Source organism: Camellia sinensis, chromosome 6 (assembly GCF_055761805.1).
Source record: "Camellia sinensis isolate YWXY chromosome 6, ASM5576180v1, whole genome shotgun sequence".
In the NCBI taxonomy this organism is placed as follows: Eukaryota; Viridiplantae; Streptophyta; class Magnoliopsida; order Ericales; family Theaceae; genus Camellia; species Camellia sinensis.
In genome coordinates this window covers 149,287,659-149,354,589 of record NC_138966.1, presented here as the reverse complement: position 1 = coordinate 149,354,589, position 66,931 = coordinate 149,287,659, and the positions used below count along the sequence as shown (strand labels likewise).

The 66,931-nt window shown below is 38.8% G+C and overlaps 4 protein-coding genes across 15 annotated transcripts; 1 reads left to right on the top strand and 3 right to left on the bottom strand.

The window, feature by feature from the left end:
- Nucleotides 1-9,570: 9,570 nt before the first annotated feature.
- LOC114305342 (ENTH/VHS family protein) lies at nucleotides 9,571-18,516 on the top strand. Of its 7 annotated transcripts, XM_082872683.1 has the most exons (15): nucleotides 9,594-9,872; nucleotides 10,839-10,938; nucleotides 11,092-11,143; nucleotides 11,357-11,436; nucleotides 11,521-11,599; nucleotides 11,961-12,044; nucleotides 12,171-12,316; nucleotides 13,138-13,515; nucleotides 13,905-13,949; nucleotides 14,200-14,307; nucleotides 14,387-14,524; nucleotides 14,567-14,643; nucleotides 15,716-15,891; nucleotides 16,524-17,511; nucleotides 17,634-18,516. In XM_082872683.1, the coding sequence occupies exons 2-15, from the start codon at nucleotides 10,904-10,906 to the stop codon at nucleotides 18,098-18,100; spliced, it is 2,853 nt and encodes a 950-aa protein (XP_082728809.1). In that variant the 5' UTR covers nucleotides 9,594-9,872; nucleotides 10,839-10,903; the 3' UTR covers nucleotides 18,101-18,516. The 7 variants fall into 7 exon arrangements, with proteins under 7 accessions (XP_082728810.1, XP_028106219.2, XP_028106215.2 ...); XM_028250414.2 differs by having other exon boundaries at nucleotides 9,583-9,872; nucleotides 13,908-13,949; nucleotides 14,387-14,643; XM_082872682.1 differs by having other exon boundaries at nucleotides 9,590-9,872; nucleotides 10,836-10,938; nucleotides 13,908-13,949; nucleotides 14,387-14,643.
- A 1,028-nt stretch (nucleotides 18,517-19,544) lies between these two features.
- LOC114305339 (Phosphoenolpyruvate carboxylase family protein) lies at nucleotides 19,545-29,381 on the bottom strand. 5 transcript variants are annotated; one of them, XR_014331296.1, is made up of 9 exons: nucleotides 28,868-29,312; nucleotides 27,851-28,062; nucleotides 26,598-26,879; nucleotides 25,693-25,815; nucleotides 24,459-24,609; nucleotides 21,903-22,135; nucleotides 20,741-21,079; nucleotides 20,521-20,650; nucleotides 19,545-19,878 (listed from the first exon to the last, which is right to left on the bottom strand). XR_014331296.1 is itself a non-coding variant. In XM_028250407.2 (9 exons), the coding sequence occupies exons 1-8, from the start codon at nucleotides 29,211-29,213 to the stop codon at nucleotides 20,532-20,534; spliced, it is 1,503 nt and encodes a 500-aa protein (XP_028106208.2). In that variant the 5' UTR covers nucleotides 29,214-29,381; the 3' UTR covers nucleotides 19,545-19,868; nucleotides 20,521-20,531. The 5 variants fall into 5 exon arrangements, 3 of the variants coding, with proteins under 3 accessions (XP_028106208.2, XP_028106209.2, XP_028106207.2); XR_014331297.1 differs by having other exon boundaries at nucleotides 19,545-19,868; XM_028250407.2 differs by having other exon boundaries at nucleotides 19,545-19,868; nucleotides 20,741-20,777; nucleotides 28,868-29,381.
- A 561-nt stretch (nucleotides 29,382-29,942) lies between these two features.
- LOC114305340 (uncharacterized) lies at nucleotides 29,943-47,515 on the bottom strand. 2 transcript variants are annotated; one of them, XM_028250410.2, is made up of 12 exons: nucleotides 46,851-47,218; nucleotides 45,867-45,961; nucleotides 45,114-45,171; nucleotides 44,974-45,021; nucleotides 43,994-44,188; nucleotides 33,328-33,404; nucleotides 32,374-32,456; nucleotides 32,108-32,159; nucleotides 31,951-32,019; nucleotides 31,155-31,241; nucleotides 30,968-31,029; nucleotides 29,943-30,441 (listed from the first exon to the last, which is right to left on the bottom strand). In XM_028250410.2, the coding sequence occupies exons 1-12, from the start codon at nucleotides 46,966-46,968 to the stop codon at nucleotides 30,297-30,299; spliced, it is 1,089 nt and encodes a 362-aa protein (XP_028106211.1). In that variant the 5' UTR covers nucleotides 46,969-47,218; the 3' UTR covers nucleotides 29,943-30,296. The 2 variants fall into 2 exon arrangements, with proteins under 2 accessions (XP_028106211.1, XP_028106212.1); XM_028250411.2 differs by lacking the exon at nucleotides 44,974-45,021 and having other exon boundaries at nucleotides 46,851-47,515.
- On the bottom strand, nucleotides 39,276-40,374 carry LOC145792139 (ethylene-responsive transcription factor 11-like). The gene has a single exon (XM_082872685.1). The coding sequence runs from the start codon at nucleotides 40,137-40,139 to the stop codon at nucleotides 39,420-39,422; it is 720 nt and encodes a 239-aa protein (XP_082728811.1). The 5' UTR covers nucleotides 40,140-40,374; the 3' UTR covers nucleotides 39,276-39,419.
- Nucleotides 47,516-66,931: the final 19,416 nt, after the last annotated feature.

The following is a 66,931-nucleotide window of genomic DNA, read 5'->3' as shown; positions in this document are numbered from 1 at the left end:
GTCACAAGTGTAGGCTGCGTAACAACAGAAAACAAGGCCGCAGCCTCAACCGATTCGCTCAGGTGCAAATCGAACTCGCCAAGTACACCCAACATCCCCCATTCCCGGATAGCTATGCAAGCTACATCACTAATAGATTTCCTACTAAGGGCATCGGCCACAACATTGGCCTTTCCCGGGTGATAGTGCAACTCAAAATCGTAGTCCTCAATGAACTCCATCCATCTCCTCTGCCACAAATTCAAGTCTCTCTGTGTGAACAGATACTTCAAACTCTTGTGGTCCGAGAACACCTCGAATCTCTCACCATAAAGGTAGTGCCTCCAAATTTTCAAGGCAAAGATTATTGCGGCTAACTCTAAGTCGTGTGTAGGGTAATTCTTCTCGTGAATTTTTAACTGACGTGAGCCATAAGCTACCACTTTCCCCTCTTGCATCAACACACAACCCAAACCCTCTCGTGAGGCATCACAATAAACCGCATAACCCAACCCTCTCTCCGGAATAATCAAAACCGGAGCGGTAGTCAATCTAACCTTCAACTCTTGGAACGACTTTTCGCAAGTCTCACTCCACACAAATTTGACTCCCTTCCGAGTCAATCTAGTCAACGGCGAAGCTAGCCTGGAGAAATCTTTCACAAACCGACGGTAATACCCAGCTAATCCTAGAAAACTGCGGATCTCAAACACACTCTTAGGCTGTGCCCAATCTTGCATTGCCTCAACCTTGGATGCGTCAACAGACACCCCTTCCCCGGATACCACGTGGCCTAAGAATTTGACTTCCCTCAGCCAGAACTCACATTTCCCAAACTTGGCATACAGCCTATGGGCTCTAAGTAACTCAAGCACTACTCTCAAGTGTGCCTCGTGCTCCTCATCGGAAGGCGAATAAATCAGGATGTCGTCCACGAAAACGACTACAAATCGATCCAAGAATTCCCGGAAGATCCGGTTCATCAAGTCCATAAAGACTGCCGGTGCATTGGTAAGCCCGAATGGCATCACCAGAAACTCATAATGGCCATACCGCGTACGGAATGCCGTCTTAGAAATATCCTCCTCCCTGACCCTCAACTGGTAGTAACCTGATCTTAAGTCTATCTTAGAGAAACAACGGGAACCCTTCAACTGGTCAAACAGATCATCTATATGGGGCATAGGGTACTTATTCTTGACCGTAGCCCAATTCAACTTCCGGTAGTCTATACACAATCTCAAGGCACCATCTTTCTTTTTAGCAAAGAGGGCCGGTGCTCCCCACGGCGAAACACTAGGGCGAACGAAACCCTTATCTAGCAATTCCTGGAGCTGAACCTTCAACTCACTCAACTCAGCTGGGGCAAAACGATAAGGTGCCATAGAAATCGGCGCTGTGCCGGGCACTAAATCAATAGAGAACTCTATCTCTCGATGAGGTGGCAAACTAACAAGGTCCTCGGGAAAGACATCCGAATACTCACAAACCACCCTCGGCAACACAGGCTGGGTCTCACCACACTCACCACTCTCAAAACTAGTAAGTAGACCACCAAGCTCACTTCGCCCTCGCGAATCATACCCCGGTGGCAAAACACTACCGACCCGGTCTCCTAAGAAATGGAACCACTCCCCGCTCAAGGTACATAATGTGACCCTCTGGCGGTAGCAATCGATAACAGCCCGGTATAACGATAGCCAGTCCACACCCAAAATAACATCAAAGCCCTTTATGGGCATGATAACAAACGGAAAAGGAAGCCTATGGTCGGCGACCTCTATATCACAACCCCTAACACCTTGTTTCAATATCAACTCACCACCCAAAGGCGATACCACACAAATAGGAGATGCTAATTGTGCCAACTCCAATTCCAAAACAGATGCAAATGCAGCAGATACAAAAGAATGAGATGCGCCCGTGTCAATCAACACACTAGCAACCGAGTTGCAAAACAGAAAAGTACCTCTCACTACTGATGGAGCCGGTACTAAATCCTGCGCGGTAACAGCATACACGCGCCCTGTAGGCCCCTGATCCACCTGCTCACCTCTCGGAGCATACGACTGCTGCACTGACCGGGATGATGAGGCTCCCGGATTGGCCCTCGAGGCCTGCACAGACTGAGCTGGCTGAAAACCCTGCGTCTGCCTAGAACCAGACGCTCTCGATGTGGCACCCAACTGTGGGCAATACCTCTTCAGGTGCCCAGGCTGACCACACTGATAGCAAGACAAAGATTGGCCTCTGCCCTGACTTTGGCCCTGAGGTCTAGCTGAAGAAGAAGCATCTCGCTGACCCCCTCCCTTCTACGGGCAAACCGAAACTTTGTGACCCAGCTGGCCACACTTGTAACAGGTAAAATCCCCCTGACTACCTCTCCCAGAGCCCGCACTCGGCACTGGAAAGGTCGACCTAGCCAAACCACCTTGAGACTGCTGAGGGTTAGGACCCCTCTGTCTCCTGCCATCGCCCTGGCCATCTTGGCTCCTCTTGGAGCCTCTCTGCCCCTCATCCTCCTCCTGCATCATGAGCTTTATATGAGCTGCAGCATCCACTAAATGTCTATACTCTCGGATGTAAGACCCACTGACTCTCAGCTTGAGGCCGCTCAAACTCATAGCAACGACGTTCTTCGGACGCCACCAACTCAAGTGCAAACCTGGACAAACTAGTGAAAGTGGCCTCAAACTCTGCCACAGACATACCCTGCTGACTAAGCTGGCTAAACTGATCCCTCAGCTTCTCTCTAGCAACTGCAGACAAGAACCTCTCTTGGAAAGCATTCACAAACGCCTCCCATGTTCCACCAACACGAGCTTTCTCGTACTTCCACCATTGACCCGCATCTCCCTTCAGCTGGAAGGATGCCAAGGTCACTTTCAAAGCTCCGTCCTCGATGCCGAGCATCTCGAACGTCTTACTCATCTGTTCTAACCACTCGTCAGCCTTCAGTGGTTCCTTTGGGTCCCCAACAAACTCATCCGGGTTAGACCGGAAGAACTCCCTCTTCAAGAAAGAAGGCCCTGCCTCAGCTGCCTGATTCTCGGCCCTGAGAATTCCCAAAGCCCCTGCTATCTCTTGTGCCAAGGCACTCATAGCCTGCTGGCCCGCTGGCTCGGCCACGTTGGCCTGACCAACGCCCTCCTGCACTGCCGGAATATCATCCGGTAAAGGTGCTTCCTGCCTCGCAAGCCTACCACACCTAGCACCTCTTCCTCGCCCTGACATCCTAATAAAGGTAATACAGAACGTTAGCACATTCACAAATGTGCCAAAACTAAACACTCACGTCCTAATGCATGGACAACTGTAATTCACTCCACGTAAGCACATAAACACATAAGCATGTACGAATTTCATCTCCGGATAATGATAGTCCCGAGGCGTTACTAGAGTTCCGGTTAGAAACAGCATTGATCAAGTGCCTTTCCAACAAGACTCATAGAAACCCAAGGATCCAATCAACATCCTAGAAACTAAATCCCATACCCACATAGTCACATAAGCATGTTATCAATTAAGCATGTAGCATCTAACACTACATCTAAGTCTCTATCAAGCGAGACAAACCCATTGTGATCCTAATCACTTCCCACGTACCCAAAGTATTCGAACCCGGTAAGCTCTGATACCAAGTTGTAACGCCCTCAAAATAACACATTAAACCCATCAATAGAGACATGCATTGGTAATAACGATAAACATTATTCTATTCATCAGAGTAGTTCTTTTACAAAAGTATTACATGTTAATCAACAAAAGCAAATGCCCTAAGGGCTTACAGCTTTCCAAGTTAACACTTAGTTACAAGAAAAAAGTGCTAACTCATTTACACATTAAGCCCTTGGCTTGAATATACATGTAATACATCAAGAAATAAAACAACAAAAGTCCGCCTGCCTCTAGCCTCCCAAGCTACGTCCTTGGAGGTGGCATGCTACCTGTACCTGAAAATGATATTCCCATATAGGGTGAGCCACAGCCCAGTAGAAATATACTAAACCAAATATGAACAATGCCTAAAAGATTAGCAGTTGATAGATGGCCAACAGTGATACTTTCTCTTATCACACTTTACAGTTTCATGACATACAAGTCCATATTACAGTCCATTTTCCAATTCCTTTCAATTCTCAATTTACAATCATGGCTCAGAACCTGGCCAACAACTCATATGAGACAGTAGCTCATATCAAACACTTCCCATTTCATAATAGATAATCATACTAGCTATATCACACAACAACAGATAAGCATACAAGCTATATCATCACTTCCACAGATATGCATATGAACACTATCACACTTCCAATGACAAGCATATGAGCTATGTCAATACATCACTAGATAAACATATGAGCTCTATCTACGGAGTCCATCCCCTATCTCCTCCCAACAACATCCGGTTTAGAGGTCCATCCCCTATCTTCCCCTAAACCGCGGAGTACATCCCCTATCTCCTCCAACACAACACAATGCATATAAACAATAATTATACACATCATCAACCAATACATAACATTTAATGTATTCATTCAACCATCATACTCAATGACACATTCTGGTGATTAGTTTTAGTTTGCCTAATCATCATGCGTTGTCTACAACAACCAAAACTATCCTCCACTGATAGCCCAAAGTAGTTATTTCTATACAGAAAATAAATGCAACAAATGGATATAAAATCGACATTTCCAACTAGGTGAGTGACATAAAATCCAACTACACCCTTTTATTCCCATGTATTCCCAATCTCAACATTTCCAATTCAATTCCTCATTTCTCACAATTAATTTTACAAATTAATTAACCAATGTAATTAGGACATTTTTCATAATTAACATTTCAACCCTTAGGTTCCATTTTCATTAATGTTTTAAAATTAATTCCACTTTTTCCATGCCAAACATGCATCTAGGCTTTTATATAGTTAAAACCCCAACTTTGTAAATTTGCACAAAAGTCTCAAACTTTCACAAAATTACCAAACTAACCCCAACATCTCAAACTACTAAAATTTAAAGACAAAACCCATAGTAAGGAGTAGGTTATCCCTACCTCAAAGTTTGAGCTCCAATTGAGATGAAGACCAAAACCAAAATGCTTCAAATTCTGAAATTTTCAGATTAAAATATAGCCCTTGACAATCAACACAACTTTTGTAAAGACCAAAAGTGAGCAAACAACTCATACTAGATCAAATCTAAGAGAGAAGGGCCGGTTTTAGAGTGAGAAGCTCTGAAAATGACTTTTTGGAAAAGTAAGAGAGAGAAAAGATCTTGAAAAAGTGATCCAAAAGTCGGATCTCGGATTTATATAAAAGTCGCCCCGCTCAAGCGTCAAACTCCCCGCTCGAGCGTCACCCACAGACTCCCGCTCGAGCGTCAACAATCTCGCTCGAGCGTCGGATACACATTCCCAGAACTTTAGCAGACAGGTCTCTTGCTCGAGCTTTCAACTCCCCGCTCGAGCGGAACTCACACAATCCCGCTTGAGCGGCCAATCCCACACTCGAGCGTCGAACACTGTACAGGAAATACTGGATGGGTGAAACTCCCGCTCGAGCGCCAAAACCCCCGCTCGAGCGGACAGGTCAAAATCTGGGCAACTAGTTTTGGTTTCTAATCTCAACCAACCTGTAACAAACCTGCCAAACACATCCTATAACTCAAATACAAAGTAAGAAAGGATGTACACCAGGTAATAATCAACTACTATCATCCACGGACACATGTCCGGATCACTGTACAACAAGGGTAAACCCGGGATCGCTATAGTGCTAGTTCTATTTGCGCCAACCCAAGCATAAGAAGCTTTACGATGGTTACATTTAGCACAAGCACTAGTATTACTCCCTTCTTTAAAAGTTTGGTAAAATGCTTCTAAACTTCATAATATTGTCGAGCTTTTGGCTTAAGAGGAAGAGGGGGCTTACCTTTGAACTAGAAAGAGTTTCAGGCTGAGGATCATACTCTGGCTTAGATTGAGACTGAGAGAGGTCGATGACATCATTTGTCTCTCCAGTACTTGACATCTATCAAACAAGAAAAAGAAATACATAACAAAAAAATAGGATTAATATTATTAGAGAAGATAAAATAATAGAAAAAATAAAAACAGAAATCAAAACCTAAAGAAAAAGATTAACAGGAACTTTTTACTTACATTTACACATTGTAGAAAAGATTAACAAAGATGAGACGAACAATTGATTTAAGAGTATAGAGTTCACTGAATATCTTCGATTTGAGATTGAATCCACCGATCTAGCATGAAATCCATAAAAAAGTAACAATGTGTTAGAGAGAGAGAGAGAAAGAGAGAGCTCACCGAAAGAGAGATAGAGAAAGAGACCAAACAGCTACCCGATATGATCTGAGATGAAATCACAATAATAAAGAAAGAGAACTCAGTTTGAGAAAGAGAAGAGAGAAAGCTTACTGAGTTTGAGAAGAAAGAAACCAACAAAAACAATGTCACCGAGAGAGAGAGAGAGCTCACCGAGAGAGAGAGAGAGAGAGAGAGAGAGAGAGATAGAGAAAGAGACTAAGTCGCTACTAATCTGATCTAAGATGAAAATCCATCGATTTGATCTGAGATGAAATCACAAGGTTACCCAAAAGACAACCTAAGAGGGGGGTGAATTAGGTTTTTACAAATAAAAATAATAATACCCTAATAAAAATTATGACTAACATAATAGATAAATATAGTTAATGAAATAAAAATAATTAAAACAAGTGTTCTAACAACCATGATAATTAATGATTTTAGCACAATAAAAATATGAAATATAACTATGGCAATTTAAATAACATAAAGAGATAAAGGAGAGAGGGGCAAACAAATTTATAGTGGTTCGGCTTCAACTCGGCCTACGTCGACTCCTCAAGCTTCACTTGAGATTTTCCACTATTCTCTAGCTTCACAGGGTGCTAGCAACCTTTTAACAGATGGAGCAATCCTCTACGGATTTTATACAGATTTTCTAAGTCCAAAAAAAACACTAAGAGTACTACACTCTTACAAGATTGAAAAGAATGTGTTTTTGCTTTCACAGAAAGTTATAAGAATTATCTCTCAAAGATAGATATAAAAATGAGACTCTGATTTTTCTGTAATCCTCACACAGGAATGATAGGCTTAAAGCTATACGACTTAATGTATAATTTCTAAGAGAGGATGTAAACAAAAATTGAAGAACACTAATCAGAAAATTTTACAAAGAATAGATGAGAGTGATTTTAGATCAAAGAATATTTTATGGGTTCTGTAACTTGTTTGTAGTTTCTATCTCTTGTTAACATGAGAGGTTTTAGTATATATAATGAAACTTATAGCCGTTTATAGCCGTTGTAGTCATTTGAATATCTTTAACTCCATCATTATTAATTTGAATATCTTCCATTCCATCATTACTAATTTGATTATCGTTCACTTGAACCTTTTGAACTTTTTGAACTGCTGCTGTGCTGGGTTGTTTGAACTTCTGTTTTTTGGCTGTTTGAACTCCTGATTTGATCAAATATTAAATACATCCTAATAATATTTAGGATAAAGGTTTAGGTGAGGAATAATGGGACAAAATAAATTTTGATTCTATTTTTCTCTTTCAAATAAATTAAAACATAATTAAATAAATCATCAAAATAAATGTTGATTCTATTTTTCTCTTTTAAATAAATTATCAAAATAAATTTTGATTCTATTTTTCTTTTTTAAATAAATTAAAACATAATTAAACAAATCATTAAAATAAATGTTGATTTTATTTTTCTCTTTCAAATAAATCATCAAAATAAATTTTGATTTTATTTTTCTCTTCTAACTAAATTAAAATATAATTAAACAAACTATCAAAATAAATAAGTATAACACACAAAAATAGAGAGAGAACTCAGTTTAAGAAAGAGAAGAGAGAGAGATGAGAGTGTGAGAGATAGTGGTGTGTGATATGTTGAATTAGGGTTAGGGTTTAGCTTTTATATGGAATAAGAAATGATATTATGTGGGAGAGTCTATAGTATATATATAGACTATTTGTATATAGTCCGGATCGATTCCAATTCGAAACTGTGGGGTTCAATCTGAAACCGATCCGTGGCCTATGAAATTTTAATTTTAATCTAGAACTGAACTATGGATTCAAAAAATAATTCAAATTTACTGGATTGAACTGGACTGGACTGGACTGAATCGGATTATAGATTATATGGATTTCTTGCTCAGCCCTATGGCCAGCTATCAACGGTGGTTAGATTTGATGACCATAAGAGATTGCAGATGACGATAGGCGATAGTGGTGATAAGTGGTAGGTGATACTTGGAGAGGGTAAGTGAGGAAGAAAGAAATGCAAATTTATTTTTTAGACTAGCGAAACTATTTTTTTATTACATTTTTTTTATTTTTTATTTTTTTGTAAATTTTGTAAACTGTTTTAAGTTTTTTGAAAATAAAAATAAATATCAAGTATATTTTTGTTTATAATTTTTAAAATTATAATAAACATCAACAAACTAAAGAGGGTAAATGTTTTTGAAATTTTTTAAAAATATATATTTTTAATTCTATTTTTGACAAATCATATTTTATATTTATTTTTTTTTTCTTCAAAAGATGAGTTTAACACAAAAATAAAAAAATAAAAAAGAATTACAATGACATATTTTGAAAAAAAAAAAGGCAACAAGTCTTGTAATTTTTGCATAATTACATTATATTTCTTAAAATTTTAATTTACATAATATTTAACCATATTTTTCATCAATAATTAGGTGGTCATATAGATAGAAATTTTTTACTATGACATGTATATATATATTTTTGTTTTTCCTTATTTCTTCGCACTATTTGTATTAATTTCATGTTTGGTTTGGGAATAACTAAGGTCTCATTTGGGAACATACTATTTTAGTATTTTTTGACTTTTTAACTAAAATATAAAGTAAAAAAATTAATATGTTTGAGATGATTTTTTAGTTTTTTTACAAAAAAATGTGTAAAAAATAGAGAGAAAAGGAAATTTTTGACTTTTTGATATATATTGTTGACTTTTTAATTTTTTTAATGATTTTTTAATTTTTAGGCTAGAAAGTAATATTACCAAACGAGACCTAAGAAGCTAAAAAAGCAAACTATACAAAATAGTAAGGGCAAATTACATATACCTCCCTTAAGGTTTGACTAAATTACAGATACTCCTGAAGTTTCGGAAATTACATCCCGCCCCCTAAGGTTTGTATTTTCATAACAATTTGCCCAATGAAGTTTAAATTTCATAACAAATTACCTTCTGAGTTGTTATGCAAATATAGCATTAAAATTTGTGATTTCTCAAATCTCAAGGGTATTTGTAATTTAATTAAACCTCGAAAGGTATATATAATTTGCCCAAATATTAAAGATTTCATTTTATTTTTTGGTTGTAAAAAGTAAAAAAATTGTTCAAAATATTTTCTTTTTAATCTCATATTTTAATAAAAAAAATTAAAAAATTATTAAAATAATTTTTTCATACTTTAAAGAGATGAGTGAAAAAATAAAAAAATATTTTTTTTAGTTAATTAATTAATTATTAAAAAGCATTTAAAAGAATTTGGTCCCAGCAATTCCTGCGTGCAAGGTGCGCTGTCTTGCTCTCTTACCTTTCAACTTTCTCTCTCCGCAATTCTAGAGACAGATTCGCCAACCCGAAGCCTCTCTCTCTGTCTCTCTTTCATAATCTCATTGCCATTCCCATTATTTTATCGACAAAAATACAGCTGAATTCGATTTTAGGAGCTATTCTCAATTTTTGCTTCTCTCTCTCTCTCGACCCAACAACACCCAACTACTAATCTTTCAGATCTGGCCTTTGACACCTTCGTCTTGGGTCCAGTTCGATCAGGTTCGTTCTCTTTTTCTCTCTTACGATCTGGTTTGGACTCATTTTTTCGATTTCTAGATTGTTTCAGATCTGGGTTTGATTCGTTCTAGGTTTTTTATCTCAATTTTGCTGGTTTAACGCCGATTCAGCTCTGAATTTTTTGTGATTTAGGGTTTTATGATGTTGTAAATTTGATTTGAATTCTCAATTTTTGCTGGGTAATCGTTCAAAATGCATTTTTTGTCATGATATTTATGTTTATAGTCAACGTTTGATTTAGTCAAATATGGTATAGGAATTAGATTTGGTGAATTTCATCTTTTGTAGTTATATTTGTTTTAATAACTGTACTTGCTTTGTAGATTTTATGATGTAATTATATTCTTTTTTGCTCATTTTGATTTTTTGAATAGCTGTTTTTGTAAGTTTTTGCTAGTTGCTACAAAAACACAAAAAAGTTGTCTTCTTTCTTTATATATTAGTACCTTTTGTTTGTTAAGGCAGCTGCTAATTGGGAATTGTTCTAGTGATTCTCATTTCACTGGGAAAAACCCAAAAAAAATTTGTATGATTATGCTTGATAATTTGTATGGGGGTATGATCCAAGAACATGATTTCAACTGTAACTACAGAACTAGAATTGGATGCCCCAAATCCCAGTTAATACCCTCAATTTGGATGCCCCAAAAAGGAAACAACAGAACTAAACTGATGTCCATAGATTTTGTGTGTAGATCCTTTTGATATTTCCCTAAGTGAGATTTTGATTTTCGGCCCAGTTTTGTTTGAATAGCATACTCACATCCCCCAGATTATGTTATCAGACTTCATTCCGTGTTGGAAAAAACTTGTACAGTTGAAGGCTCTTAAAGTGATCACTGCTGTTGTCATTTTTTGTTTTGTTTTGTTTTTTTTTTTTCCGGTGGTTGACGGGAAGTGCCTCATAATTGTTGCATAACTGTTGTGAACCATATTTTCTTCCAGCAGGACGCTAAGAAAATTTGGAGTTTCCTTGTATTGAAGAGAATTTTGCATCCTGAACTAAAGTTGCAATGAAGAAGGCATTTGATCAAACAGTTCGGGATATGTAAGTTTGATTGGCTTTTTAAAGTTCTTTCTGGAAGTAAATGCTTGTTTTTTTTGGTTTTTTGAGTTTATTGCTGAAAAATCTCATGTATCAATCGGTCCCTAACGATCTCATCAAGCCATGATGGTTCTTTTGTTTCCTGTTTTCTTGCAGTAAGAGGGAGGTGAATAAGAAAGTTCTCAAGGTTCCTGGAATAGAACAGAAGGTAAATATAGATATATGTTCTTTTATTTTATTTTATTAAATTTCTGTGGCAGTTTGAATATAAACAAGCAAGGCTTTTGATTGGGATGCTTGGCAGTATAGATGAATGCAAGCAAATATTTGTGAAATACTTGATGGATAGTCTTAAAATGCAATGCCAGTTTATTAATTAATCATCTTCTATTTAAGTAAATTTTCTTGTATCCTCTTTCAGGTTCTTGATGCTACTAGCAATGAGCCCTGGGGTCCTCATGGATCTCTTCTCGCTGATATTGCACAGGCTACCAGAAACTAGTAAGCTAAAGTGTCTCTTTTATAAAACACATTGTGATTCTTCTACTTTATTCAGAAGTTAATCATTCTTGATCATCCAAGCAGTCATGAGTACCAGATGATTATGTCTGTAATCTGGAAGCGCATCAATGATACGGGCAAGAATTGGCGGCATGTTTATAAGGTCTGCAATTTTTCTCACGTACCGGATACTACCTTTTTTTTTTTTGGTGAAAATTTTACTTGTTTTGAATTTTCCTGCAAGTTTCTGGTTTTTTGAAGCTGTTATTATTCTCTCTCTCTCTCTCTGTGAAAATTTTGCTTGTTTGAATTTACCTGCTGGTTTTTGGTTTTCTTCTTTTTTTTTTTTAACTCTCTCTCTCTCTCTCTCTCACATGCACACACACACTACCACACCCACTGCTAAATTGTAATTCTTCATCGTGTTCTTCATGCTGACTGTTTGTTTTTATATCTAGATCGTGTTTTTCTTTTTCTAATTGTGTTGTAGTGGTGTAACTGAAAAATCCATTCTCATGTTTCAGGCTTTGACTGTTTTGGAATATTTGGTAGCCCATGGGTCAGAGCGTGTCATAGATGAGATCAGGGAACATGTGTATCAAATATCGGTAACTTTCTGTTCCTTAAATCTGTTTGGCAGCTCCAGTTTAGTATTTGCCCTTCTGCAACTTTAAAACTAGTGATTTGGCTAAAGTTACTTTGGTACTCATGAGAATGCTTTTATCTTGTCATAGACCTTGTCCGATTTTCAATATATTGATTCTGGTGGGAGGGACCAGGGAAGCAACGTCAGAAAGAAATCTCAGAGTCTTGTGGTTCTAGTGAATGATAAAGAAAGAATACAAGAAGTGAGACAGAAGGCTGCTGCTAACAGGGACAAGTGAGTCTGCTTCCCATAAGTGGTTGGTAAAATATATCATGTTTATAATCTTAATGATTTTGGAAGTATGCTCAAATTTGCTGGATCGTTTTATTGTTATCATAAGTATCAATAATTCATCCCAGATTCCCAAGTATTTGGACTACATTGTGATTCTTGTTTAGTCTTGAGTTTATTAAAATCCTAGTCTGCCATCATATATTGTCATCTCACAGCCTGAAGTGATGCTTATTGTCATTGGTTGTTGAAAGTGAAACCATCCCATGAAGGACAGGAATAATTTATTTTCTAATTTATTATTGATGTTTTTAGCGCCTGCCATCTGTTAACTTCCTTTCCCAAAAAAGTTCCTAATATTTAGCAACATTCTCATTTTGTTACATTTTCTAATATAAATATTGTTCTTTGTTTTTTAACAATTTTTGCAAAATATAAATTTGGTAGTGCTATCTAATGAAGCTTTCTTTTTTGTTGTTTGGTATCTTTCACTTGAAGAGAACCTCCTGAAGTTCTTATCCTTATTTATGCCAAAGAATTGGCAGCTTCCCCCCTTCTATTATTTTTTTTAAAAACAAAATCTTCTCTCTTTTTTTTTTCTTCTCCAGATAGTTACCTGTCATTTTCTGTGTTTTATTTGTAGTAGTAGTTGTTTTGCATGGCATGTGTTTTGCTTGTGCTTCCTAGATGCAAGAGAACTATTAATTGGACAAATTTTCTTTTAATTCCTGTTTTTTCTTTTGATTAGAAAAAGTTTCTGTAAATGCCGTGGTATGAAATTTTTCTTTGGCAAGGTTTTTGACTAGGCTATTTGACTCAAATAGGTTTCGCAGCACATCAATGGGTGGTATGTACAAGCCAAGTTCATATTCAGGTTCAGGAGGATATGGTGACCGATATGATGATGATCGTAATGAAGGCCGTTATGGAAGTAGAGATGATGATCGGAATGGTTATGGGAGAGAAAGAGAAGGGAGCTATAGGGATGATGACCGCTATGGTAGGTATGGGGACTCGTATGGTCGTGATGGAGATCGCTATGGTAGAGATTCCGATGAACGTTATAGCAGAGATGGTTACAGGGATGATGATCACCAGGGAAGAAGTCGAAGCATTGATGACTACCAGTATAGCTCGAGAGGTAGGAGCTCCGACAGAGAAAGGGACCGTGCTTATGATGATGATGGTCAATATTCATCCAAGTAAGTTAATTCTATATCTTGTTAGGGTTTTGCTGATTTTACTGGTTAACCTTTAGTTATGCATTTGTCATCAGATTCTTCAACATGTTCTCTGATTTGTTTATTTGTTTGTATGAGAGAATGAATTCATTCAATGGTTGGTTATGTGATCACTGTTACATTGAATCATTCCCAAAGGAGCTGGTTGCTTAGAAAAGATAATGCAGTAAAAACAAGGAACTCAATTGAATGCAATTTTGGCACTATAATGAACTTAGCATACCTTACGGACTGTTTAAACCAGTGCAATGCTTGTCTAGAAAGTTTATATTCCCATACATGTGAACCATGTTGATTAATCAATATGAACTTGATCTAGAAGCCATTTTAACTTGAGCCCTTTCTTATAGCAGAGGAAGTGGTGCTAGAGCTGATGACCATTCCCAAGATGGAAGGTAACTTTAGTGTGCCTGTTTCAAATTTTGGTGTTTTTAATAATTTGGGTCAATATTGGGATTTGTACATCCCGGAAGATATATAGCTTTCTTTTCAGTTTTGGTTAGCCTTTTGCATAAATTGTGAGGTTGCACACCATCTGGCATCATTTTAATGCAATACATTTATAAATAAATAATTCAAGACAATGTTTCTGACTAGGATGAGCACTATTTATGTATTCACAACTGCATCTCCTCCTTGTACCAGTTATTCAGGCAAGCGGCTTGACCGGAAATTTTCTGAACAAAATCTTGGTGCTCCTCCTAGTTATGAAGAGGCTTTGGGCGACGCTCGTAGCCCTGCTCACAGTGAAAGGTAATAATTTGTAGCATGGTCCTGCATTTGAACTATGTTCAGTATACTTGAAATAGAATTGACTTTGCTATTGTTAAAGGGGTGGAGAAACTTCAGCAGCATCTGCTCCCAAAACATCTGCTTCTGTGGGCACTAGTCCAAGCCAAGCAACCCCTGCTCCTGCCACGTCTGCAGCTCCTGCTTTTGCTTCCCCTGTCCCTGTCCCTGCTCCTGCTCGCGTCCCTGCCCCTGCCCCTGTCCCTGCCCCTGCTCCTGCTCGTGCCCCTGCCCCTGCTCCTCCTGCAAACAAGGAAGTTGATGGCTTTGATGAATTTGATCCACGCGGTTCATTTTCAGGTACTGAACTTTTCTGATACTAATTGTGTCATCTTACTGCCCTAGTGTTATGTTAATAACTTTACCACATTACTTTTGCATAGTGCAGAATTTGTTGATGTCATAGATTTTTTTATTTTTATTTTTTTTGTACGGGATAAAAAGTACGTTTGTAAGTTTTGTATAGTTGGGAATTGGGTGTTATTGAACTCTCTTGACCAATTTTTAGACTATGTAGCATGTGGAGGTGTATAGGTCTCTCTCTCTCTCTCTCTCTTCTCTCTCTCTCAAATCGTAGTTGCACTAAGTGGGGTGCAGAGGGTGTGAGGGCACATAGAAGAGTGCAAGGTTGGAAATGCCGGGGGGGCATTTTTGTATTTTAATTATAAGTATATGAATAAATTGGATTTTTTTTTTTGTGCTTAATTGTTTTGGAAAGAACAAAAAGCAAGAGGTTTGGGTAATCTATACCATATTGAATTGTGCATTTTTTGCTCTTATTTTATTCTAATATAGATTGATATGTTTGATAATTTTTTTTACCACACATACTATGTATCTGTTACCCATAGATTTTATTTTATTTTTTTGGTATTCATGTGATTGAGTTATTGCATCTCAGTTGGAACCACGACTGTATCTTGCTGAGAATGCCTTATAACTCAAATTTTTGACCGGAACCACGGAATTGTGGTTCTAGAACAGAAAGGTCACCCCTAGAAGGAGGTTCTTGCAACTACAACCATTCACTGTGAAAGAATATGATCATCATCATATTTTGTTCACAATTACTTTATGCAAAGCACAGCGACTTCACAACTTTTTCAATCACCAGAGTTTGCTTGTTATTTTATGTCACAGTACAGAGGGAATTCTCATTAAACTGGAAAACAAAGTCCATTAAAGTATTTTACCTTCATGGCCTTTCTGTTTTCAAAGCAAATAATTGGAGCCCCTCTGCACATAAATGCAACTAATGTGATTGGCAACATTTGGTCTAGGCAGTTATTGTTGGAAGAGGTGCCAAAACTGACAATTCTATTTGCACAGCTGCTATATTTTGAAACTCATATTTTGTTTTCTATTTGATCAGCTGCCCGAACTACCTCAAATGGTGCTGAAATGGACTTACTCGGTTCTTTGTCAGACTCATTGGCTATAGTACCAGTTACAACATATGCAGCTGCAACCCCTGAAGTTAATGCCCCAGCGAACTTCAGCTCTGGACCCACATTTGCAGCCACGGCAGCATCCACTGTCACAAACCAGGTAGGCTTGATGTTATTAACGTAGGAACCATATAAACTTCGTTTTCATTAAATTGATTCATGAAATAACTCATACTAAATTGGCCAAGGAGCCTTTCATTTTCTCTGAAAATTTTGCTATAGTTTGATTGAAGTTGTCAATATATCTTGTGCAGCCTTATATCATTTAATTATTATTATTATTTGCTGTTGCATCCATAAAATTGAAATTATTCCATATTTCTTCCCCATATTCTTATTTTGGAAGACTTGCATTCCATTTTTTAAAGAAAAATTAATCATTTCGCTTTTTTCCAATTTATTGATAATCGTCGTAGTCAGTGGAATAATATAAGAACGTAATCTGATGCTTTCATTGTGAAGTCTCCATGTATACGAGTGTCGCTCTTCCCTTTCCACTCCCTCTCCCCTTCAAACCCTTATTAGCTTTTCTTGGAACACACAAGATTTTCACAAAATGGGACACAGATGCAAGATGAAGGTGCGGGATCCACATTTGGGGCCTACCTTTTGTCTCACATTTGTGTCCCAATATGTGAAAACCTTCTATCCACGTAGGCTTCCTCAGCTTTTATTCATCTCTAATTATAAAATATTTATATTTGTTGAACTGATTTTGTCATTTCTATGCAGCCTTTTGAAGACCCATTTGGCGATGGTCCTTTTAAAGCTCTCCCTTCTACAGGTGCTTCCCCAGCTCAACCCCAGAATATTGCTCCTACATCCGTCAATCCCAATGCCCAGTTCTCAACCCAAGGCTTTCCGGCCTCCAGTCAGAACGCTGATATTTTAGAGGGTATTCTCCCAACATCCGGACCTTCACAGACGGGATTTCCAGCTCAAGTCGGCCAGCCTGCATCAATGATGGGTTTTTCAGCTCAAGCGGGCCCACCTACACCACAGACAAGTTTTCCACCCAGCCAACCTGCAACACATTCTGGTTTTCAAGGTCAACCCAGCCAACCTCAACCACAGACTGGTTTTTTGGGGCAAGCCAGCCTGCCAACATCACAGGCTGGTTTTATGACCGAAAGTGGCCAGCCTGCACCAATGACAGGTTTTCCGGGTCAAACTGTCCATCCCGCAACACATTATGGTTTTCCCGGTCAAACTGGCCAACCTCAACTACAGACTAGTTTTTCGGCTCAAGCTAACCAACCTGCATCACAGCCTGGTTTTATGACCCAAAGCGGCCAGCCTGCACCAATGACAAGTTTTCAGGCTCAAACTGGTCAACTTGGACAGCCAACGACTTTTCCAGCTCCAAGTTCTCAATCTGCACAGCCAAGTGCTAATTTTTATGGGAACTTCAACCAGCAGCCAAGATCTGCTGCTCCGGCAGCTCCACACATGGCTTCTCAAGCTACTGCTGGACAGACCACACAGTACAACACCGGAAACTTCCTTCCACAAACCAGTCCTGCAGTGGGACCAGCAGCACAGCATAACAATGATGTCATGGGTAATTTCAATCCACAAGTACAACCAACTACTACCATAACCTCTCAACCAGGACCACTTGCTATAGTTGCCCAACCAGCCAAGGAAAAGTTCGAGCCCAAGTCTACGGTTTGGACTGACACCCTGAACCGAGGGCTAGTCAATTTGAATATATCTGGATGTGAGTTCTTATACAATAACTTTTACTTCCCAAGTACCAAAAAAAAAAAAAAAAAAAAAATGGTGTTTCGGAGCTTCGTTGTGATCTAAAAGATCTAACTTGAGTATCTTGTCCATATGCAGCTAAAATAAATCCACTGGCGGATATCGGAATTGATTTTGATGCACTAAACCGCAAGGAAAAGAGAATGGAGAAGCCTACAACGGCTACTGTGACGTCAACTGTTACTATGGGTAAAGCCATGGGATCAGGTTCTGGGATAGGCCGTGCCGGTGCAGGTGCCATCAGGCCTCCACCAAACTCCATGATGGGTTCGGGCATGGGTATGGGTATGGGTATGGGTATGGGTATGGGTGGTGCTCCTGGTGCAGCCATGGGTATGGGAGGCTATGGAGGAATGAATCAAATGGGGATGAATAGGCCTATGAATGTGGGCATGGGTATGGGTATGGGGATGGGTATGGCTCAAGGACCCCAAATGCAACCAACTGGATTCCCTCCCGGATCTACCATGCCCGGTGGATATAACCCAATGATGGGCAGGGGTGGTTATGCTCCCCAACAACCATATGGTGGTGGATACCGATGAGATCAAGCCACCAGGTTGCATTGAGATTGACAAAAAGACTGGACAGCGGGCCAGGTGGCAATCTCCGAATCTCTCTGATGCATGATGCCTGGTCCATCCTGCTTTTGGTGTTAAGAGGTTTATTTTTCTTTAACAGTTGTAATTTTTTGGGGAAGCTGCTTGTAGAAATGTATTATCTATCATGTCTTTGATGATCTTTTTTGTTGTAGTTGCTTTGTTTCTTTTTGGTCATAAGAGATGTGTAGATGAGCTATTATTGGTGGTGGGTCAGTTGTGAAGTTGTATACCATTGAGGACAACCTTTCTGAGGTGCCTCTTTAATACATTCACTTTTTGTGATTTGTCAGATTTTATAGTATGGCATGCCTACCTGCTGAAAAATAAAAATTGGTAATTCATATTTTTGGCACTTTCAACCCCCTTTTGTTTAGTTAATGTGCAGTTAATTTCTTGATGTTTAGAATATGAGCACGACTTATAGTTTTTGAAATAGAGTGCGTTAACAAGTGTGTTAATGGTAGTAGTAAAATGACTTGAATACCTCTCTCTTCTCTTTCTCTACATCCCTTAGAGATTATCTATTCCAAGTAGGTTTGCAACTTGAGCAAGTTAAGTTGGGCTGAAGATTTGTACAAATTTAGCTTTTAATTGTAGAGGAATTTTTTTAAGCTCGTTTTTAATTATCGTAAATTAATTTATTATACTTTTTAAAAATAAAAACAACACAATTACGAACACAAAACATAATAATGAAAAATTGGTTAAAGTTGTGTATCAAGTTATCTGAATTGGATCTAAGTTGCACCCCATGGGTGGCCATCTCTGTGGACAACTCAGCATTATTTTAGCAAAGAGTAATCCTAGAGATTTTAAAAGTTTTACTAAAATTTTTGTAAAATGTTTTATATAGGGATGGGTCTCACACCTCTGTGAGACATATTTCCATCCCATGAGAGACGTTGGTAAAATTTTTTGAGATCTCTAATATTTTTGCTTAGCAAATGCTTGATGATATTTGAACCTATGTTCAAACTTCACTAAATGATAGAACTCACAAAAGGCGGTGTTTGGGAAAAAAAATTTTAAGTTTTTTTTCACTAAAAGACAAATTGGTTACAAAATAAAAAAAAATACATCCAAACAAAATATCACATCAAACCCCATAATCATTTCATTTTTTCTCACACAAACATCATATCAAACCACAAAAAAATCTAACTATCTTCCCAAATACAAAAAAAAATTTCTTCAATAATATCCTACAACTAAAAAACCTACAAAAAAACTCACTTCCCAAACACCCACAAAAACATTGCCGGTTGTTTCCCGCCATAAACATAAGAACACTTGATCCCAAAATTAATTTCCCCCATTGATCCTAAAATTACACCAATCGAATCATCAAAATGCATCTGGGTAAAATGTTTAACTAAAGACAGATGCATGATCTGAACTATAACTTTCAGTCTTGATGACAATTTGGGCAAAAGTGTGTTTGTTACAGAAGACCAAAATAAATAAATAAAAGAAGAAATACATGCAATGCGACAAAAAGACAAGTTTCCTCATGCATACCAGACGACAAAAACCTGGATTGTATCAATCATACAGTAATGGCATTGATTTATTCATGTGTGATTGCACATATATCAGACTTTTGTATCCTTCTAGTCAATCACTGCAATTGTTTCCGTATCTCCAAGGAATGCTGCAATCAGATACCCACAGGCTCCTTTCCCATTGGTAGAAGTCGCTGCAGTGGTCCCACCTGTCATTCCCTTCAAGTAAAACACGCTATCACTGGTTTACCAGAGAAAAAAAGAAGGCCACCATGAACTCACACAATTGGGGATGTGGATTTGGATACATTTGTCCAGTAGCCTGGAAATGGGTGTTTGAAAAAAGATGCAAATGTGGCCAAAGATGTAGAAACATCAACTTGCGTAAAACTTGAAAGAGAGCAAAGTCCAAATAAATAGGGAACACATTCAGGTTTGGCTATTGCCCTTATTGAGGAACCATGAAAAGTATTTTCACATGTTAAGTCACTCCTGCAAAAGAACAGCATCACCACTCAAGGACTAGAACCATATTGATGTGACTGTTTGTTCTGCCACTCAATGTAACAGTGATCACATAACCAGCAATGGTGATGTGACTGTTTATTCAACCACTGACAATACTCACCTCACCAGATAACAATACAACAAAAAAATTGATACTAGAGATGGTACACAATTTGACACAATATATATATAGTTGGGGAAAGCCGTTCAAGATGGTGATTTTGCAAGGGTGTGCAAAGCATTTTTTGAGGATTCAGCTATCGATTAAAATATATATAAATCTACATACTTTAAACACAAGATCAAACTGAATTTATGTTTCATTTATCAGTTGCAATTTTTGAAATTCCATACCTTCATATATTTTACTCCAAAAAGACTTGAATCCTGTCGCCCATTGTGTCCTTGAAATCTAACAACTGCTTCCCTCCCACTTCCAAAGCTGCATCATCCAGCAGTGCCTTGATGTTTACACCCACTAATGCTGTGTACAAAGAACATAAAAAATTTAGTAATGTCCATTCATCAGGAACACAATCAATTCCAACAAGTTCATAAAGAACACGAATAATACCTGGAACTATATTTGTGAGTCCATCCAAGAATCCAGCCTGATAAAAACAGTTGCTCACTTGTCTTAAATAAAATTTCAGTATCATACAAGTAATCATGCTTATGTTGAGATGGGTATTGTCATCTTGAAGACATCTATCATGCGGATTGAGGTTAAGGAGTGTTGAATAGCCTTTATACACATTGTTAGGCCAATTTCCTAACAAGCTTTTGGGACAATTGATGACTTAACATGGTATCAAAGCTCAGGTTAGGGTAAATCTTGGATTCAAGTCTCTCCATTTGCATTTGTTCATCGTTCCAAAGAATGATTTTTAGGGAGAAAAACCCTCAGCCGAACCTGGAAAAGGCCAGAAAAGCATCCAAGAGTGCAAAACAAGGATGGGTACCCCTCCAAGAACCCTAGTCAGCACTTACAATACAGGTAGGTTCAAGTAAACTCAAAACCGAATAAAGATCTCAGAAAAAAATACCATTTTTTTTCAAAATATAAAGATTAATAGAAAAGATAAATCAAATGAACTAGAAAAACTCCGAAAAAATTACATCCAAATAATATTAAAAAAATAAGGGTTAGCTCCCATAAGCACATATATTTATATTAAAGTAATCCAAAGTACATAATTGCCCCTTAGACCACTAAAACACAAAACACCTAACAGTTTTTATCATAATTGCTTTAACTAAACCCACATACCACGCAAGCAAACGCCATTGTGTCTCATGACTTTCAAAAGTCAAATATTCTTCTCCCAATTAACATATAAAAACAATGTATGATGTATAAGAAATTACCAAAATGTTTTTCCTTTTAAGATATCAGAATGTGCGATGAACAAGAAACGAAATGACAAAAGAGTTTTTTTTTTCCTTTCTTTTATTTACCCATTTCTTATTTTGTGGCCAATCACCAATGTGTTTAAGCCAACCAGATCATCTAAACTGGGCAATTCAGATCATCTGACCAATGACACCACTCTAAATATTTCATAAAATATACAGTATGATTAGTTGGCTGGTGAGTTTATATTTCCTAAATCATAGCTGGTACATTTACAGCAACCATAATCAGTTTTAATGCAGCATTTTAGCTGTCAATGTGATATGCTGACAGTAGTTATATAGCATTTGGGGTGATTTGACAATATGCTTGAATGACTTACAGGAATCCTAACATCAAGTCTTTCAAATCCATCTTGTCCGGTAATTTTGACTCGCAATGTACGAGACCAGATCCCTGAAAATGGATCCCTTGTACCATCTGCACCATAGTTATTGTATACATCAGGAGTTATAACTTCAACCACAGGATCTTGTGGATTTTGATCTCTCTGATCTGTATCCTCTTGAGTCCCCTGTTGAAAACTGTATGCATTGCTGCTTGTTGACAAATAACCTAACATGTAGAAAAATTAGGAAGGAAGAAAAGGTGTAATTGGGCCAATGTTCAAGAAATTATAGAATGTCAATGCAAAAGTAAACCAGAAATTTAGCTGCCTAGATCACAGCCTTGGATGAATTATAAAAGGGGAGTGTTATTCGTATCTAGTAACGAATTTGTTTTGTATTGTGTGTGTAGCTGACATAACTACTAGTTAGGGAGTTTGTTATAAATGTCTCAGTCAGTTTTAATATATATGTAAGAGTGTGGTGAGTGATGTATTGTGTTTAATGAAAGCTAATGAAATTCTTTTTCTACTAAACATTCTCTCTCTAAACTTCATCTTCTCTGCATTCACTGCACTTCATCCGATTCGCACTCCACTTTTTGTGTTATTCTCCATTTATTGTGTGAAATTACAACAGTGTCCCTTTCTTTTTACTGTTGGGTGTTGCCAACTTTGAACATCATGTAATAGACAGGCATTATTGTAGGACAAAAACTGGAGTGCAGCCAGCTAAAAGAGGAGTGAATAGCACTCCCCATGTAAAACTGTGTTTCATCCCAATCAAGAAGCTAGTGTAAGATTCAAAAGTCTCTCCAAAGTGCTGGCTTCTTAAAAGCAAAGATTTTAAATAATGCTGATACAATTCTCAACTAATATTCACATATGACTACGAACACCATGGCCAAATTTTGCTATTTCTAAGCAGCTTGATTGGCTTAACACAATTCTCAACTACTGTTCATAGGAATGGCAACGGGGCGGGGCGGGGCGGGGCCGGGGATCACCCTCCCCGTCCCCGATCCCCGATGGTGGAAACTCCCCCCGTCCCCGGTCCCGACCCCGACGGGGAGCCTATTATTGCCCCCGCCCCCGCCCCCTAACGGGGATCGGGGATCCCCGACCCCGAAGATTCCCCGGTCAAAAAAAAAAAAAAAAATATCAACATAGATCTGAAACATTCACACAAATCGCACCCATACATAGATCTGAAACATTCACAGATATGAAATATAGATTTTCATCATCAACAACATTCACAGATCGGAAAAATTAATACAGATCCAAAACCCAACAAATCTCACAGATGATTACATACCTAATGAAATCTTTAAGTTTATTGGGGGGTTTGTACTTACATACCTAAAGAAAACTCAACTCTGTTTCATGAGATTCAAAATATAATACACATTTGACATTGCATTTAGGTTGGTGAAGCAACAGTGAAAAAACAGAGACCGACAATACAATACAATACCACCACCATCATCATCGTCATCATCATCTGTGAGATTTGTTGGGTTTTGGATCTGTTTCTTCACTGAGGAAGAGGAAGAGGAAGAGGGAGATCGGCGAGAGATCTGCGAGTAGAGGAGGGAGATCGGCGGGGAGAGAGAGGAGGAGGGAGAGTTAAGAGAGAGAGAGAGAGTTGAGAACGAGAGAGTGAAGAGAGAAGATAAGAGTTAGAGAGAGTGAGATAGTTGAGAGACGAGAGAGTTGAGATCTGAGAGTTGTGGTCAAATGTACAACTAATATTGATATAATATTTATATAATACAAAATATAATATAACTAATATTTATATAATACAAACGGATACAGAGGCGGGATGAATCGGGGAAATTCCGGGCCGGGGCCGGGGCCAATGAGCCTATCCCCGTCCCCGGCCCGAAATTAATCGGGGATTAATTTTTGAATACCATCCCCTCCCCGTCGGGGGTATTTTTCGGGAAAAAACCACTTAAATCGGGGTCGGGATCGGGGATCCCCGTTGGGCCGGTTTCAAATTGCCATCTCTAACTGTTCACATATGACTACAAACACCATGGCCAAATTTTGCGATTTCTAAGCAGGCTGATTGGCTCAACTCCAGAACTGCTTATGTAGACTACAACTTTGACTCGGATGAGTCCACAAAACTACTCAAATTAAAGAAAATGGCTCAGAAAAACCCTGCTATGACAATCTGACAGTACATTGGGGATGACTTTCATAATAGAAGCATATTGATTATTGAGACCAAATAACAGCTTTGCCCATTTTGTACCTAGCATATTATTTTTTATACTTACCAGTCCCAAGCCTATCAGGCCTTAGAAACATCAATACTAAGGGTTTTCCCAAGATTGCCTTGTATTTGACCATGGATATAGCTTTGAACAAAGCTGACCAGAGAAAAAAGATCCATATACCCCCCAAGAAATTGGATTAAAGGTCCATTGAGTTGAGTTGGGTGATACCAAATATACAAAAAGCTAATTATTTAATGGACAGCAGGTGCTTTGCAGATGTGATGGAATCACTTCAAATTACAATGACATGGTTCTGACCCACCTCTCTGTGGAGAAAGTTGACCGGTGCTAGTAGAGTATTGCTTCTCTTCTTCGTAATATGTGTTGAAACCTAATATTTCTTTAACTTCTTCAAAAGATGGCATACTTCCAGGAGGGGGTACACGACCACCTTTGATGGCTGTTAGTGCATCCTGCAGATAGTCAATGGAAATTACTCACCAGTCTCTCTGAAATAGTATTCATAATAAATAAGTTGCCGATGAAGAGAAATAAGTGTTGTAGCAAAGACCATGTCTAAACAGGCCCAAGCAGTGGACGATGAAGTAAAACAAAAACTGGAACCAACAAATGGCAAGTATAAGGAAGTTGTTGACAAACATAGGTGCATCAAATTGTTCAAAGAAGGGGATTTAGTGGTGATTTTCTTGGACAAAGAAAGATTTCTACTTGCAACAAGTTGCTGCTTACAAAGTATGGCACATAAAAGGTTTTGTAAAAAATCAGCGACAATGCCTGTGATTAGTCTGCCCAGACACATGAAAATTTCCAAGACCTTTTCAGCGATGTTGATTTATTTGAGCATCAGTCAGAGGAGCCTCTCCATCCAGATTTAAACTCAGGGTCGAGCTCTCTCCAAAGAGAGGGGATTGGTGAAGAACAGGTGAAAGAAGAGTTCATAGAGAAGTTGGATAAATTATTTCTGGCGGATACACTCGGAATTGCGTCAAATTTGATAGTCTGATTGGAAACAGCAAGTTGAACAAACTCATTGCCTCCCAGCAATGGCACAAGCTGTATTTTACCAGATACCATCATTTAGACCTTTGAATTAGCAATTTTTCCGTCTTTCAAAAGTTTCATTTTAGTAATAACTTTGGCTAGGAATGCCCGTTTTTTATGTCGTCACTTTCTTAAACTTCCCAGTATCCAAATTTGATCTTAACTCAAATTTGCAAGTTCCGCCATTTTCTATTTTCTTTAATTATTTTTGTGTCTATCAAGGAATTAACATAATTAATTATTTCCTATTCAGATTATGTCTTCTCTTGTTATAAATAAGGATGTAAGCGTTATGGCAAGACAACTTTTATCAATGATTGTCAGCATTCTCTTTGAGATTTTCTTCCTTGTGAATTCAAGGCTCTTCTCATGGATTAACAATATCTAGTTTTTTGTGTGATATTTCGCTACGTCAAAATTTTTCCCATAAACTTCGGCAGAGAAAGCTTAGTTGCAAAAGAAGGAGAAGAAGAAGAAGAAGAAGAAGATCTGACCTCCATAGCACGAATAGAAACCCCTATTAAAGAAAGTGGATAGACCACAAGTTTATAACCAAGGTCCTCAAGTTCAATAGGATTGAGAATTGGTGTTTTCCCTCCGCCTTCGAGCATATTTGCCTGCACAAGGTTAAAGAGTTTTCTCAGTCAGCACAGTTTATTTGATATGCTAACAGTGATCTTCCAACACTAATAAGTCCAGGTCAACAAGTCTGACCAAGTACCTAAGATCAAATCACAATGTCATATTCAAACAATAAACAGGACGTAGAGAGAAGCTACCAAATAGACTGATGCCATTGTCTTTATGGCTAAATAACATAAAACGACCCATTCATATAAAGAAAATGATTAGGTGGCTCATCTGTAATGTTTCTTCCAGAATGCTGACTTATGTTAACACCAGGAAAAAAGAATAAAGAAAATGATTAGGTGGCTCATTTTAGTAGCTCTTTCAATCCCAAAAACCTTAACCTACAATTTCCCCAATGAACACCTAAACCCCTTCCCCTACCTGTGGGCCCTTGATTTTGAACTAAACAGCATAACTACATGCCATCCAGATTTTAAGCGACCATGGATGCCAAGCAGTCTGCCTTTTTTAGAAACCAACCCAAATATTATGCTTTTCTATCTACAGATGCTAGAAATTTTCTTCTATGTATCTATGTGCCCTAATCCTACGTTAGTTTATAAGTAATATTCCTAGTTTACAAAAGCTATCCAACACTAGTTTGGTATAAAAAGCCACTTTGGTTGTGTTTTCGTTTTCTTTCTGTTTTTCATGTTTTTAGAAACAAAAACAATGAAAAAGTTCAAAAGCGTCCATTGTTTTCATCTTTATGCAACTTTTTTGGAGTTTTCTAAAAAGTGGGTCCAAGTACACAAACAAAATGGCATACCATCTTTGGAATTAGAGGATAAACATCACAAAAGGCCTTCATTTCTTCTTTTGAAGCAAGTGCATCAATGAAAAGAACATCTGCTCCAGCATCAGCTAGGGCCCGGGATCTCCAGATTGATTCATCAAAGGACACTGCTTGACGGGAATCTGTTCGTGCGACAATAACAATATCAGAACCACTTTCTTTCCGAGCATCAACAGCTGCTTTTATCCTCATCACTGCTTCCTCTCTAGAAACTACTTTTCTGCCTTGTGTATGACCGCAAGCTTTGGGAGACACCTTGCAATGAAAATATACCATAAGCAAAATGAATTCACAAAATGGTATGCAGCAAACAAAATAACACATTGCCCTCAATGTTGAAAACTAGGCTACCGAGGTTATAGAAAGCTATGCAAAGAGTGGTATTCACCCTCGGAGATTATACCCTATCTATTTGTGGAAAGCATAAAAAGTGGAACAACTCCATCTTGACATACTTGAATCCTTCCAAGAGATTGGAAAAGTTTTCCACATTGAAATGTTTTTCCTCCTTATCTTTAAAATAGGAATGAAGATTCCAAAATCAAAATAAGCATATTTGAAGGAGGCAAGAATTGAGCTGAAGGCTCCAATGAGCTGAATCAAGAAGAGGCTAGTGATTCAGGGGTACCTTACAAGTACATAGGCAAGAAACATTGCCTGGTCTGGCCACACAGACCAAGGTGACATGAGATAACACTGAAGATAGTGCAAATACAGGTCCTTCTATGGTTCAAATTGTAGTTTTTTCACAACTTTAACCACCAAAGTTTATATTTACTTTTTCTTTTGCCACAAGTTAAATGTTGCCATTTTTTTTATCAACAATAAAATTTTAGGGTATTAATGCTTTTTGTGCCTACATGTAAATCATAGTTACATATCCAAATAGCAATAGATCACGTCAGATACTTCTTGGCTAAGTTCATAAATTCTAAAACATCAGGACTGATCTGATCCCACCCTAATTCATGCTAACCCCTGGATCCTGACACACATGTTGAAGCTATGTAACATAATAGTAGCTGTCAGCCAAATTTAAAATGCTCTCATAGTAGAAGTGCTTTGAACTCCCAGTCTTACAAGTCAGTGATCTCAAATTTGGCAAAATGTGATCCAAAGAGCAGTAGAATCGATTTGATTTGAGAGAACAAAGAGAAGGGAAGCAAAAAGTAAATTAACCACAAAGGTGCTATATGGATATGAAAATTTGTTTATATTAAATGAACCTGATCCTCGAGAATAATTCCTGCAAAGCCAGCACTTATATATCCTTTCACAGTCCTCTTGACATTCATTGCGTTACCATACCCATTGTCACCATCCCCAATGATGGGAATTGACACGGCTTGGGTTATTTGATGCCCTTGATCCACCATTTCTCCATAAGAAATAAGTCCTGTATCAGGCAACCCCAACCGAGAAGCTGATATGCCAAATCCTAGTCAAAGCACAATATGCAATTAGTAAGTCTGTCCTTCTAAAGAACAGTCACAGTCAAGAACAGTCATTTGACTATGCAATCATAAGAAGCAGATTATATTTTGAAAATGTGATCAAGAACAGTCATAGTCACACAGCAAACAAGGCCACCTGCAATATAAAGCCACCAGCTGTAGCAGCTTAAGGGTAAGGCAACTTAGGTGTTCGCCTAGGACCCGAGTAGAGAAGGGCCCCATTTATCATATATTTACTCTGGGTATACACAAAAGAAACCATCAATCAAAATATTTCACAAAATTAAAAAGGAAACAAAAATATTTTACTAAATAAATAAAAATTCATCAAATTTTATATATCATTTTCACAGTCATCTCAGTATAGGGTTTAGGGGCTCTCTACCTCTTCTTCCTTTACAGTGAAAAATCTCTTCTTGACTACCAAAATAACGGTTCTTCTTCACTTGGCTATCAAAATTAGAACATATATATTTATTTAATTGTTTTTTTCCCACAAAATATTAAATATTACATGATTTGATAAATTATCAAAACTGTTTTGATCGCGAAGGTTAGAGACATTGGATGACTGTCCAGCAAAAAATTCAAATTAGAATGAATAAAATTGAGATTCACATATTCAGATTAGAATGAATAAAATTGAAATTCACATATTCTTCAATTCAAAACCCCAATACAAACTATTGGGAATCAAATTGACTTTCAAATTCTAGCCAAACCCAAATTACACATGCAATTATAGTACAAGACAGGACAGCCAAAAAACTCTAGGGTTTTAGCAAATACCAGTGGTGAAGCAGAAATTAAAGCCAGCTTTCTCCACAAGCTTTGCACTGAGAGCATCGAAACAAGCAGGTCCCTGATGAATCCCCGGCGAATCGAGAATCCGCCGGAGTGCCTTCGCTTTAGACTCTCCTGCGGTGGTGTCTCCGCCTGCAGAGTAAGCTGAGACTGTTCTACACACCCTTTTCGATGTGAAATTGATTGATTTGCTTCTGCTCGATGATTGAAGAAAAACTGAGGAGCTTTTGGGCAGTGAAACTAGACGATGGATTGGTGACCCGGTTTTGAAATTTGAAGGAGGAGAAAGAGAGACGTTGCAGGTGTTTCTGATGGCCATTGATGGCTTCATCTTCTCTCTCCTCTCTCTCTCTCTCTCTACTGGAAGCTCACTGGTTGGAAAAAAATCACACTACACTGACGAAGAACGAATATAAGCGTTGTTATTTTCAGGGCAAAAGTGGCTTCCGCCAAAACAGAATTTAATAAGTATTTTTTAAAACTGTTTCAAACTGCTCTGGTAGTAGCCTAATTAGTCCTGGATAAAAGAATTTATACCGGTATTTTTTGCAAATTGCACTCACACCCTGAGGTTTATTTTCATTATTATATTAATACCCGAAGGTATTAAAAATTCCATCCCCTTCCCCATAATTGAAAATTGCCTTACATACTAAAAAGAGATGAAATTTTACAAGTGTATTTAAGGTTAGTTTGACAATTGAACTTTTTTTAATTTTTTATAAAAGAAAAATAGAGAAAATGAGTTACTTTTTTTATATTAATTTTTGATTAATTTAACCTATTCCCAAATAAAATTATAACAAGATTCATATCTTCTTTCAACTATTATACTCTCAATATAGTTTCATTATTTTTTATTATTATTATGACCGTTCTCTTTTCCCAAGTTCTACTTTCCTCGTCTTCCGTTTTTGTAGTGTTAACAAAATCACTCTTTGATTCATAGGCAGTGGAAATCTACCAAAACAAAAAAAAAAAAAGAAAAAAAAGATAAATACAGAGAAAGAGAAGATAAAAAAACAATAGAGAGAGAAGAGACGTGCATGAAAATTCTCAATTATCAAAAACGCCCTAAAAAATTTATTGGACATCTCATTGCAGCGTACACAAGCACAAGGAAATATAAAGACAGAAAGAAAATAGAGAAATTATTCAATATTTCTGGCATACCACGTATCTAAACTCTCTAAACAATAATCATTCAATATGCCTTCTTATGTTCTCCAATCCCCCAACACAATACTTCATCTACCCACCTTCTCCACCAATCATAATACTATGAAATACCACGTGTTCATACTCCGAGATTACTGAATAACTACCCAAGAAAATATTATTGAAACAAAAATTCCTAAATTATCGGTTGACGCCTTCGCCTAAAATAGGTGCAAAATTCTACTCCTTGACCCCATCAATTGCTTTCTCCAGTTTTTGAGCTCTCAGCTATGGCTTTTTGACTCTGATTTCCCAAACCAGACTCCTCATCGCCATGCTTGCTTCGCTCAACTTCTTCATCAGCAACATCAGCACGTTTTTTATCCTCTTCTTTATCACCCCTGGCCAGAAGCATGGATGTTCAAATATTAGTATACTGGCAGCAGAAAGGCAAACATCCCATGAATCTGATTGGGCGACCCCATGCAAACAACAATCAACCATGTACTCATTTTGATTTTCATCATAGACTAAAAATTGGGCTACAATTTTCAGTTGTATTGGATGCTAGAAGAACAAAACTGTAACAAAATGAGTAGTTTTCCTACAAAGATAAATTGCTCATGAACAGGCTGCAAGGCCTACCACAAAATCTTGTAATTGGAAATTTTCAAAATTCCCACCAATAAATTCCAATAAGTTCAAAAACCCTAATCAAGATTATCTTGTTATCACTCAAGATAAGCTCCTGATACAATTGCACTCAAGACCCAATCTAAGGCTTGGCTTGTTAAGCCGTTAACATGCCTAAACCACCTAAATAATGAGCCCGATCTTGAGTTTCTATCTGGTAGGTTGTTTAATAGAACTCCTAATTACTGCAAAATAACAGAAAAGGGTCTCCACGAAAAACTGAAATATACGTACCCAGAATAAATAACAAGCCCAACGACAACAGCAGCAAAAGCTACGAAGTACATCCAGTCAACCTGAGGAGGAATACTGGATTCAGATTGGCAGGTCTAAAGATTGTAACAAATATTAACTTCAACGTTTAAACTTAGAATTTATTTGGATCTCCGATGAAATACTAATAAATTTTGTTCTTACGAACCTTCTCATGGTATGCAAAGATGCGAATCAAAACAGTCCACATATCTGAGGTCAGCAAAGACAGGTTTAGCATTGTGGAACCACAGATCTGCATGGAATGAAAAAATATTTAGAAGAAAGACAAATTGGATAAAACTAATAGTTGCTTGTAGTCGGTAAAATTATTCAATTGAATCAATAGTGTAGTTTCATACGATTGCAGTGGAGAAATTATATCTACTTAAGCACAAGATATTAAAAAATGAAACATTCTTAGGCAAAGAGAATAATTTCCGCAACTTGAACATTGCAAGTTCGTGATTTAGAATATTTTTGTCACTAGTGTAAAATATAATAACTGGTACATTTGTCATAAGGACAATTTTCAAGAAACAATCCATTTTCTTTTGTGGACATTCTTGTCCTGGCAACTTTGACTTGAACCAAACCACTCCTCTGCACAAGGGCATAAAACACGAGGACTCTCCCTCTTCTGGGTTCCAATGGGCTTCTCTCATTCATTTTACTTTTATGATCTTTGCCAAAAATAGAGAAAAGGAAGAAACTCAACACAAGTAAATTTTGAGTCTTTGTTGCATATATGCAAAACCATTTTATCTAGACAATATAACTCAGCTGGGTTTCAATTAGTGTTGTAAATTTTCACAAATAAAATCATCTCTCATTTTTGTGCAACCTTAAAATGGAATTAGAGTGTAGAGAAAGGTGAAGCAGCACAATAATGAACACTTCGCCGTGCACCCCCATTTGGTCACAAGAAAATTGTAATGGAAAACTCCAAAAACTCAAGTCCATACCTTCAGCAAGAGGGGGACACCTGAGTAAAACAGAAACATAGCCACCGCAAATCCAATAAAAGGAATCACCTAAATTGAAAGAACATGACACATGTTAAACTAAACCCTGTGTTTTCATTTCTTTATTGAGAGAGAGACAATTGAAAAGTAGACTTACCGACCCAGAAGACCAGTGGATAGCTTTGAGCTCATTACGCTCAAGTATGCTTCTGAAAGCATTGTTAAAGAATACAAGTGGAAAACTATATATAAAAGATTGCAGAGTTGTTCTATATAACAAAAAGCAATAAATATAAGAAATAAAGTAAGGTAAATTACTATCATCCAACGTTAGCAAACCTATTTGATTCTCTAGAATGATGTAGCAATGCTCAATGCATGTTGGACATAATCATAAATTCTCTAACAACGAAAGTAGGATACATTTGGCAAGCACTAATAATAGCACCAAAAATGCCGAGCATTGCCATGAGTTCAACCCTATCAGCACTTTTTACAAAGAACTCCTTCAGAAGACAGAAACAGGATTAATAATGCAAAAATTAGATACACCACAATTCAAAAACGAATGAATAAAATAACTTGCACCCAAACACACGAGAGCACGCCTTCATATATGTAATATGGTACAGCAATTTGGTAGCGTCATGAGCCCCATTTGGTGACATAGCGCAACTAACTTGCAACAATTATTCAAAACTAATTTTTTTCTTGTCAATTGCTAATTTCTCATGAAGCAGAAGTTCAAAACCATCAAATTGAAAATACTGACTTATAATTAATTATCTTGAACCATGAAATTCAACATGAAATAGAATGTGCAGGTATACTAGTTAGTGTGTGTGTGTGTGTATGCGTGTGTGCATGTGTGTGTGTGTGAGAGAGAGAGAGAGAGAGAGAGAGAGCTACACTGGCCATTTAAAGAGTAATTGCACATTTTCACTCAACACAATGAAACAACCAGAAACTTCTAGCAATACTGGCTTTTAACAGAATAAGGTTTATAAAGAGACACCTAGGAGCAAAGACAACAAGGAGAATGAGTAACTTTGCACGGCCCTTTGTGTAAACCCAAAAAGATTCAATGACCACAGGGGAAGAGAGGGAAGAAAAATGGGAGGAAAGGAGGGTGGAGGGGAGAAGAGAGAGAGAAACAAAAGGAGATTCCAAGAAAATGGAGAGTGAGGAAGAAATATTTAGGGATATTCTAATAATTATGAAGCAGGGGAAATGGATGTAACCTCCTTTCAAGTAAAGAAGCCATTTAAATGGAAATAGACACATTCTTTTTCTAAATACAAAAATTCAATGAAATGGCCCACAAAACAAGATATTCATCTCCGTGGTCACAAAAAAGCATAGGGCAAACTTGCATACCTCACTGACATTACTGATAGCATAAAGTGTAGACCCCGCAATCACAAGCATGTCCCCTTTAAGTGGGCTGCTCCCTCCTACAAGAAATGATAAAACCATAACGTTCCAGTATATATAGATGCCTAAATTGATAAATGTCAACAAAATCTATGTGAAAGATAGATTAGACTAGAAATTGGCAAATTATACCCTGCAACCTAAGCAGCACAAACAGTAAATTGATAAATGTCAACAAAATCTACGTGAAAGTGACTAGAAATTGGCATATTATACCCTGCAACCTAAGCTCCACAAACACTTCAAAGAAGGCAGTATGTCTTTGACACGCATCAAATACTGACACCCCTCGAACACTTCCCGACACTAATTAGACACTACCCAACACATGCCAGATACGAGTATAAACATGTACTATTATTTTTAAAATTAAAAAATAAACTCGAACCTGATTCAAACACTTATGGGACACACGTGTCCATCACTTTAACATAAAACTCATTACAAGTTTAAACAAAATAACTTAGAATCTAATGATTATATATGTACTGTTAAAAATACTGTATTATTATTGGTTAATTACAAGATTGTTGTGTTACAAGATTAATACATTACAATTCCTATACAATCTATATATAGAAGAAAATGTGGTAGTAGGTGTAGTGGAGGTGATAGTGGGTTAGGTGAAGTGGTACAATTCCTATACAATCTATATATAGAAGAAAATGTGGTAGTAGGTGTAGTGGAGGTGATAGTGGGTTAGGTGAAGTGGAGTGTGTGGTGAAGTGGAGGTAGGTGAAGTGGAGTGTGTAGTGGAGTAGGTGAAGGTAAAGATGGGAAATTCTAACAGCCCCCCGCAAACTCAAGGAGGAGAGAAACTAACCAACTTGAGTTTGGAGAGAGTAACAAAACAAGAAAATACATAAAAATAAAAAAGGATAGGAGACACTGTATGGTCGTGTCAGACCGTTGGTGAAGACACTGTATGGGGTGTCATAACGTTGTAGAGGACACGGTATGGTGGTGTCAGACCGATGTAGAAGACAGTTTATGGGGTCATGTCGGACCGTTGTAGAAGACAGTTTATGGGGTCATGTCGGACCATTGTAGAAGACAGTTTATGGGGTCATGTCGGACCGTTGTAGAAGACAATGTTGTGACAGTTTACGGAGTCTTGCTGGACCCTTGTAGAAACTAACCGGAATCAATGTCGGGACAGTTTACAGAGTCTTGTCGGACCCTTGTAGAAACTAACCGGAATCTATGTCGGGACAGTTTACAGAGTCTTGTCGGACCCATAAAGGAGCTAACCGGAATCAATGTCGGGACAGTTTACAGAGTCTTGTCGGACCCTTAAAAAGTCGCATCCTCAAAAGGTGTGCCTAATTTTGTCAAAAGGCGTGCCATCAAAAGGCGTGTCCACTTTATCAAAAGATGTGCCATGAAAAGGCGTGCCAGTTTGTCGGGCGTCAAGAGGCGCGCGATGCGCGTGGCTGCCTTGGCTATATAACCAAGACGAAGGCAGAGGCTGTGCAAACCAGTTTGAAACCTCTGAATTTTGGCAGTCTGAAATACTCTGTAAACCCTGCGAATTTCTCTGAAAAACTCTTCGTTGTGCTGAGAGAGAGAGTCTGTAACACTCTATTGCAAGAGATAGTCTGTAATACTCTGTTGCCCAGAAAATGGCCTCGTCTTCCCGGAGTCTGCTCACTCTCTTTCCCGACCTCAACGAGGCAACAGGAGAGAGAACTGGTGCGGTGGCACTGGAACCTCAACCAAGTGCCCCGGAGTTTGCTCCGTTGAATTTTTCGATGCGGTCGGTGGAGCAAAAAATGGCGGTGCTGTCAGATGTGGAGGCCAATCAGTATACTCTGAAGGCATGTGTGGAAAGCATGACGGCGGTCACAAATTTGTCGAACCGGCTGCAGAGTAGGACAAATGAGGTGCAGCATGTAAACTCCCAGCTGGCTCTGCTCCAACGCATGTATAAGGATGCGCGAGCAGAGATAAGCGTGCTAAGGGCAGAAAACAAGGAGCTGAAGCGGAAGGCCACCGTGATGTTCCGATTTGGAGGGCCGCCATATGCGGCAGTGGAGGAGCAGGGAGTAAATGTGCTCGGTGGCGTGGGAAATCCGGAGGCAACACCGGCAAGGGCTGGCCAAGACGGAGGCAAGAAGAAGAGACCTGCAGCAGAGTAGAGAAGAAAAATTCCACTGTGGGGGTAGTTTTTTTTTTTTTTTTTTTTTTTTTTGTGTGTAAAATGGTGATCGGGGTGAACCTCGACAGGAATAAAAAAAGAGTTTGTGGAATGAAAACGAGTTGGTTGTGAATGGATTTTGTTGTTGTTGTTGTTGTTGTTTTTTTTTTTTTTTTGAGATGGGAATAAAAATAAAATAAAAAGAGAATGGAAAAATGATGATACTCACCAATTGAGTTGTAGAATATTGAAAGATGGATGAAAAAGAAAGATAGAAAAAAAAGAAAAAGAAAATAAAATAAAGATTTGTGAAAAAATTATTATATAGATATAGTGATGAATCAGTAGATATATATGGCGGTGGAAAGTGGGTAGGATAATAATGTGGGTAATATATTATAATAATAAAAGGTGAAGGAAGGGGTTGGAAAGTAGACAAAGTAGGGGATCCTTGAGTAGAGAGAGAAAAAAAAAAAAAAAAAAAAAAAAAAAAAAAAAAAAAAAAAAAGCTCAGAGAGAGAGATAGTGGGCTGAATAAAAAAAAAATGTGGCGGTGGAATATAAAAAAAAAAATAATAAACAGAGAACGGATGTCGTGCAGTGTGTTGAGTGTATGGGGCAAAGAAGGGAATAAATGAAGAGAAAAGAGAGAGAGAGGGAGTGGGTTGAATGAAAAAAGAAAAAAAAAATAATAATAAAATAAAATAAAATAATGTTATCATCAAGTGCATGTGGGAGACCACGGGTGTGAGTTTGGCAGTGTGTATGTGTGTGTGTGTAACGGGTGGCTATCCCAGTGCCTCAACTCCAACCTGTTGATTTTATTCACTCATTGACTCTGGCAGGCTCTCCATCAAACCGAGCAGCCCAAAGTTGGTGACTGGTTGTTTTCATTGATGAGGGAGAGAGGACTGGTCAGCCATCGCCTCGATGGCGGACGCGGAGAAGCGACTGGCGCTACGGGTGAGCTCCGGCGACGATGGAGAGGGGTCTCCGGTGGATCTGAGAGCGGAGAGGAGGACGAGGTGGTGCTCAAGTCGGAGTCCGGAGAAAGTTGCACGATCGGCGAGCCGTGTAGAACGGCTTCGACAGCGGCGTGGCAGAGGTGCCAGTTTCCGGACCAGAGTAAGCCAGCCGCGCCGTAGATCGGGTTCACGATACGCCCACATGCTTCATATAGTAATGATCTAAAAATCGCGGGACGGAGGTGATCGGGGCCAGCATTGATGAGGTTTTGGAGGCCGGCACGGCCGTAGAACTTGGCGAGGAAGACGGTGGCGTTGCCTTGGGATTCGGGGGTTTTGATCCACTGTAGGCAGGGTCTTATGGTGCAGTTATCGCTGCAGCCTTTGCGAAGGACTCTGCATCCATTACAGCTTACTCGCATGGCGGCTTCTACTATACTTAACACTTTCTAGAGAGAGATGAGAGGTCCGGCGGGCGGCCAAGGCGAGGCTACCGCCCGCCGGTGAAACGAAAATATTAGGTGCTCAACCTTGCTCTGATACCATGTTAAAAAATACTGTATTATTATTGGTTAATTACAAGATTGTTGTGTTACAAGATTAATACATTACAATTCCTATACAATCTATATATAGAAGAAAATGTGGTAGTAGGTGTAGTGGAGGTGATAGTGGGTTAGGTGAAGTGGAGTGTGTGGTGAAGTGGAGGTAGGTGAAGTGGAGTGTGTAGTGGAGTAGGTGAAGGTAAAGATGGGAAATTCTAACATGTACAGATTTATACCTAATTATCTATTAATTACAAAATAATAAAACCAAACCAGACCTTGTATCCCGATCAAATGGGGTTAGCTACACGAATCATTTTTCTTCATTCTGCTCTGTGAATTATATAGCTATGGCCACATAAATGTCAAGAAGCATCTTATACATTCAAAAGCTAGCCTCTAGTGCATTGTGCTTATCATATTTTGTGTTTTCCATCTCATTCTCCTCTAGTGCATTGTGCTTATCATACAATCCACATAAACATAACCAGTTAACCAGGCAACTCAAGGGGGATAGGAACTAACCAACTTGAGTTTGGAGATAGTAACAAAACAAGAAAATACATAAAAATAAAGAAAGGATAGGAGACACTGTATGGTCGTGTCAGACCATTGGTGAAGACACTGGATGGTGGTGTCATAACGTTGTAGAGGACACTGTATGGGGGTGTCATAACGGTGTAGAGGACACTGGATGGCGGTGTCAGACCGTTGTAGAAGACAGTTTATGGGGTCATGTCGGACCGTTGTAGAAGACAGTTTATGGGGTCATGTCGGACCGTTGTAGAAGACAGTTTACGGAGTCTTGTCGGACCCTTGTAGAAACTAACCGGAATCTATGTCGGGACAGTTTATAGAGTCTTGTCGGACCCATAAAGGAGCTAACCGGAATCAATGTCGGGGCAGTTTACAGAGTCTTGTCGGACCCTTGATGGAGCGAACCGGAATCAATGTCGGGACAGTTTACAGAGTCTTGTCGGACCCTTGTAGAAATTAACCGGAATCTATGTCGGGACAGTTTACAAAGTCTTGTCGGACCCATAAAGGAGCTAACCGGAATCTATGTCGGGACAGTTTACAGAGTCTTGTCGGACCCCTAAAAAAATCGCACCCTCAAAAGGTGCGCCCAATTTTTCAAAAGGCGTGCCATCAAAAGGCGTGCCCAATTTATCAAAAGGTGTGCCGGACATGATGGCGAGGCACGTGAGTGTCTTGGTTGGCGTGCCCGTTTGTCGTTTGGCGTCAAGTGGCGCGCGATACGCGTGGCTGCCCCGTCGTCATGGTCTTTATAAGCGGAGGCTAAGGCTGAGGCAGAGGCGGAGACAAAAAAAAAACTTGCGAGAAATATTCTGAGAGAGATTTCTAAGAGAGATATTCTGTAATACTCTGTTGTCTGAGAGAGATTTCTGAGAGAGATACTCTGTAACATTCTGTGGCCCAGAAAATGGCTTCATCTTCCCGGAGTCTGCTCACTCTCTTTCCCGACCTCAACGAGTCAACAAGAGAGAGAACTGGTGCGGTGGCACTGGAACCTCAACCAAGCGCCCCGGAGTTTGCTCCGTTGAACTTTCCGATGCGGTCGGTGGAGCAAAGAATGGCAGTGCAGTCGGATGTGGAGGCCAATCAGTATACTTTGAAGTTATGTGTGGAAAGCATGACGGCGGTCACAAACTTGTCGCACCGGCTGCAGAGCAGGACAAATGAGGTGCAACAGTTAAACTCCCAGCTGGCTCTGCTCCAACGCATGTATAAGGATGCGCGAGCAGAGATGAGTGTGCTAAAGGCAGAAAACAAGGAGCTGAAGCGGAAGGCCACTGTGATGTTCCGATTTGGAGGTCCGCCGTATGCTGCAGTGGAGGAGCAGGGAGTAGTGATCGTGCCCAGTGGAGTGGGAAGCACAGAGGTAGCACCGTCAAGGACCGCCCAGGACGGAGGCAAGAAGAAGAGACCTGCAGTAGAGTAGAGAAGGAAAAAGAAAAATCCCACTGTGGGAGTGGTTTTTTTTTTTTTTTTTTTTTTTGTAAGTGTGATGGGGGTTGATCCCTCAGATGAATAAAAGAAGGGAAGGTTTGGTGTGCAAATCTTTATCACACGGCGTTGTGAAAAACAGCAATGGTGTTGGTTTTTTTTTTTTTTTTTTTTTTTTAAATAAATAAATAAATAAAATAAAATAAAATAAAATAAAATAAAGAAATGGAGGCAACGTGGGTGAGAGAAAAAGTAAAGAGAGAGAGAAAATTTGTTCTCCGAATTGAGAGAGAGAATGGCTGTAAAGTGTTTGGTGACAGCTATCTTCTTTAGGTTCTGCTCATGGTATACTTTCTTTAATGCCTCGTGATAAGCATCTTTACAAATGTGCTCATGCTCTCAACAGTGTTGCTGCAATTCCTAGACGTGCAACTGTTGTAAATTGCTGCAGCCAAAATCTTGAATATGGTTGTAATAGGGCTTCCATGAGGAATTTTGGTCCTGTAAATAGGGGAGCCAAGGAGGAAGACTGGGATAGAGATTAATATTGTCGCAGAGGAGATCTCGAAGAAAGTCCTGATTCATCCTCCCTGACCGCAAAATCACGTCAAAATAGAAGAGTTGATTCGCGGCCGTAGGTAAAACTCCGATCGGCGGAGAAGCATGAAACTGAGGTTGCTGGAACGGAAACCTAGAGGCGGCGGTGCCGAATCCGGTAAATCCGCAGCCGTGAGAGAGACTGAGAACGAGCGGAGGCGACGAATCGACCATCCGCGCCGGAGAGAAGCCTTCGCGACTCGAAGACTCGACGGTACTGCTCTCACTCGGACTCCGATTACAATTCACTTTCTTGATTTCATTGATCTTCACATTATTATTCTCTTCCGGTTGAGGAAAATTAGTTTTGGCCTTAGCACCGCGAAACTCTCTGGCGGCGGTGTCGTAGGCTTTGGCCGCCTCCTCCGCCATATCGAAGGTCCCCAACCAGACGCGGCTCTTGCGCGCGGGATCTCTGATCTCGGCAGCGTAGCGGCCCCACGGCCTCTTCCGTACGCCTCTAAAATGCGCCTCTTTGCCGATCGCGGCGGCGGTGGCGGTGGCCTTCACAGCTCCGCCGTCCAATTTCTCCTTGGGCGCCATACACAGTTCGTCACCTATACATACACAGTTGGAAATATGTGTGATTGATTGTGTGTGAAAGAGAGAGGGAGGCGGGAGGTGTGGTGTAGCTGAAACCGGCGGAGCGGACACCACAGGAGGTGTGGCCGGAGATTGACAAGAGTTCAGTTCAGTTATGGAATTTGTGGCAGCGGAGTGAAGGTATGTGTAGAGGTCCGGCGGGCGGCCAAGGCGAGGCTGCCGCCCGCCGGTGAAGCAGAATTATTAGTTTCTCAACCTCGCTCTGATACCATGAAAAATAAATTGATGTATATGTTAGAATTTACCATAAACCTACCACCACTACCACCTCACCTACTCCACTAAACCTCACCCACTTCACCTACCACCTCCACTACACTACACCTACTACCACCTTCTCTTCTATATATAGGAGTTGTAATACATAACACAATATCAATCAAATAACAATCAGATATCAATATCAATCAATAATACATAAATTTTTACATGGTATCAGAGCAATAAGATTTAGGCTTGTATTTTTTTTTTCTCACCGGCGGGCAGCCGGCCGGCAACCTTGCCTTCGCTGCCCGCTGGAATTTTTTACACATACCTTCACTCCTTACGGATTGCAGCCACTCTCTCCTCCGTTCGATTCACTACCACCATCTTGGTGTATTCTTTTGCTACCAAGTGCTTGATCACCAATCACGTATTCACCTAGCTCAAAAGCACTTCCGGTGAACGATAGCTGGACCAGATTCGTCATATTCACCCTTGGATATCCACATCAGCTGGAAGGTGCTGAGAGAAGCTAGGATTGAGCCTCCAATAGTGATCACTTGCCCAATAGTGATCACTTGCCCATCTGGCAATTCATAGCTTTTCTCCACTGAAGAGCTGCTCTTGGCAGTTTCCAACTCCTGCTCATAATCAAGGGCAACATACGCAAGTTTCTCTTTCATGTCACCGACGATCCACCAGCAACGATACCATCAACAGCTCCAGTGGTTGCACCCTTGATCGTTTTCATCATTGGGGTATCATCATCTTCCAAATACCTAAGTTCTGAAGGATCCATAGATCTCCTTTGATCCAGAGACAGATGCAAAAAATTGATCTGTGTAGGAGACGATTGGAGATCGGGGAGTGAGTGAAAAAAAAAAAAAGAGGACTACAGAATTGATAACGGGAAGAAGCATGGTTACAAAGGAAGAAGCATTTCAACAGCAATTTCAGCAGGAGCAGCACTGGTAGTCACTTCTGCATTGATCGATGCTGGGGGTCAGACCACCAGAATTGATAACGGGAAGGAGTACTAACCTTACACCACTCACGTGATCCCACTCACCAATGCACTTTCATCTCTCGCCTCTTTCCCCTTTCACAGTCACATTCCTTTTTTTATTCAACCCACTTCCTCCAATTTTTTATCAACTTTTTTATTCTACACTGTCATTCTCTCTCTCTAATAATCAAACCCACACATTCTTTTTTAATCAACCGACCAAACCCTCTTTATCTTTTATCTATATATATCTATCTGTATAATTCTTTATGCATGTGCTCCTACCCCAGCTGGCAGACACCACTCAATACACTCCACTTTCTTTCTTTTATCTTATTTATTTATTTATTTATTTTTTACATTAAAAAAAAAAAAAAAAAAAAAAAAAATCAAAATCAAAATCATTTTATTCATGTTGATGGCACAAAAACAAAACACCAAAAAACAGCAGAAGAAGAAGAACTGCTACCACACTCATTTTATTCATGTTGGGGCTCACCCTGATCACCATTTTACAACCACACCAAAAAAAAAAAAAAAAAAAAAAAAAAAAAAAAAAAAAACAAACAAACAAACAAACAAACAAAACAAACACAACACCCACACCCACAGTGGGATTTTTCTTCTCTACTCTGCTGCAGGTCTCTTCTTCTTGCCTCCGTCCTGGACAGCCCTTGCCGGTGCTGCCTTCGTGTTTTCCACGCCGCCGAGCACGTTCACTCCCCCATACTCCTCCACTGCAGCATATGGCGGCCCTCCAAATCGGAACATCACGGTGGCCTTCCGCTTCAGCTCCTTGTTTTCTGCCCTTAGCACGCTTATCTCTGCTCGCGCATCCTTATACATGCGTTGGAGCAGAGCCAGCTGGGAGTTTAAATGCTGCACCTCATTTGTCCTACTCTGCAGCCGGTTCGACAAGTTTGTGACCGCCGTCATGCTTTCCACACATGCCTTCAGAGTATACTGATTGGCCTCTACATCCGACTGCACTGCCATTCTTTGCTCCACCGACCGCATCGGAAAGTTCAACGGAGCAAACTCCGGGGCGCTTGGTTGAGGTTCCAGTGCCACCGCACCAGTTCTCTCTCTTGTTGACTCGTTGAGGTCGGGAAAGAGGGTGAGCAGTCCACGGGAAGACGAAGACGAAGCCATTTTCTGGGCAACAGAGTGTTATACAGAATCTCTCTCAGAAATCTCTCTCAGAATATCTCTCACAGGTGTTTTTGCCTCAGCCTCAGCCTCTGTCTTATAGCCGAGGCAGCCACGCGCATCGCGCGCCTCTTGACGCCAAACGACAAACGGGCACGCCAACCAAGACACTCACGTGCCTCGCCATCATGTCCGGCGCATTTTTTGATAAATTGGGCACGCCTTTTGATGGCACGCCTTTTTAAAAAATTGAGCGCACCTTTTGAGGATGCGATTTTTTACAAGGGTCCGACAAGACTCTGTAAACTGTCCCGACATAGATTCCGGTTAGTTTCTACAAGGGTCCGACAAGACTCTGTAAACTGTCCCGACATAGATTCCGGTTAGTTTCTACAAGGGTCCGACAAGACTCTGTAAACTGTCCCGACATAGATTCCGGTTAGTTTCTACAAGGGTCCGACAAGACTCTGTAAACTGTCCCGACATTGATTCCGGTTAGCTCCTTTATGGGTCCGACAAGACTCTGTAAACTGTCCCGACATTGATTCCGGTTAGTTTCTACAAGGGTCCAACAAGACTCCGTAAACTGTCACAACAACTGTCACAGCATTGTCTGCTACAACGGTCCGACATGACCCCATAAACTGTCTTCTACAGCGGTCTGACACCGCCATCCAGTGTCCTCTACACCATTATGACACCACCATACAATGTCCTCTACAACGTTATGACACCACCATCCAGTGTCTTCACCAACGGTCTGACACGACCATACAGTGTCTCCTATCCTTTTTTTATTTTTATGTATTTTATTATTTTGTTCCTCTCTTCAAACTCAAGTTGGTTAGTTTCTATCCTCCTTGAGTTTGCGGGGGGCTGTTAGAATTTACCATAAACCTACCACCACTACCACCTCACCTACTCCACTAAACCTCACCCACTTCACCTACCACCTCCACTACACTACACCTACTACCACCTTCTCTTCTATATATAGGAGTTGTAATACATAACACAATATCAATCAAATAACAATCAGATATCAATATCAATCAATAATACATAAATTTTTACAGTATATTATTGATTGATATCTGATTGTTGTATATTACAAATGGTGAGTGGCTCATTATATAGGAGAGGGTGAGTGTAGTAGGTGAGGAGTAGGTGAGGAGTAGGTGGTGGTAGGTGATGGTAAATTGGTGGTAGGTGATGGTAAATTCTAACAACCTTTTTCAGGAAACTGGGATTACATGCATCAGAATTCACAAATCTCACAGACAACCCGAAACTACAGCACACCCTCGTCCCCCGTTTTGAAAAAAAAAAAAAGAGGGTAAAAATTACTAGAAAAAATACAAATATCGCCATAGCAGGAGAAGGAGCATATAAAGAACAACACAAAGTTCAAAAAAATTACATAAATGACATTTACCTGACCGATCTTTCGCGTGTACATCTGAAAAGATAATCACAACAAGACCAGCAACACAGATAGCAACACCAGCAAATTTTCTATATCTGTATTTTGTCTTTAAGAAAAACCAAGTGAGAAGTATGACAGACGGTATTGACCAACAATCCAGCAGCATAACACTTGTTAAGGATGTGTACTGATATGCCTTCACCACTGCATGACAAAGATCATCAAATCAACTCCTGTGACAACTTTTTCAAATCAACAAAGAATTCATCATCTATGCATCATATGTTTGTGTGTATCTTTTAGCTGGGATGTTCCAAATTGCCTTTTTTTCATCAAGAATTTCCTAATGAAAATAGAGTGTTGTGTGCTTTTTTACAAGGAAAATAAATGAATTCCATAAGCATATTCATCATTACTTTCATTTACAGCTACGAAAATTAGTTCTCAAAAATGATACATCCTCATAGTATATCGTTTGGTCTCAAAACTATTATTAAAGATCAAAGTTTTTAATGTTAAATTTGACACATCTTAATTTATCAAAAAACAAATTGACACTTCTTAAACATAGGTTGATATTTTTCTCGAAACAATGGTAGTCTGAACTAGCATAATTGTGTATTATTAATTCATCAATTATATCCTTGATAACCCATTAATTGGTTTTCAAACCAACTGCTTAAACTTCTGATTAAACTTATAATTTTGGTAATGTTCTTTGTTGCATTCCAGGTTTATACTTCGAGAAGTTTTAATGCAAAATAAATTCAAGAGGGAAGAGTAGCAACCACTGACTGGAAATCAAAACTGAAAAAACAAACTCTCCTACCTAATGCAATCTAACCTAATAAAAAATTGAACAAAAAAGTCTCGAAATTAGGTACATAAACCAAATGACTGGACCTCTAACTGTGATGTATGACACTTGTGAGGTAAAAGTAACATGCATTTAGATAATTGGAGACTTACAAAATAAGGAAAGTACGTACAATTTAGAAAAACAATGAGTGCAGCATCTTGTTTAATTTTAGGATGCACTGAAAAACAGTACATATTTATATATCCACTTCTAACACAAAAAATAAAATGCAAGGTAATATCACCATTAGTCATTTAGTATGATACTTACCAAGATAATTGCCCTCTACATCTACCAAACCAAGAAGTATGTAGCAATACCATTTTGCCTGCAAAGATTCAAAAAAATGAAGCATGCATTTAATGGTGCAGTGAAAGAGCACCAACACATCATACATTCAGTAACAAACAATTACAAAAATGTAAAAATACCCCATGAAAATATTGACAATTAAAACAATTTGCCCTTGGGACCTTAACACTCGTATGGAAATTGGAATCCTGCTCTACATTCTAGCACTAGTAAAGCAGATCATATCATTCTATCACCAACATGCTTCAAAAGCATGTAACCACCTCTCCTAATGTCAGTGTCAGTTAAGCAATATCAAGAGGCTTGTTGGCAATGCATACTTTAGTTACTTAGATCTCTCAGAACTTCTACCTCCTTTTAGAGCCTTAAAACTGTAAAGGAATTTTTTCCTGGGTTTACACATCTATAATCCAAAAAAAATGTTAGCACACATAAAACAAACCCAACATTAATAGACTCTTCTCTTAAAGCTGCATTGGGACTTTTAAGCATGGCTCCAATTCATATTTCCTTTTTAGTCCACTCATCGTAGCAACGGAAGAGTAGTTCTTGATTTCAACCACTATTTTGCTCCATAAAACATCCAAACAAATAAGCCAGTGTAAACAAACAAAAAAAAATATTATGTCAGCATTGCAATTAAAAATGCAACAATAGCATTAATTTACTCATGAAATGAGAACACCTAAAGCTGAAGAACAAACCACTAACCTTGAGAGCTTTTCTCCGATACAGTAAAATGCCACCATACACTATCGCCAAGAACACATAATTTAGAAAAGTCTGCGAGGTTGGTGCATTAATTCCTATAATACACAAAAAGTATAAAAAAAAAAGAAAAGAAAAGAAAATCAAATCAAATTAGAATATACTGCCAAGGGTCAAAATCATCATTCTGAACAAATTAATACCATGTTAAGAATGTGAAAGACAGATTAATATATGATATATCAACAAAATTTTGTAATTTTCCGCGCCCATGAACAGTAAGCATAAGAACATTTAACATCAAAGAGGTGAATTCATAATGACAATTGGAAATACACATAAGCTGGCCTGGACACCGGTGGGATTAGTAAGTGTGTGCATAAGATGACCAAGACAACCGATTATAAAAAATAAAAAATAAAAAATAAAAAATAAAAAATAAAATATTGGAAATGCACATAAGAATAAAAACCAATTTATTCTCTTTCTCCATAAGAAACTGGAATAACAGTCTAATTGAGAGTGCAAATCCTAATAAATAAACAAAAACCCATATGTATAAATGAATAATATAAAGGGGCCAGCTTCCCTCTAGTCCGAACTGGAGGGTACTGTTGGGTCCATGGGGGTCTCACGAGTCTCGTTTCAATAATCTAAACTGTTTAATATGTAGAACTTGTCAAGTACTATCTGTCTGCAAAAAAATCACGTTGATCGGATATCAATAGTTACGTGATCAAATCAGTTTTGTATAAAATAAATGGACGGTAAAAAAATAAACGGTTGATTGAAATCTAATCCGATGAGATAGTTATCGAAATCCGATCGGCATAATTTTTTATAAGCATATAACACTCAACGATTTCTACACATTGAACGATTTAGATTATCGAGTTGTAGACATTGAACAATTTAGATTATCAAAACGGCACCCGTGAGAGCCCACGGGGCCAGCCCTAATATAAATTGAACAAAAAAGTGACAGACCTCTTCTGGCAAGTTCAGATGAGGAAAACCCAGTAGAAGTGATCAGAAGAGAGAGGAACTGCCCTAACCCAAGACCCAACAATGTCTTCTTCGCCCAGATTTCCTTAAATGTCACCATATTTACTCTCTCTCTCCTCTCTAGAATTTGAAAAAACTAACAAATACCCAATTTGACAAAGAGCATAACATACTCAGAACCCCAATTGCCGAGTCCCCATTGCCTTCCCAAACCCTGAATTTTTGCAGTGAGTGTGAGCCTCAGAGTCAGAGAGGACTGAATACAAAAGAGTCCCTCTTTGTCACGCGACATATGTAAATATATATAGCTTTACAAAAAGGACTCATTTACAATGAGGAAAACATAGATAAATGTGATGATGACATCTAGAATGGAATTTGACTATGACAAAGATGCTTTTAATCTGGAAGACCTCCACTGAACCAACCAACGGTTGTGAGAGGCCAGACGAATTTTCTCTTTTTTGGTTCTCCACTCTCAAATCCTCGAACTAGTTCCTTATTTTTCATTCCATTTTCTTTTTCTTTTTTATCTTTTTTTTTTTTGTTTGCAAAATCATTCCATTTTCTTAGATAAAACCAAATCAACCCATATTACTCTGTCTAGATAGAGATTTAGGGGATTCGGCAGGTAACTACCTTTGTGTGGGGCTACTGGAGAGTTAAAAGTCTATTTTTAGAATTTTTTATAATAATTTAAATTGTTCATTCTTTAAAATTCGTCGAGTTTATTATTTTTATAAAAAATCAAATTGATTGAATAATAATAATCAAAATAAATAATTCATACAAAACTGACCTGAACAGATGGTTGTCGTTATCTGATCTATTTGATTTTTTACAAAGATAATATACTCGACGAATTTTAAAATCTGAATAGTTCAGATTATTGAAACATGGCCCAAAAGTAGGCCCAACGAGCAGGGTCAACTCTAACATTTTGGGCGCCCAAAGCAAACTTTTGATATGGGACCTCTCATACATTTAAAAATAAATAAATAAATAAATATGATCAAAAGATCATGTATTTAAATTTTGATCATATATACAATTATTAAATTTTATTTAAATATATAAAAAGTTTACAATAAATAGAAAAAAATTAAAATAATTTAAGTTGGAATACTAAATAAAAAGTGAACAAATTGTACACTTAAATACCATCGTATTCTTAACTACAAAAATGCTAATCTAATTTGCATAATTCAATTTATTAACTGAATAATTTTCAATGGATTAAATTGCTAATCAATTTTAAATTTGAAATGTTTCTTTCTCCAAAAACAACTGTACCTGGTATAATTAATTGTATTCTATACATAATTCATGCATTTAAGAAATAATCATCTATTAATTTAAAATAATTCACTATATCAATTGACTTTTTAATTTTTATCAATAAAATTTATTTTAAATAATTCACTACAACAATTAACTACTAATTTTGAATTTTTACTAAACTTTATCAGGACTTTTAAACTTAAGTGGATTTTTTTTTGTGAACTAATATAATAACTGAAAAAATTTCGAAACCTTTTTTCACTCAATTTTCGGGGGCTCAAAGCAACTGCTTTTACTGACTTTAGGCCAAAGCCAATCCTAGACTTCGTGTGGAAAATTGGTTGATTTTTTAGTTTTTTTAACTATTTTAATCCGGGTTAAAAAGTTTGATTTGGAAAGGATTTTTTAAGTTTTTGACTTTTTTTTATAAGAGAAAAATGTAATGATTATGGATTGGATGTGATATTTTATTTGTTGTGGTTAAAATAACTTATTTTATCTTTTGTAACTATTTTAATCAAAAAAAAAACCCAAAAAATCTCTCCCCAAACAGAGGCCTAATATGCTAGACTGAATTATTCGATTCGATCTGAGACTAGGAACAATTCAAATCCCTTTATATGTATATCATTTTTCTTTCTGTTATGATAATAAAGTAGGAAACACTTCGAAAGGAATAAATAAGCAATTTTCTTTTCTCGGAAAGTAAGGAAAAAGGAAAGGACAAAATTCCTCTCTTGAGCACCATCACTAGTAGTGTGTTTTCAGTATTTGACTAATTTTGGCGGTTGACCGCATCGACCATGTTTGGGAAGAAATTTTTTTAATCAAAAATAACAATAAAAAGTCATAATAAATTATTAATTTATTCTTTATATTTTTTCATAAAAAAATTAAAAAATCATTAAACAGAAGTATGAATTCAGTAAGTTAAAATAGTTGTATTTAAGAAGACGGTTAGATTTTTTTATAATTAGATGTAATGTTTATGAGAGAAAAAATAAAATAATTTTGAATTAATATGATACTTTGTCTTATTAATTATTTTAATTTCTTTTATCTTTTTATAAATTTTAGCTTAAAAAATAAAAAAAAAATAACTTTTACCAAACAAGGCCTCAGTGAGGTTGGAGTCCCAGTGGGCATGGTTTCGTTTGCCCAATATATAATTGATGTTCTACTTTTGAAGATCCGTTTGTTTGTTTGTCTGTTTGTTTGTTTTGTTTTTGTTTTTGTATTTGTTTTTTTGATTATTTTGTTAATTATTTTTCCCAATGTGTTTGGCAAGAACTTATTTAGAAGTTTTTTTACTTTCTAAAAAATTGTTAAAATATGATGTCCCGTTATGCGTTTGTATAGCAAAATTCCTATTTTACTTTCATGGCTATGGACAAAAATAAAAAATTTATTTGGCCACTAATTTTAAGATTTTGAGATTTATTTAAGATGCACGTAAATTAACCTAAACATCCAGTGATCAAAAAAAAAAACCCATTTTGCCCTCATGGCTATGGAAAAAATTTCCATTTTAAACTCATGATTGAGAGTAATTTGGTCATTTTATATTTTTGACCATTTTGCTTATTTTACAAGCGCATTTTGCACCATATACTTTTTTTTTTCCCTTGACTTTTGACATTTTAAAAAAATAAGCAAATAAGTTGTTTATTTAGCAACTTGCTAATCCCCTACTTAATGGTGCATTGACTAGGACTACATATGAATTATTGATAGAATATTAATTCATCTAATGTTTTTAGCATTTTTATTTATACAATTATGTAGAGATGTGATTTGAAAATACTCTTGCATCCTATAAGACGTTCCTGATCCTCAAATTGCCACCTGAAAAAGAATGAACACTCCGGTTGAGAGTGCCAACATTAGCACTCCGACAGATAAGTTAGTATATGCTCTCAAGTTTACTTCTATCTCAAGTTTCTACTTAATCTATTCTCAGATACCTTTCTTTGGTTAATGTTGCTCTATTTATATTTGCCTCTGGGCCCTAGGATCGGGCCTACTCTTAGTCCTTCGAATGTTTATTCAACCTTCTGGTCGTGTACCGATATATACTCGGCTCATAATAGAGGCAAATTGCCTTTGGCCCGTTCAAATTGGTTTTCCTTAGTATAACCGATATTCGGCTCCCACAATTGCCCTACAAACATCCGACTAACATCACCTAGACGACATGTTTGATTCTAGGTATGGGAAGTAAAAAATACGGCGCTTGCGCTCCTTACAATACTGAAGCGTCAGAACATCTGCGTTTTGCAAATCATTACGATTTCCCGCTACTTCGTACACGTCGTTCATTTAATGCGATTTGAAACCGTGTTGTCTCTTCGGATATTTTTTGAATATACAAGGCTCTTTGGTTGCCTCTCAGCATCTCTTTCATTTCGCCTCTGCAACTTTCATCCGTCCCCCTTTGTTCTCTCTTCACCTTGTAAGTTCTTTTCCTCTACATTCCAACTTCTATTTCCCTATTTGTCACTTTTTTATTTTATTTTATGTATAGTACCTTCTATTCTGACTCGAATAGCGAAACATTTGAAAGCCCTTCTTTCTGTGGATTGTATTGCCGCTTTTCAACGCCATTTTTCCATTCCAGACGACGTCCATCTGTCACTTGTGGCAGACAGCATGCTTGACATGGGGAGGGCTGATACGAGTACGATCATCTTTCCCTTTTTGTCAATCACTGAGGGCAGAGTTCGTTTCCCTCTTCATCCATTTTTTAGGGTCATCCTTCGTTATTGGGGTCTTCTCCCTTCGCAGCCCAACGTAAATTTTTACCGTATCATAATGGGGATAGTAGAACAAAATCGCCGACTTAGGATTAATCTAGGAATCCCTGTTATTCGGCATTGTTATGCCTCGACGAAATCCTCTGGGCGGCAGGGGCATTATTTTCTCAAGGCCAAGGACACAGATTACCATCCGGTGACTATGCTTGCCAACTCTGGTAAGCGTGTCGACGATGTCATGGTCGTTGTTCGAGGCAACTGGAAATTCCTCGAAGGCGAAGATCGCCTAGATCTTGTTCCTAGACAAAAAGGCGAACCAGGTGGCCGTATAGTCCCCTATGTGTATTTTTTGTGCATTTACTCGGCTTAGATTCCATGTGCTTACCGTTTCGTTTGTGCAGGTAACGATTTGAAAAAAGTTCTTGTCTCGGCCGACGACGCTGTACTTGGGCAAATCAAAACCGCGCTCCAGTTCTTCGGCCGTCCAAACCGTCAAAAGCAAGGAAGGGTTGCCTACGTCCTTCTGAGATACGAGCCAACTTACGTTATCTTTTCAGTCGTTGATCACATTCTGATTCCAAAGGGCGAACAGCAGCTTACAGCGCTTATATTCCCAAACTTTAAAAATCTTAGGGAGATTGGTCTTGAAGCTTCAGATTCAGAGCCGGTCGACGAACAAATAGCCGATGAAGTCGTTGAGCAGCTGAATCAGTCTAACTTGGACAGATCTGATAGTGTCGGGAAGGAGGTTGACGCGGCTCTAAATTTGGCCTCTGAGGAAGCCGACTTCAACCCTCTATCCACTTCAGGCCGACTAGACGTCTCGTTAGAAGACGATTTTTTTACCGATTTAGGAGATCTTTCCAGTATATATCCTGTGAACATGGCTGGGGAGTTGCTTTTGCAGATGGCTAGGAGAAAAAATGACGAGAGGATGGCTGCCCGGAGGAAGGCCGAAGCCGACTAATCTGAACCCCCACCACTTGTTGCTGAGGCTGAGTTCTCTCCACCTGCTCATGTTGAAAAAACGGCGCAGATTGTTACGGCCGAAAGGGAGCAAATTGATCTCGTTCAATCGGATAATCTGGAGGCTAAGCACATGGGGAAAAATGTTCCGCCGAGTACAAATGCGACTTTTCAAAGAACCTAACTGATAAACGGCTGCGCATAGAGAAGTCAGACTTGGTTGTGCCGTTTATCATACAACCAACTACCAAGGATAAAGAATGTGCCGGTTGCTTCTGATGCATCGACTGTGAAAGACGATGCTGTGGCCCTAAGCATGGCCTCTTCAATTTCTCTACCGATTGACAGAGTAATCTTTCACACAGAACCGTATATGATGTCCATAGCATTAGCCGCTCAATCGGCGATATTGGTATATGACTTGAGTTGTTTGTAGTCTTGTGTCCTTTTTTATGCCACCTATCTTGTTAATTCCTTGTTTCACAGGCGGCGGGCAGGATAACTGAGATTGGCTGCTGTCAACATGACGTTATCGAACAAATCGGCTTTCTCACAGCCGAAGTTGAAAATGAAAAGAGTAAGGCTATGGAGGCGTCTCAAAGCCGAGTCTAAGGTGATCAAAGTGGTGAAAAAGCGAGCAAGGGCCGATGTCGAGACAGAAAAAGCCAAGAGTTCCGATCAACTCAGGTTGGCCGCCGAAAAAAGGGCGAATGCGAGCGATGATGCGCTCAAGTTAGCCAAGGAGGTGATTGCCAAACTGGAGGCCGATTTGGAAGCATCGAAGAAGGCAAAGAAAATTGCTAACTTTGAGATCTCCAAGGCGTTCCAAGCTGGGGAGAACGCCGCCTTAGAAAAATACGTGGAAGAAGTACCCAAGTTCGAGAATTGGGGCTTCAAACATGGCTGGCTCAAAGCCCTTGCTGCCGCTAATGTGACATTGGAGTAGCCGATTCCATACGAGCAACTGGAGGTTGAGCCGCTAGAGTCAGACCCTGAAGATTGACTAGGGTTAATGTAATTTTGCTTTTTGTTTGGTATCTTGTGTGCGTAGTTTTTATAGATTTTTGTTTATCTATTTTAGTTAGAAATTAAATGTAGGGTAATTTTCATGTGTAAAATGACGACTGTTTGTACTTAATTTATTAATGAAAATTGTCTTTCTGCCTGCCTGCTGCATGTGCTAGTTAATGGCCAAGTAGGATGATGTAAATTCCTGAGTATATTAATGAGTAAATTAATTCGGCGATGAAATAATTGGCTAGGCCAAATAGATTAATGGATCTGCCCTTACCCCAGCTGATTAATAAACGGAACCGCCGAATATCGGAAGTTCATGGATTGACTGGGGCATACTAATCGACACAAAACTTTGAGATTTAGCCGAATAGATTAATGAATGTACCCTTGCTTCAGCTGATTAATGAACAAAACCGCCGAATATCGGTAGTTCGTGGATTGGCTGGGGCACACCAACTTATCAGTGCAAAGCTTTGAGATTTAGCCGAATAGATTAATGAATTTGCCCTTGCCCTAGCTGGTTGATGAACAGAACCCCCGAATATTGGTAGTTCATGGATTGGCTGGGGCACACTAACTTGTCGGCGTAAAACTTTGAGATTTAGCTGAATAGATTAATGAATCTGCCCTTGCCCCAGCTGATTAATGAATAGAACCGCCGAATATCGGTAGTTCATGGATTGACGGGAGCACACAAACTTTTCGGTGCGAAGTATTGAAGAGATCACTTTAGGAACGCTGCACCTGTAATTAATAAGCGAGGTGGGGGATGCGTGCGCGTAGGTTCTATTTTTATGTTCAAATTTGGATGTCAATAAGACTATTTTTCAACAGCAAATGGGAGGGTTGGACACTGGCTGAACTGGACTTAGAGATGAATCGAGGTGGCGAACCTACGTGAATGGAAAGTAGGACGTCGAGGGAGCGTGAGAGGCGTCACTCCCCACGTCGTCAAAGTAGGTCACCCAGGAAAGAGAGGCAACAATGAGGGCACTCCCCCCGTTCGTGAAGCGAAACTAGTGGCCACTACACCCGTTGAGTTTCTCGGTCTTCATTGGGAACAAACTGATGATGGAAGCGGATTTGATTATCTGCGATCCAAACGTGGCAGTCGAGTTTGCTCGATAGATTTTTTCGCCAGAAGTCCACTAGTCGATGATCGGCCGGCCTGATTACGAAGTTTTTCAAGAGGGCATCCATGGAGCGGTAAAAGGGCTATATATCTCTTATGAAATCGGCATGCGTCTTCGTGCCGCGCGAAGAGAGATAAGGCAGAAAGATGGTCACATTTGAAGCTTGGAAGCTCACACAGAAAAAGTCGAGAATGAGTTGAAGAAAGCTAAAACTTTCAAAACTCGGTCGGCGAGTCAAGCGAACCCGATTGTCGTGGAAAGAGTAAACCAGTGGCATTTGGACCATGCGATTGCCGATCGAGAAATGGCGAGCATGTTCCTAATAGAAACTGTGAAGACGAAGTCCTATGAAAAAGGCTTTTTCGACGGCCAAAAAATTAGAATAGAGAAGACGAGAGAAAAGCTAGCCGAGGAAGTATATCGATGTGAAAATCGTGGATTTAAGCATGGGTGGATCAAGGCTCTCCAGGCCGCGAGCGTTGATTCGGTGTTACCTTTATATAAGGATTACAATTTTCCCTTCGAGGTTTTCGACGCCGAGAAGACCGACAATGAAGATGGTGCCGAATAAAATTTATTGAACACATTGTTTCGTTTTGACGCAAATCATGTATTTATAATCTATTTAACGAAACATTTTATTTTGAATGTTTGTATATTGTTTCAATGAATGTTTGTAGATTGATTCATGACCATCGTCTATTACTTTATGTCAATCGCATACTAATCCATAACTTTCAATTTGCCAAATGTGGTCTGTCCAAACTCGGAATCTTTGTGCTGGCTAATCGTGATATCCACGAAGGGCGCTCCGAATTTAAATACTCATTTGGACCAAATATGTCAGTCACGGATGGGGCTCAGAATTCGGAGGCTTTGTGTTTTGGCCAATCGTGATATCCACGAAGGGCACTCTGAATTCGGAGGCTTATTCGGCCTAAACGTGTCGTTCACGGATGGGGCTCCAAATTCAGAGGCTTTATGTCTTGGCCAATCGTGATATCCACGAAGGGCGTTTCGAATTCGGAGGCTTATTCAGCCCAAACTTATCATTCACGGATGGGGCTCCAAATTCAGAGGCTTATTCAGCCCAAACGTGTCATTCATGGATGGGGCTCCGAATTCGGAGGCTTTGTGTCTTGGCCAATCGTGATATCCACGAAGGGCGCTCCGAATTTGGAGGCTTATTCGGGCCAAACGTGTCATTCATGGATGGGACTCCGAATTCGGAGGCTTTTTGTCTTGGCCAATCGTGATATCCATGAAGGGCGCTCCGAATTCGGATGCTTATTCGGCCCAAACGTGTCATTTACAGATGAGGCTCTAAATTCGGAGGCTTTGTGTCTTGGCCAATCGTGATATCCACGAAGGGCACTCCGAATTCGAAGGCTTGTTTGATCCAAACGTGTCATTCACGGATGGGACTCCGAATTCAGAGGCTTATTTGGCCCAAACATGTCATTCACGGATGGGGATCCGAATTCGGAGGCTTCTTGGTACCAAACCAATATTCACAAAACAGGAAGGAAAAGGCATTGCATTGGGAAAATGCAAGATGTACACAGCGAAAATTCAAAACAAGATATCATGCCGTACAAGTTGAATTAATGACAAAATTTAAGCAAATGTGTGGAATTCCAGGCGCGTAGCAAACTTCTTCTAGACATGTCTTTGAGTAGATATGCCCCTGTTCCGGCGATTGATTCAACCTGATAGGGGCCGTCCCAGTTGGGACCTAACTTGCCGTTAGCGGGGTTCCTAGTAGTGGGAAACACTTTCTTGAGGACCAATTCTCTAGGTGTATAACGACGCAGCTGTACGCATTGATTATATGATTTAGTGAGTTGTTGCTGATACCGCGCCATAGAATCAAGGGCACGATCTCGACGTTCTTTAATCAGAGTCAAGTCCAAGGCCAACATCATGTCATTACGGCCCAAGTCAAAAACCTTCGATTTTAGAGTGGGTAGGCCGATTTCCAAGGGGATGATTGCCTGGGTTCCAATGCGTAGAGCGAACGGCGTTTCCCCAGTGAAACGCCTTGGAGTAGTACGATGAGCCCATAGCGCACTAGGCAACTCTTCGACCCATCTGCCTTTAGCTTTCTTCAACCTTTTCTTGATGCCGTCCAGAATGACTTTGTTGGAGGCCTTCACTTGACCATTGCTTTGTGGATAGGCCGGCTGTCACGACCCCATTCCGCTCCTAGTAGAATGGTGCCATGATGGCCAGTAATCCAAGATTATCAAAGGCCAACTTACAAAGTCACACATAATCAGAGTATACATATGGGGCTCACATGTGCGGAAGCAATAAATTTAAATCTAAATAGTCCACAAGAGCTGTGCATAGATCAAATGAAATGTCATACATAACGTGGTTTGACAACTTGAGTACAAATAAAACAAATACATATTACATCTTGATCAAAAGGCTTCTCAAGCCGACATATACAAAACGAACTACAATGGCCAAGCCAAGAAGCATAATCTTCAAGATGCTTCAAAATATAAATCCAACAACTTGCAAATAATCATCTAGGCGTCACCGCCTTCTTGCTCGTCACCTAAATATATATATGGAGAGGGTGAGCTTGGATACTCAGTGAATGATATTAGTAATAAAGGTTTAAATGAATGACATCCGAGATCTTTATCAAACAATACATATCATAACTTATACAAAATCAAGGGATGAACCAAGTTCATTTGTCAAATCTTTCAAAGCTTCAAGGGGTGTTTACTAGCATCAATATAATACAAGGGATGACATTCCGGACAAACTCACGAGGTAAACCGTCGGTGGCAAGACAATGGAGATATCTCAAACAAGGGTGCTAGTTGCATTATAGTCTCCTAGCACTAAGGACTTTCAAAACAAGGATACTAGTTGCATTATAGTCTCCTAGCACTAAGGACTTTCAAAACAAGGGTACTAGTTGCATTATAGTCCCCTAGCACTAAGGACTTTCCAAGAATGTCATCAAAACAAATATAATACTTGATATGAAACTAGGGATAGTCATTCATGCTTGATCAAATACTTTTCCAAAGCGAAGCAAAGCTTTATCAAAACTTTATAACATAGCTTTATTGAAAATACCACTCACATAGGTCTTCGGATGTGGGGATTACAAGCAAGGATCCAAGGCCTACAAATACATGGCAAAGTCCACTGAATGCACTTCAAGAAATCAAGAAGAGATGCTCAAGGATGGGTATGAAATGCATTCTTAAAACAAGCTTTTCATAAGTGTAAATGATCTCGGCATTTCTTTCAAAACTAAGTTAAGACAAAGCAAAACATACTGGGGTTAAAACACTATTTCTCATCTTGGGAAAACATGCTGGGCACCAACCAGGTCTTGGCCGAGGTGTGGTCCCGATGACCACATTCAGGGAAATGAAGTCGGGAAAATCTGGGTTTCCCTTCGAGGAACATGAAGAACATGAACATGAAGAACATAAAGAACATGAATGCTAAACTCTTAACTTGTTATTACAAAATCAGAGATTTCATGATATGAGTTCGAAAACATGAACCTGGGTACCCATACTTGGAGATTTCATGAAAATAAACACGAAAACATGGATCTTGATACAAACTTTCGGATCAAAACATGGTTTTATTTCAAGAACACAAGGATATCATTTTCTCTTTCTAAAACAAACTTCAAATCAATGCATGGCTCATGAATCATGCTAGATCATGCAATGTAGTTAGATGAACATAAAGAATAACAAGAGCACATCAAGATTCTAACCTCAAAGCACGGATCTAACGGTTCAAGGTGTGAAGATCATGCTTGGAAATCTATTCTCACTCTAAGAACTCTTCTTCCTCTCTTCCTAGAACAAGATATAACAAAATGATGTAGGTTTCTCTACTGTCAGCAGACTTAACCCTCTGCTGGGACACATGACTACGGCTGGTTGGCTCTCTTCAAAAGGTGACTGACTGACAAGACAAGAGCATGACAAAGTGTGTACAACAAGCAAGGTGACATGGGCACTCCGCCAGGTAATGATCTCGGGTTAGGACAAAGGCTTCAGCAAGTAAGGTCTCAATAATCTCGTCTAGGAAGGATAACACTTGGCCCAGCTGTGCCACACCTCGGCCTAGATGTGCCATACCTCGGTCTAGGTTATTCCACTCCCAGTACAAGGTCACTAGGTGCAAGGTTCAAGGATGTCGGATGCCTAGATGATAGCATCTCGGCCTAGATGATGACATCTCGGCCAAGACGCCAGGATGAAGATGGAGGTCAACCAAAGTGGTTCCAAGATGGTCCTAGGTGTAAGAGGTTCGAAGGTGTGACCTAGGCTTAAGATGACCTCGGCTTAACACACACTAAGCGAGAAACAAAACATGCAAGCAACACTCAGACAAAACAAATTAAGGTCTGTAAATGCAACTTAACAAAACAAATTCATGTGTATGCATGTGAGCACGACCAAGATGATGCGAGGGTTGTTACACCGGCGAGGAAAAGTATGGCCGAATACCATACGTCTTGCATAGTTCTCGGTAGATGCCACAATCAAACTAGGTGCCATTATCTGAAACAAGTGCTCTTGGTATACCGAATCGTGTTATGATGTTTTTCTATACGAAATGCTTAACGTTAGTATCTCGAATATGTGTCGGTGCCTCTCCTTCGACCCATTTTGTGAAATAATCTGTCGCAACAATCAAGAATCGCTTGTTTCCTAGAGCCCGTGGCAGTGGTCCGACGATATTAAGTCCCATTGAGTGAACGACCAAGGGCTAGTGATAGAGTTTAATTCCTCGGTAGACAAATGAGTTAAAAGGGGAAAACTTCTGGCATTGTTCACATTTCTTGACATAACACTCGGCATCTGTTCGCATGGTCGGCCAATAGTACCCCTGTGTTATGGCTCGATGGGCCAAAGAACACCCGCCAGAATGGGCACCACAGCTGCCTTCATATATTTCAGCCAAGAGTTCCTTGGCTTTATCCGGGTGAACACATTCCAGGTACGGCCCAGAAAGAGACTTTTTGTAAAGCTTTCCCTGCGGATCCAAGTAGTATCGCAGGACTTTATTTCGCAGTTTGTGTATTTCTTTCTTATCCATCGGTAGTTGCTCGGAGGACAGGAATGCAGCGATAAGGTCCATCCAACTTGGGCCTGGTTCAATGATGTTAATCTGAACTAATTCATAAGAGGCAATACTCGGCTCAAGGATGAATCCTGCTTCAATTATCCGTTTAATTTTTGAGTTGATGGCAGAGGCTAGGCAAGCCAGGGCGTCCGCATACGTGTTCTGATCCCGGGTTGTTTGATTCAACTCATAATGATTGAATTTTGTGAGCAAAGAATTCGCCGTTTTCATGTAGGCTGCTATGCGGTCATTTTTGGTTGCATATTCTCCCTTCAACTAGCTGATGACTAGTTTCGAGTCACAAAAAAACAAGCAGACGCCGCGCACCAAGATGAAGTGCATTTCGTAGGCCAATTAACAATGCTTCGTATTCTGCCTCATTGTTTGATGCATCGAAGCCTAGTTTGACAGCCTGCTCGATTATTACCCCTTCGGAGGTCATGATTACTACGCCTGCCCCACTGCCACGTTGGTTGGATAACCCGTCACAGTACATCTGCCAAATGTCTCCAACATATATTCTCCAGTTGGGCTTAGGTTGTACTTGATCACACTTAAAGTCGGCGAGGGATCCCGTAAATTCGGCTACAAAGTCGGCGAGCACTTGCCCCTTTACGAAAGTTCTAGGTAGAAATTGGATATCATACTGGCCGAGTTCCAGAGCCCATTTTGAAACGCGCCCCGATGCTTCCGCACTATGGAACGCTGATCGGAGGGGGTAGTTCGTTAGTACCCCAATGGTATGTCCCTGAAAGTAATGCATTAGTTTTCTTACAGCCATGACGAGAGCGAGGATGAGCTTTTCCAATGGAAGATAACATGTTTTGGCATCAGCCATTGCTTTACTCATATAGTAAACTGGTCACTATTTCCCAAGTTCCTCCTTTAACAGCATGGCACTGATCGCTCGATCGGATACTGACAGATACAAAATGAACGAATCGCCTACCGAAGGTGTTGCCAAGAATGGTACTGATCAGAGATAAGTCTTCAAGCCGTCCAAAGTAGCCTGGCACTTGAGGGTCCATTCAAAAGCTTTACCTTTCCGAAGTGTGTGAAAGAATTGTTGGCAGCGATCGGTGGAACAACTAATAAACTTGTTGAGGGCGGTGGCCATTCCTATCAGCTTCTGAACCTCTTTGACCGACCGAGGAGAGCCAAGTTCTAGAATTGTTGTGATTTGTCTCGGGTTGGCTTCAATTCCGCAGTGGTTAACAATGTAGCCAGGGAATTTGCCGAATCCGATGCCGAATGCGTATTTCGAAGCGTTCAGTTTCATTTTATACTTTCGAAGAATGCCAAATGTCTCTGCTAAATCAACTAGATGAGTATGCTTTTCCTTGGATTTGACGACCATATTGTCGATGTATACTTCCGTGGCACGGCCGAGTTGTTCCTTGAACATGGCAGTCACTAGTCTTTGGTAAGTTGCCCCCGCATTCTTCAGCCTGAAAGGCATGACCTTGTAGTAATAGGTTCCTCTTGGGGTGAGGAATGCGATTTTTTCTTGGTCCTCCGTATGCATGGCAATTTGATGGTAGCCTCTGTAGGCGTCCAAGAAGTTCATACGTTGGTGATGTGCCGTTGCATCTACGAGTTGGTCTATTCTGGGAATGGGAAAATAGTCCTTAGGACAAGCTTTGTTCAAGTTCGTGAAATCCACACAAACATGCCAAGATCCATTCTTCTTCTTTACAACCACAGTATTGGATAGCCATGTAGGATAGGTTACTTTGCGAATTGCCCCGGCATCAAGTAATCGGTCAACTTCTTCAACAACACCCAAAGTATGCTCTGCAGTTGACCGCCGACTTCTCTGAATAATTGGCTTACATTTTGGATCAACGTTTAAGAGTTGTTGGGCCACAAATGGATTCAACCTTGGCATCTCATATGGTGACCATGCAAACACGTCGAGGTTGCCGAGTAGGAAGGATATAAGCTCTTGCCTTTCAACTTCGTTCAGGGAAGCACCGATCATGAAGAACTTGTCAGGATTTTCGTTAATTTTGACCCGATCCAAGGCTTCGGTTGCCTTTTCACTCGGGGTTTTCTCAATATCCTCAAGGCTCTCCTGATCCGGTATCTCAATTGAATTCACTTCTAGCTCTTTTGGTTTCTTTGCAGCAACAAGGTAGCATGCCTGTGCCGATTTCTGAGAACCTTGAATTTGTTCGATACCGTACTCAATCGGAAAACCAAAAAGTTGATGGTAGGTGCTCAGCACGGCTTGCATGGTATGCAACCAAGTTCTTTCCATGATGAGATTGTATGGCGAAGGAAGTTTGACAACCGAAGATTCTACATCTACTGATCTAGTGCCCGCCTGAACTGGTAGTGTGATTTTGCCCAAAGGATACTCAGGGTTAGCATTGAAGTCAAATAGTAGATAATCGACCAAAGATAGATCTGAGTCAGTGAAGCCGAGTTTAACAAAAGTTTTGTAATACATTACTTCCGAAGTACTTCCTTGATCAATGAGAACACGTTCAACGGTAAATCTGTTCACACGTAGCTTCATGACGAGGGGATCAGTGTGGTGGAGAGTTACTCCAACGAAGTCAGTGTCATCGAAACTAATCCACCCAGTTTCATGGGGCCGCTTCACTGGCGTGATTGGCCTATGTGGGCTAGACTGCAACTGAATTGTATGCACCTCGAATGATGTCGGCAAACTGTATATCATATGAATTACACCAAGTGGAGGCGAATTCGGCCGTAAGGCTACGATGTGTTGCGCGAGCTAGCCGTCTTGCACTAATTCTTCCAAATGATCCTTCAGTGCATAACAACTGTCGGTGTCATGACCGTGGTATTTGTGATACTCACACTGTTTAACTTGTCTTCTGGTATCGGGAGGTCCCATTATCTTGGGCGGCCATTTAAAGTACGAAAGGTGTTGAACTTTTGACAGAATCTTACTGATCGGCTCTATTAACTCTGTGTGTTTCTTGTCTAAATGCCTTGTGCGCCTGCTATCTACTTGATACTGTTCATTCGCTCGATGTGAACATTGGTCATTTGATCAGCGCGAGTCACGCCTTTTGTCTTGTTTAGCCTGATTCCGCGATTCGGGGCTCCTTGATAGCACGATGCTTATCGGCTGAACAATTCCAAGCGGAGCCATCTTATCGGCTTTCTGCCCGGCTTTGACCCGTAGGGCATCATTTTCCACTTTGTAATATTCTTTGACTTTCTTCATTAATGCCCAAACTATTTTGGGGGGCTGTCCGGTCAATGAACTGCGGATGGGGCTATCCGGATACAATTCCATCTTAAAAGCGGTGATGACCATGGAGTCATTGCATGCATCGTCTACCAGATTAAAGCATTCCCAATAGCGTGCCGAATATTCATGAAGGGTTTTTTCTGGTTTAATTTACATTGCCTAGAGAGAATCGACTTGCTTTGGCTGGATCTCATTGGTGATGAATCTTGCCCTGAAGGACTTTTGGAGTTGATGGAAGCTCTTAATCGATGCCAGCTCCAGTTTATAGTACCATCTGACGGCCAGTGTTCCCAGACTGCTCGAAAATATTCGACACATGAGGGCTTCATTATCAGCATGAAGTGTTATTGTTGTTTATAATGATGAATATGATTGGTGGGGTTCGATTTTTCGTCGTACAGGGTGAACGACGGTGCTTTGAACTTGTTGGGTAGCACTGCCCTTGCTATTCGTCGCACAAAAGGGTCGTGCTTATCTTCCTCATCTGAATCATCGCTCCTCTCTCGCTCGTGCTGTACATACAGACTTCCTTTAGATGCACTGGATATGTCAACTCATTTTTTCTTTCTGTGTTCCGGGGACGGTGAGTCAGAATTACAGTCACTATCGCGCTTTTGAAGTCGACGTTGTCGACTATCATTCTTTCCTGAAGGTCAACCCCGGTCTTGGCATGCGGCCTGTTGGGATTTTGCCACCTCCAAGGCCAAATCCTAGTGCAGACGTTCGTTCTCAGCCATCATATTCTCCAGCCGCTATTCATTTTGCTTTGCTTGATCCATTATTGTCTGCATTGTCTCATGCACTGATGTCGAGGGTGAGGTCTGGGCTATTGAATCGAAGTTCAAGGCCTGTCGTGCAGTGATATTCTATGGTCCAAGCATGTTTCTCGGAGTGACGTCGTCTCTTGGCGTAATTTTGTCAGCGACTGCCTGAGGATCTTCTGTTACTCTCGCCATGGATATGCTTGAGTATTCCCACAGACAGCGCCAATTGTGGAGATATGGTTTGGAAATACTCTTGGATCCTGTAGGTCATTCCTGATCCTCAGATTGCCACCTGAAAAATGATGAACACTCCAGTTGGGGGTATCGGAATTAGCACTCCGACGAACAAATTAGTATATGCTCTCAAGTTTACTTCTATCTCAAGTTTCTACTTAATCTATTCTCACATACATTTCTTTGGTTGATATTGCTCTATTTATATTCACCTCTGGGCCCTAGGATCGGGCCCACTCTTAATCCTTCGAATGATTGCTTATTCGACCTTCCGGTTGTGTGCTGGTATATACTCAGCTCATGATAGAGCCGAATTGCCTTTGGCCTGTTCAAATTGGTTTTCCTTAGTATAACCGATATTCGGCTGCCACAAATTATATATTTATTTTATATTATTAATTGTAAAATTTAAAAAGTAAAGATAAAATCTCCATCGTAATCTAATTTAGATAATAAAAATTACAATCAAATAATAAAACATGAGTCTCACAAATCATGGTATTGCTAATCCCCCAAATGGGTAGGATTAACATTTCTATCCTATGATGGGTTGAGATTCACAATTCAATCTCATGAAATTAAGGTGAAAGTATCATTTTATCTCATTTTACAAAAAACGTAAAATCATTTTTTTATATCAAAAAGTTTTACAAAATTTGATAAATTAATATCAATTAAATAATAGCAATATTTTCAATCTAATATGATCACATTAATAACCACATTACTTAAGATTCATTTGGGAATTATTTTCTTAATTTTTTATGAAAAGATGAGAAAAAAATAAAAATAATAGTTGACATTTTGATGATAATTTTTTTTGACTATTTTCTCACTTTACAAACAACCCTTAATCTTAATATGACAATCAAACATGGTTTTAAAGTTAAATTCAAAAACAATATATATATATATATATATAGTATATTTTTTACTTGTTTGTTTGTTTTCCAATCTCAAACACAATGGCGGCTGCTGTGCGGTTTGTAGAATTTATTTTGGATTTTATTTTAATTATTTGAACCGTTTTAAATTTTAAGAAATATCAAGAATGATACACCTGTAAAAAATTAAGTTGATAACCTATTCATCAAATAACATTTGTATTTAGTTTGATACATACATATTTATTTTTTATATAAAGATGTGATTTGATGAACAAGTTATTGATATCCGATTAATTTAATTTTTTACAATTATATTGTTCTCGATATTTCTTAAAATTTAAACGGTTTGAATCATTAAAATAAAACTTAAAATGAATTCCACAAACTGTATAACGCACAACAGTGACATTGCATCCGGTGTGGTAAGTATATGGATTTTAACTCCGAGACATGAGTTCCCTTGTTCATCTTGGTTTCCAATCATTGTGTTTGGTTTTAATTTTGTGGATTCAATTTTCTGAAAATTGAGTTTTTTATTTTTCATGTTTTTTATTTTTATTTTTAGTGAATATTTTTTAAATTTTAAGTAATTTTTTTACTTTTTTATATGCATCTTACTTAGATATATCTAAAAAGTAAAATATTTATAAAAAATAAGAAAAATTGGTCTAAGATCCCTGCCCAACTTTTGATAGGAGGATAGGTCCACAATAATAGTTTTTGATGCCTAAGGTCCCTCAACCATATTTTACATTATAAAATACCTAATTTATCCTTCTTTATAACATAAGTTTGTTTGGATTTGAGCAACTGAATATTCTATTGCTGTTTTGTAGAAGATTTCATGGGGATGGACTTCATGGTGGAGATTTCGTAGGGATTTTGCAAGTATTGCAGTGGACTTGACAATGGAGATTGCTATGATCGTGTAGGTGTTACAGTGGTGTTGATCGTGTAGGTTTTTCAATGGAGTTGAATCAGGTATGTTTTTGATGGAGATTCCACATGGATTTCAGTTTTTGTTTTGAATTTTATGTAAGGATTTCAATTTCATATTAGTTTTTCGAGTGTATTTTTGCATTAGGTTTTTGTTTTCAGTTTTGATCAATTTAAAAGAGAGACTAGCTCAGTGAAATTGTTTATGATTTTTTGAGTTGATTTTTCATTCTTTATTATTGATCAATTATAGAGAGAGGCCAGCTTGATAGAGTTGATTTTGATTTTTAAAGTTCATTTTTCATTCTCTGTTTTTTGATCAATTTCAAAGAGAGTTGACAGTGGAGTTGATTTTGATTGTTAAAGTTCATTTTTCGTGCTCTGTTTTTCATCAACATGCTTATCAATGATAAGTTTTGTTCTCTATTTTTTCAAACCAGAGGAATTTCTTTAAATCAGAGATAAGTGTAAATTTCTTATCATTTTTTGTTCTCTAAGTTTTGTTCTCTGTTTTTTTTTTTTTTTTTGCACTTTTGTTAGTATAGTCCAGAGAAAATTGTAAGTTTGTTATTATAATCCAACAAAAATCACAAAGAAAATTATAAGTTCATATGGACATATTATTATAAGTTTTTAATGCAAATAGAATCACAAAGAAAATTGTAAGTTTGTAGTTCAGTGAAAATCACAGAGAAAATTGTAAGTTTGTAGTCCACTGAAAACCAGAAAAAAAAAAATTGTAATTTGTTATGGACAGGTTATTATAAGTTAATTATTTTTTATATTTTTTTTTCTCAATTGAATGTTTTGTGAGCATAACAGATCTTTTTTATGAGTTTCTCTGCGTTTGAGTGGAATAGTTAGCATTTTTGTCAATTTGATATTAATGTGTTTTTGTTTTTGTGATCTTGAAAGTGAATATAAGTTGTTAAATTTCTTTGGACTTTTATTTATAGTTCAGAGAAAGTTATAAGTTTGTTATTCACTTTCAGTTTGTAGTTCAGAGAAAATTATAAGTTTGTAGTTCAAAGTGAATATAAGTTTTTGTTTCTCTAAGCAAAAGTTATTTTTTGTGTTTTATCTTTCAGTTTAGATGGACAGTGTAGTGTTTTTTGTCATCTTGAAGGTGTATATAAGTTTGTAAATTTCTTTGGATTTTGATATGAGTGCAATATTGCACAACACATAGAGAAAATTGTAAGCTTGTAGTTCAGTGAAAATCACAGAGAAGCTTATAATTTCTTAATAGATCTTTTGTGTGATTTTTGTCTATGATTGTGTTTAATAGTTAGCAGTAAATTTCTCTGTGATTCTCTCTGGATTCAATAAGTTTTCTGTGATTTTGTTTTTGTTATCTTGAAGGTGAATATAAGTTTGTAAATGTCTCTGGACTTTTATTTGAGTCCAGAGAAAATTATAAGCTTGTTATTATAATCTAGAGAAAATTATAATTATTAAAAATTTCTCTGAACTTTTATGTTGTTCTTGTGAAGTGTTTTTATATTGAACAAATTATTTTTCTTTTTTTTTTCTTTCAGTTTCGATGGACAGTGCAGTGTTGTTGCTGTGCAAATATGGGAATGATATTATTGTCATTAATGTTTCATGTGAATTGAATTTTGAGGAATTGGTTGGCATTTTGTGTAAAACATGAGAGAATTTGAAATTTGAGACGATGTGTATTTCATATTCTATTGTGGGCCATCTGAATTGTATGGTTCAAAAAAATATTGATTTTC

Bases quoted from the DNA above. Each gene is read 5' to 3' on its own strand.
- LOC114305340 (XM_028250410.2), bottom strand. From the start codon at position 46,968: ATGGTGACATTTAAGGAAATCTGGGCGAAGAAGACATTGTTGGGTCTT. The intron at 44,189-44,973 runs GTACGTACTTTC...TTTGTCATGCAG, and splicing joins ACTCATTGTTTTTCTAAATT to TGGTGAAGGCATATCAGTAC. The intron at 32,160-32,373 runs GTATCCTACTTT...CAATGCTTTCAG, and splicing joins ATTATTAGTGCTTGCCAAAT to AAGCATACTTGAGCGTAATG.
- LOC114305339 (XM_028250407.2), bottom strand. From the start codon at position 29,213: ATGAAGCCATCAATGGCCATCAGAAACACCTGCAACGTCTCTCTTTCT. The intron at 25,816-26,597 runs GTATGCCATTTT...AACCTTGTGCAG, and splicing joins ATCCTCTAATTCCAAAGATG to GCAAATATGCTCGAAGGCGG. The intron at 20,778-21,902 runs GTAAGTCATTCA...TGTTTTTATCAG, and splicing joins GACTTGATGTTAGGATTCCT to GCTGGATTCTTGGATGGACT.
- LOC114305342 (XM_028250413.2), top strand. From the start codon at position 10,904: ATGAAGAAGGCATTTGATCAAACAGTTCGGGATAT. The intron at 14,308-14,386 runs GTAATAATTTGT...CTATTGTTAAAG, and splicing joins AGCCCTGCTCACAGTGAAAG to GGGTGGAGAAACTTCAGCAG. The intron at 14,644-15,715 runs GTACTGAACTTT...CTATTTGATCAG, and splicing joins TCCACGCGGTTCATTTTCAG to CTGCCCGAACTACCTCAAAT.
- LOC145792139 (XM_082872685.1), bottom strand. From the start codon at position 40,139: ATGGCGCCCAAGGAGAAATTGGACGGCGGAGCTGTGAAGGCCACCGCC.